General features: G+C 43.6%; 1 protein-coding gene across 1 annotated transcript; it reads right to left on the bottom strand.

The window, feature by feature from the left end:
* Positions 1-34,008: 34,008 nt before the first annotated feature.
* On the bottom strand, positions 34,009-34,971 carry FOXB1 (forkhead box B1). The gene has a single exon (XM_075159526.1). The coding sequence runs from the start codon at positions 34,969-34,971 to the stop codon at positions 34,009-34,011; it is 963 nt and encodes a 320-aa protein (XP_075015627.1).
* Positions 34,972-72,089: the final 37,118 nt, after the last annotated feature.

The raw sequence follows: 72,089 nt of genomic DNA, 5'->3' as shown, positions 1-72,089 counted from the left end.
TAAATTCGGTCTTGTTATTTCCATTGAAGTGGCAGTAGCTAATGTGAGAGAGGCAGAGATGGCATCTATGAACAGAGGAAAAGGTAGCAGAAAGCAGTAAAAAAGAAGGTAGAGAAAATAGTTAAAATACATGTCTGAGAATAAAAAGACACAGTGATGCTATTTGCCTATCTCATTCATGAAAGCTTATGTCACTGGGGGCAATTTGAATGATATCTATTTGATTCAATTTCTTTAGAATTTGGATAAGAATATAATTACCTCCCTTCATGCAATGCTGGGTATGACTCTTTTATTGTCCGAGAAGGGTTGTGCCATGACTGAAATGAAAAATCATTGCTATTGCTACAGAAAATTCCATGTAACTGTGCACTTCTCCTGTTAGTTAATAGAAGCCAAATCTTGTTTGCAGGAGTATTACGTATGCTTGCTAAGTCATAAGCTGCTAAGGGCAGGTTTACAGTGATGGGAAGTCATAAAAGCCCTTGGCAGGCTCGTTGGCTTGGCCAGCATCAACACTGCTGTACTGTTTCTGGACTTTAGCTGAGTCATGAACAGCTAGCCCAAGTGCGTCTGGACTGATCCCCCAAAACTTCTGGTGTCAAGGTTAGCACTGGCAGAACCATCTCCAGTGTTTATAGCCTAAGTCCAGCAAGCTGGTCATTTTCTAATGCTGATACATCTCTTTTAGCAATAGAGACACTCCCAGCTTGGCAAAGATGAACAGAGACAGAGGAGGTGTTATGAAAATTAAAATGTCACAAGGTTTAAAAAAGTAATGTCTGGATCTCAGAATGATGGCTGTGTTGGTTATAGTAGAGAAAAAGTAAGTATATGACAGAGGGTTATGTTTGGCACTGTAGTTTATGCCAGTAGGGTCACATATTTTATTATGCATGCCCACCTTGAGCATCTAATGGTTTATGCAAGGAGTTGTGTTCTCAGATACCTGGGGGTGAACTTACTACATCCTTTCTAATCCTTTATTCTTCAGTGTGTAAGATTCCTCGAAACCTACATGTGCATTAAAGTAGGCTAAGACAAGTAGTATGGAAGCCAAAAAACAAATATTCAGATGGAAATATGATTCTGGTGTAGTTGGAGTATGAGTGCAAATATTTCTGGAAGGAGTTTCCTGAGATTTGAGCAAGTTTACATGCTTTTGATAGTGGCAAAGTATGTCCTTAGAGAGCCAGGTTACTGTGACCTTCTGACCTTGTCTTCCTTAACTTGAACTTTATTCTTCTTATAAGGATAACTTGTAGTAATTTCAAAAGCTCTTACTAACCTGTGAGTAATGTGGCCTCTTTCCCCCGCTCCCAGCTCTAGCCAAATAAATCTTTATGTTTCAAGATGAAAAATCTTGAGATAAAAACAACTCCACCCCTCCTTTTAGGTAGTTTCCTGTCTGGAGAATATCTTTAATTTTTATGTGCACTTTGACTATAGTACTTAAATTTAAGATGGTAAACAAAAATTTCAAGCGATGGATTAAAAAAAACCACTAGCTCTATATTCTATCCATTTGTCTTCCCTTTGTCCTTAATCTTGATTTGCTCTGTAGGTTAGTCTTATCATAAAGACAGTATGAATGACTGTCTCAGCGCCTTTCCTCATTAATGCTGCAGGAAATTGATGAATAGATCTCTGGAACTGTGGATTTTTTGGCAAGAATTATAGCCCCTATTTATTTTGGAGGGACCCATGTGGCTTTCTAAGTAAATATATGTTAAAATTTTCCCCAAAAATAAACAGTACAAGTAATTGCTTGATATATGAAGTTGACATTTTGGCTTTGTGATTTGCTATGATATGTAAAAATCTAATTTCCTCTTTGGAAAGATGCTACTGCAAAATTGTAGGTAAATTAAAATCAGTGGTTTATTCAGAGGGTGAGTAATGGACTCTGTTTAATATATCAATATTTATTCTGCAGCTTCTCAGGTCTGCCCAGATACGTGCCATCTAATGCTAAATGTGTGGTTGACTGTGATATTACCTTTGTTTGTAATTGGAATGGATAAGGATTGATGTAAGTGTCTTGCATACTCACTCTAGACAGGATTTGTAAATAGTATTGCTCCAGATACTAAAAGAACATACAAGAGTTTCACTCTGAGCATTATACTCACTCGGTCTGTTTACTTACTTGATGTTAGGTGCTCAAATAAGTGTACTTGAATTCTAAAAATCAGAGGATGAAGTGTAATTTTGTAAGTTTAATGAAGCTGTGTCTGCTGCTGCATCTCTGCCTTGAAGGAATCTGTTGGATAAGTACTATATTCATAGTTGCTTCTATTTGTGCATCTTTTTTAAATTAAACTTAAAAACAGAGTCCAAGAAAGAGAAGTATATGGCTTAATACATTGAGCACCCTTTGACACACTGAAGTGCCTAGCGAATTGACACTGATAAAGCTTTGGACATGTGCCACATTAGTAAAAGTAATGGGAGTGAACTAGATGGCGGTGCTGTGGTGAGGAGGAGGGGGTGACAGGTTCTGAAGGAAAGCCTTATGCTCTTTAAGGGCATAAGCACCTCAGGAAAAACGTTCCAATAAAAGATAGCTTAAAAACAGGAAAACAGCTAAATTAATGGAATTATTCTGATCTTTCAGGAGTAAATCTGGCTGCAAAGCTAGAAACAATTAAAAAAAAACTTAATAATAAAATTAATAAAATCTGTCATGATTTTATGTCTTAGTTCGTAATAAGGTTCAACAGTATAATTATGACATCCATGCTGATTAGTTATAGAAAACCTATTGCTCTGCTTTTGTCCTTCAGTTGGACAATTTTGTTGACTAAAACAATTTAGTTACTTCCTCAAAGTCTGAATGTCTGCACAGTTGTCTTTGGATCATACTCTGAATTTGGGTATTACCAAGTAATATATGATTCAAATGTTCTTCTATTATTATATGGAAATAAGAGACAATTTATTTAAATTTGCCATTAGTTTTAGTAGTATTTTTTGAAATTGGAACATCTGTGCTTCGAACCTTAGCTCTAGTGAAATGAATTTCTCTCGGTAATGCAGTGATCTCTTTGTATATTTTGATATATTGAGCAGGACTCCAGTTTAACAGCAGCAAACTAGATTCTTCTTTATAAAATTTGCTTGCCCTCTGGCCATTTCTTTTGTCAAGAAAAATTTTCACAAATACACCTTTTCAAACTCTATTGAGAATTTTTATATTTTGGAAAAATAAATTGAGTATAACTATTCTAAGAGACATTTGTATCCGTTGTTCACTACTTAGTATTAGAAATGTGAGTTTTGTGAGGCGATTGTGACTCGTCTTAGAATTTGGACGCTTCTGGTGTTTCTGCTTCTTGTTTGGATGGCAAAAATTCATACAGGTGAATTTATGCAAGCATGTGCACATGTGACTCTGAAAATTATTTTCCTCCACCATTTTGACTTCATTAAAATTTCGTTAGTCTGAGTTATCTAATGTTTACAGAAAAGAGAATGAAAGGTCAGAAACATGTAGCACAAATAATACATTTATTTTAAAATTTGCTGTACTTTTCTGGCTGGCATTTCTGTATTACCATATATTCCAGAAGGCTTGACTAAATCTTTATATCCACGGATTTCTGCAGTGTGGGTTTTTTTTAGTGATTATGGGACCGAGCCTTAGTTGAGTAATACTGGCAGAAGCTAGAGGACTCCCATGTGAATGGAGTATTCTGATCCAAAGGAAAGCAGATTTTTGTTGGCTTTAGTGAGTTAATTTCAATCAACATAGATTCAATTTCCCTAAGAGCAAAGTATAGCCTGTCTTTTGCCAGTACTTTCAGTAAGACTGAGACCTGGCCTTCCATACTGCATCAATTAGTTCTACAGGATGACTCTTATTAATTCATCTTTTTCCTACTGTGAGCATGGTAGTAGGAGATGTTTAAGCCAACACTTGGATTGTCATTTAAAGCCGTGGAGTAGGTTACCTAAATAATAGTTAACCCTGTAGAGGAAATTTGCTTATAATAAATACAAATAAATACAAGAGAAAGCAAATAGGGATTCTTTAGTGATGCAGACCCCAAAACAAACACTCGATTTAGTATCATGCATGCATTTTGGAGCAAAAATCCTACTGCAGATAATACTTCAGAATGGCTTAGTTCTGCAACTCAAAAAAAAAAAAAAAAAAAGCATGTGGAGATGATTACATGATCTTTTATATTTGAGAGCTACAGTCTCACACTTACCTGTTTAGGAAAGAAGTTGGCATGTGGACAGACAGTGCACAAAGACCTGGATTCACTTCCAGCTGCAGATTTCCTGTGTTACCTCAGACAAATGCCTTTAGTTTTTGCACTGTTGCTGGAACATGAAGATAACAACAGGCAGCAAAAATCAAATGTGAGTTCAAAGGAAAGATAACATCCATTCAGCATTCTGCATTAGGCCTAATCCAAAGCCCACACACTTCAAGGAGTTTTCCTACTCAGGCAGCAGTAAAAATGACCAAATCAACCACAGATTTTTTTCAAAGGCTGGAAATATGAAGACCTCTTAGTGTGGGTAGAGACAAACAAGGCAAACATGTTGACAAGACAAAGACAACTGGAGGAAATTATCTTCCTGTGTAGCAGCAGATCAGTTACTGAGTAAGGGAACTCTCTCCTATCAACGTGAAATTTGTATTTCAGGCACATTGGTTCAGATGGCCTTTGACAAGGATGAACATTTCTGACGTTTTTCAGTAATGAATAGGCTACAACCAACCCATCTGCCCTGCTGTTAGAAGAAAATGGTCAGGGAAGAAAAAGTAGCACATAGAACTTTTTTCAGAGCTTTGAACTTAAAATCTTGCAGAGCCCTACAGAGTTACTTCTGCGTCCTCTCGCTCCACAAGATCTTTCCACTCTCACCAACCCACTTGGCCTCCCCTCCATGCCTTAAAGCTGAACTTGTGCTGCAAGTCAATGCAGATGTGAACATGGTTCCTGTGAAGTACCTATCCCACCTTACTCCACATATCAATAACTACCTGCCTGTGTTCTACAGCTTTTCCGAAGTATGCTTAACTGGCTGCTGGCTGAAACAGGATCTGGAGCTAAAAAGATCTTTGGTCAAACCTGTCTTCTCACTCTTACCAGAAGACTTTGGGGCCTTCTCTTCCAGCACGAAACTTTACAATTCCTCTGCCAGAGTGACAAATCCTTTTTAAGATGTCTGACTGTCTTGCCTGCATTATATCTCTATCCCCAAACACTAAGATCCTGTTATCACAAATCTGCCTGACATCCCTGTGTCTTTTCACAGGATCCACAAGCCATAGGCTTGGCTTTGACATACTCATACGAGAGCAGAATTGTGTGTCACAAGGACACTGTACTGTTGTTCAGGACTTGAACTGCAGGTCCCCTGGGGCTTAGCAGGGGTGTCACTCATGAAGAAGCATAGTAGTAGAGCTCCAATTTAATAATTTGTATATAAAGGAGCTGATTCACTTCGCTCTGTGGAACAGATGCTTACAGCTGCTTAATGCTCAATGGATTGTAACAAGGTTAGTAGTCTTCAGCAATAATAGCAGCTCAAGGCACTATTGATCCTTTTGTGGACACCCTCAGTAATGCTGGCATGATGGCATATGTAGGCACACTGTGAACTGAATCCTACTGAAAATAGTGCATCAAAATAAGGTGTATTGTGTTGTTTTGTTTTTTCTTGGTCACATCAGATTCCTGATTTGGTTTGCAGTGAGGCCATGCAACTGAAGAGATACCAGTCCGGAGAGAGAGACGGGAACTGGAAGAAGTAGGTAGTGGAAAGGCAATAGGTCAGGGTGCCATGGAAGTCGCTGACTCTGGATTGTGAAGCTATATCTTTGAGCGTTGTTCTTTTGGAGCCGTTTGCTACATTTGCTACTCAGTGAAAATTTTCAGGGCAACTTTCTTTCAAGTCAAATCCTTGCTGCAAACTGCACATACATCATCTCAGACTGTGTTCTGGTAACTGATGAGGACAAGAGACATTTATTTGTATTGTTCCTTAAGAAAAGAAAAAAAAATACCTTTTATCCTACTGGGTAGGCAGCATTTTATGAAGAAAATTTAAGAAATTAATTAACTATAACAGAATTTCACCTCTTTAACCTTAGCTCGTGAGCAAACCTGAGCTAAATAAACATCTGACCATTCAATCTTTTCCACTTAAGGTTAACTTGAGTTTATTATTCAGGCTACTGCCCTTGTGTATTAGGCAAAGCATAAATTATGCATACTAATTACCTTGGATGGGGCACGACTTTAATGAATTCTTTTAATTAAACTGCAACACAGTGGTTTTGTAGAGGATGGTCTATATTTCATCCTTAAACTATGTAACCTTCATCTTTGTCTGGAGAGATCACACATTTGAGTTGGTTTAATTCGTTTAAGTAGTATGTACAAAGAGCAACCTACCCCTCGCTCTCACTGGGAAATTTGAAAAATGTTTGTGTTCTGTTGCACTGCTAAGAAATGAGATTCTTCAATGAAAAGTTATGATTCTGGCGGGAAAGCAAGGGCCAACACACAGGAAAAAGAAGGGCGGTCTTGAAGGAACGAAGTTAAAGAATGGTATAGTATTGGTAATTTCCAAAACAAACACAAGTAGATCATTTCCCAGGTCATCTCACTCACTCGGCATTTTACGTTGGTGGTAAACCAGCAGAATTACCTGGGTTCCTAGTATGTTCTTTTGAAGTGGCTTTGGCTTCTTAAAAATGATCAGGTCACAACAACTCAGCTTAACAGTTGCGCTATTACCTGGAAAGAATTTGTGGCAGTAGCTTACTAACAGGAATAGTAGCAGAGGGTAAATGATTCATTTGATTCTGATTCTTAAAAGCAAAGCATGGTAATTGCCCCCTCTCAATTACTTTGTCCTTGGTCCCACATATGAAATCTGGAAATGTATATGCCCTTTCTCTTTTGCCTTTTGCTGGAATTTATTATTTTGTTCTTGTTATTTACTTGTTCTTGGCCGTTTTGAGGCTTCTGTGGCTTCCCAGAATCCAAGGAATAAAAATGGTCATTGGATGTGCATCAACTGACAGACAAGCTAACTGCTTGGTTAAAAAGAAGCATGGTGGCTGTTGATAGTGTATTTATGATGGCAAATAGCAAAGATTGCCTATCTTGACATCTATTCTATTCCATCTATCCAGGTCACCTTCCTCCAGGGTCCATATAAAACATAACTGCAAGGTGTGTTCCTGGTCAGTCATGCTGGCACATTTGTGTCCTTCTCTTTCTCCATAGATCTAATATAGTATTGTGTCCTTTTCTTCAGAGCTCGCTGTTTGGTTGTTTGCTACTTGTGCACCAGCCAAGGTGTACGTCCCCAGAAGTAAATGGGAATTCTCTATTTTAAATTCACTGTTTTCATCCATCTCATGCTTGTCCTTTGGTCGCACCACCACTGTTTCTTTGGTGTTGTTTCTTCATTGTTGCTTCCTCTGAAAGGACTATCTGCCCCCTACAGTTATTTGTGTAGTTATCTCCTACCACAGAAACCACTTTTAGTGGTATGTACGGGAAGCAACTTGGTGAAAGGCCCTTCCAACCCAAACCATTCTATGATTTTATGAAGACAGGAATAATCATGCCCCTATGCATTCAGTGCATCCAAACTATTTTCACATGTTTAAACCCTATTTAATCTGAGATATGACATGAAGAAAAATGGCCAATATACTGTATATGTGACATCAATCTAACTTTTAATATTTGTTTAAATATTTGGTGCTGGACTCTTAGTTTTCTCTGAGGTCTTCTGTGGCAACAGCTGAATGTAACATTTTGTAATAGAAAGCAAAGTCTGGTCTTCAGTCGCTGTAAAAATGAGCTAAAACGCTTGTGCTCATAATATGTGACCAGTTTTATTCCATGTAGACAGAGCCAGGTTTTAGAAAGTTGAAAAATATTTATTTGCTGGCATGCAAATGTTGCATCTCTCTCTATCTCCTGTTTGGGGAATGAATTTTAATATGCGCTTTGGAACAGATTTAATCTTATCTGCACTTCCTTGAGTGAATCTACAGTTTAGGCTTTGCTCTTCATTGCAATGATTCCTGTGTGATTTCAGTCATTCCTTGTTTGCCATAGGCTTGTCTTCCTCATGGTGCCTGCAGGCTGTGCTCTTATATAGCATATGTTTTGACAAGCCATCTGGTTTCAGTAGGTTTCCCGAGTGTCTGCCTTCTTGCAACCTGTCTTTTTGGCAGCCACTAGTGCCTACAAACCCTCTCTCTGGCTTTCTCCATGGGCCAGAGATTCTTATTTTAGTATGGAAGTGTTAACACGTGATAAAGAATGAAACAGCTTATGGAACCAATGGGACATTATTGGTATGGGGAAAGGGATTGAAACCAAAGGACTCAGCACAGTTCCCATGAGTGCCCCTCTCCGACATATATGGGTGAATGAAACGGGTTTAGAGTGCCTTCTGTCTGGGCATAATGCCATACTAACATAAGGTTCTCAGCACCGGCAACCAAGAACCAGTGTACAGCATGTGTATCAAAGGTATTTGAAGACAGCATTGCTCCAAGGGGCTAATTCAACAGCTGCATATATTACACTTGCACATCTAATCATCAGAGAAGTTGGTGATGACTCCTGCAGCTTTTTTAACCCCCCGCAAAAGGACAGAGTTAGCAGAATGAAGAAAATTGCAACCAAAATGTTTCCCTTTCCTCAAACTGTCATGGAGAATCAGCTAAAAAGTTGTACTGCTAGGTGACAAAATGGGTACTAAGCAAATCCAAAGATCAGAATCTATAAGCAGAAGTAAACAAAAAAGCATAGTTACTATCCAAGTTTTTTAGAGTTACTAAAAGATTAATTTCAGCAGTTACTGCATATCTTCAGCAGTTTGGATGGGAGAATAGAACTGAAGGAATTTTCCTCTCTGCTTTCTCTATTGCAACATAGTGAAATTACACTATTCCTAGAACTCACATGAGCTAGTTGAAAGCTAGCATAGAGATACTACTCACACCTCCCCATTGTTACATATTCTAAAATGGTGTTGTAGTTTGGATCATCCTACACACTGAATATGCACTTGGGCATATCATCTGGATGAAAGAGATACATGTGCATTCTTCTTCTTTAAACTTTCAAATTTCTAAATTGCTCATCAATTAGTTGGCCTTATTCTTTGACTTGCAATGATACAGTAAGAAGATACGTGTAAAAATTAGACCAATTGTCATATCAAACAAATGATTTCTGCTTTGCCAGTTCCATGGCAGACGATACCTATGCTAGGCTTAGTAGTTACTTCAGCTTCACACAGGGAAGACAGAGAATAGCTTAGCCAAACCTGATGCTTTGGCTTGATCATCTTCTAGTTCTGAGAGAGCAGCCCTTTACAGCTTCTTGATGGACTTTCCAGCTCTGGAAACAGTCCCACTAGTAATTCTAAAATTAGCCTCAAAAATCTAATTTGGGATCAAAGGAGCTGTCTCTCCATTTGGTTATAAACCTCAGCTATAAAATTGTATTCTAGTTACAGCAGAAGCCGGGAGATAGACAAAACCTGTAACAGGATGCCTTTTTGGAGAGAATCTGAGAACTGGAGGTAAGAGTTCCCTACCTAGGAATTGAATCTAAGACTAAAGCTTTAGAATTGTCTTTAAAGTTATGGTTCAAGCCTTACATAATAGTTTGGTTTCTGTATAAAAATGATTGATTGAATTCTTTCAATTAATATACAGCTTTTATCTACCAGCATTTATTGGTGACAGCTTCATGCCTCTTGTTTCAAACAGTGAGCTCCCTGAAAAAATTGGCACATCAGAAGCTCTACAACATAGCTTCTCCAGGTGTCAGAGTCCCAGGGTGATGTATTATCTGCTGTGGAAAGCTCATTCCCAAATTCCTGTAGAAAAGGTTAATTTCTTGGTTGCTTTTTCAACAGTAATTCATTCATCATTGGCAAAATTCAAGTTCAGTTTGGCTACCATCACTTCAAACTAGGCAATTTGCTATGTTCTTTCCACTTTGGATTCAGATTGTAAATCAAAAAGTTCCTCTTTTGGAATCTTATCCTCAAAGAATAGAAGAGCTATTTTAAGAAGTCTCTAGAAATGACCTCGTATGTATGAAAGAGATTGTAAACTGTATATGCTTGTAAACCGCTTCTCTTGTCCATGTCATACCAAACACAAACATAAGTGTATAGACTGCCTTCTGACAAGTCTGCAATGTCAAAAAATAGTTACCCCAAGCTTTCTGTCATCAGCAGAAATACATATACATGAAAGGCATCTGCAGTCCCCCAATGTCCTAGTTTAGGCTGGGATAGGGTTAAATTTCTTCCTAGTGCTGTGTTTTGGATTTAGTACGAGAAGAATGTTGATAACACACTGATGCTTTCAGTTGTTGCTAAGAGCCCTCCTAGTCCAAGGACAGCTCCCGTGCCTACTGACTGAGCTAGGTCCACAAGATGGGAGGGAACATAATCAGGACAGCCAGCCCAGCTGGCTAATGGGGTATTCCATACCATGTGACGTCATGCTCAGTATATGAAGGCTAGGCGTGATCCAGGAAGTACCGATCGCTACTTGGTTATCGGTCAGCGCGGGTGGTGAGCAGTTGCATTGTGTATCACTCATTTTGTATATTCTATCATTATTTATTATCATTATTCTCCCTTTTCTGTTCTATTAAACTGTCTTTATCTCAACCCACGAGTTTGTCTCACTCCTACCCTTCCGATTCTCTCCCCATCCCACTGGGGGGGCGGGGGGAGTGAGCGAGCGGCTGCGTGGTATTTGGCTGCCTGCCAGATTAAACCACGACACCCAAATAACTACATTTTTCCTTTTGTGTCTCATATTGATGCTGAAAATAACATGTGGTAATGAAGTGGTGTGGTGGGTTGACTTTGGCTGGCTGCCAGGTGCCCGCCAAGCCGCTCTATCACTCCCCGTCCTCAGCTGGACAGGGGAGAGAAAATATAACAAAAAGCTTGTGGGTCGAGGTAAGGACAGGAGATCACTCACCAATTACAGTCATGGGCAAAGCAGACTCGACTCAGGGAAATTAATTTCATTTATTGCCAATCAAATCAGAGTAGGGTAATGAGAAATAAAACTAAATCTTAAAATACCTTCCCCCCACCCCTCCCTTCTTCCTGGGCTCAACTTTACTCCCGATTTCTCTACCTCCTCCCCACCAGTGGCGCAGAGGTACAGGGAATGGGGGTTGTGGTCAGTTCATCACATGTTGTCTCTGCCGCTCCCTCCTCCTTGCTCTCTTCCCCTGCTCCAGTGTGGGGTCCAGCACAGACAGTCCTCCACGAACTTCTCCAGCGTGGGTCCTTCTCCACAGGCTGCAGTTCTTCTTGAACTGCTCCAGCATGGGTCCTTCCCATGGGCTGCAGTGGTTCAGGAACAGACTGCTCCAGCGTGGGTCCCCCACAGGGTCACAAGTACTGCCAGCAAACCTGCTCCAGCATGGGCTCTTCTCTCCACAGGGCCACAGGTCCTGCCAGGAGCCTGCTCCAGCATGGCTTCTCCACGGGGTCACAGCTTTCTTCGGGCGCACCCACCTGCTCCAGTGTGGGGTCCTCCACGGACTGCAGAGTGGGTATCTGCTCCACCGTGGACCTCCATGGGCTGCAGGGTGACAGCCTGCCTCACATTGGTCTTCACCAGGGGCTGCAGGGGAATCTCTGCTCCTGTGCCTGGAGCACCTCGTTCCCCTCCTTTTTCACTGACCTTGGTGTCTGCGGAGTTGTTTCTCTCACATATTCTCACTCCTCTCTCTGGCTGCAGCTGCTCAGGTTTTTTTTCCCCCTTCTTAAATATGTTATCACAGAGGCGCTACCACCATCACTGATTGGCTCGGCCTTGGCCAGCGGCAGGTCCGTCTTGGAGCCAGCTGGCACTGGCTCTACTGGACATGGGGGAAGCTTCTGGCATCTTCTCACAGGAGCCACCCCTGTAGTCCCCCCACTACCAAAACCTTCCCACGCAAACCCAATACAAATGGTTTCCTAACTACAGGGTTGATTTAACAGAACACTTACGCACTTGTTTGAATGGGGCCTAAATTATTCTCAAATTCATCTGGATTCTTTATTGAAAGGTCAAGAATTGCTCTTGAAGGACATCACAAATGAGATAATGTAATACTTTTAAATGGACTGCACCTCTTTTTCATGAAAGGTAATACTCACAGGATAGGCTAAATTTGGTTATTCAGATATGATGTGCTGAGCAGAAATTAGTAACTTATTACCAGGACAGTTAATTTTTCCTATTTGGAGCTAGGTTAAAGGAGGTCTACTTATTCTCAACCTCAGACAAGTCTATAGAGACAAAGGGTAGGGAATATCAACAGCTAAATAATTTACAAGTAACTCCACTCGAGATTAATTTGGGGTAAACAGAAGCAATAGATGATAATAACCCTATCAATCACGTGGTGTTTCACAACCAGTTTCAAGCAATGCCATTAGATTCTTTTTAAAGATTTACAACAAGTTTTCCAGAGCCCTCCGCTGCCAAGCTAAGTAACCCCCCAAGGCAAGCGTATCCTTTCTTGACTGATCACTTCTGTTGAAGAGCATCAAAAATAAACAAATAAGGTAGCTGTGAATTAGCTTGGAAGGACTGGCTTTTAATTGATACATTTCAATGATCACTGTTTTCTCACTCCAACCAAAAATAGTTTATGGTAATGAAAAATCCTTTGGTATTTTATTGAAATCTACAGAAAATGAAGATTTAAAACATGCAGTGCTTGGCAGCCAGAAGTGTGTGTGCAATTGGTGATGTTAACAGAGACTGTAATACTCTGTGATGTTGTATGCTTTGTTTAGGTTGTGCCAGCATGCCAAATCCGTTAGCAGCTTTCCAAACAGAAAGGAATGTATGGAGCATGTCTCATTTTAAAAAGTAAAGTTAGGAATCTGTAAATTATTTGATGTGTTCAAGTGCCTGTAGCAACAAGGAGTTTGATTTCAATCAGGATCTGCAAAGGCATAGGGGTCACTTCATTTCATATTACTTGAAGGTGCAGGGAGTAAGTACTTAATGTTCACTATAATTTTATTCAGGTTCTAAATTCTACAGTAATTAATTCACAAAACAAAACAGTAAGTAGAAACTAAATTTTCTTTTGCTCCAAATATGTAAACACGAAAAATCTGAATTACATTGGAATAGGTTAGTATTCATACAGATTCATTTCTTGAAACCCTTCCATGCCTCCTCCTAGAATTTCCATTCTTCTGTAGGTATATGGCCATTCCAGCCTGGTATGTGGATTTGAAATGACAATCATCTTAACCATATGCATATAGCTAGGGCAATTACTTATGAAGTTTTATTGCTTTCATTCAGGCCTGTCCCACTGCAGGTGAAAGAAATTCTTTGTGACAAGGTAGCCAAAAAGCAGTGTATGTGGCAGCAGTTTCCCATCTAACTTTCTGTTTTAATCTGGCTGTTCTTCCTGAATCATACATTTCTTGTATCAGGTTTTCTTTGTCTGATTTTTCTCAAAATATTATTTTCATAATCAAATTATAATTCATATAATGAAAATTTGAACCAAAATATGAAAATTTTGTATGAGCATATGCCAACCAGGAGATACATTCTTCTTTCTTGTAAGAAACATGGATCACTTCTTGTCTATTTTTAACAACTATTCCATTGGTGTGACTGGGATGTTGAAAGCTGATGCATTTCCTAGAAGTAGCCTTTTGTGAGAAAAAACGTGTGTGTGTGATGTGATAAATATGCATCTTGATTTAGTTGACTTGCTGTCAAAGTGAGCAAACCAGAGGCAACTGCTAGAGCTAAGTGTGTGGGTGGAAGTTGGCGTCCGGAGCCTGTTGGTCTGGGACCAGGTGCGAACCACCAGCTGCAGCCCAAGAGGCAAGTGGGGTCTGTGCAGGACTGGCTTATCTCCTCGTGGTGGTGGCACACTGGCTGAGAGCAGAAACTGCACATAACTGTGGGAGACTCTTTACTGTCCAAGCACACTAGCTGTTGTGTGATTCCCCCCCAGCCCCCAGTAAAATCCCAGTCTTACAAAGAGCTCCAAGTGCATGGAGCTCCTCCTGGAATCAGTTCAGTTGGGATGAGGGGATTCAGTCCCCACAGAGCTGAATGCAGCACTGAGGCAGTACACTCAGGAAGGAAGTATGCCGTTGAGGAACACGCCTAACAGTACGACAAAAATGATTTGCTAATACACTGAGAGAGTTAATGTATTTAGAACATGTATAGAGAAAGAACTTGGGGCTGCTGACTTCCACTGTGTGCTTTGAAAAGTCTCAATTGCTGTAGCAACAAATGAATGTTGTAATAGGAGACCACAGAAGAGAGTTCAGACATGTCAGGATGCAAGTATATATGGCTGGAGAAAGACTTGTTGTACCCTTAAATCAAGCTCTATTAATTTTCAGAAGATGTTATTAGTATGTGGTGTATGAAGCTGCAGTAGTATGATGGCAGTTAAAATGCTTTCACAAGATCAGTCTACAAAAGCCACTTTCTTACTGCTGCAATTGCAGATGCTGAATTTGGTGACAAGACTGAAAGCTACGTAGATGTTTCCCAAGAGTTTTGTATTCTTGTGTATCAAACTCTCTGTTTTGAGGCTGTGACCCTTTTAAAGATAATGTGTAGCCCTGCTGGAGATTTCAATAGGACTAGTCAGATGCTTGAAGTGAGCCGTGTACTTCACTGTTTCACTAAACTAAGGAGCAAAACCTCTGGATAATGCTACTGTTGTAGCCATGATGTGACCTACACATACAGAGGTGCAGGCCTGTTGATGTATTTCAGTAGACCCACTGATGTACTTGGAAAAAACAGAGAAGTTTTAAGGTTATTAAGGTTGGGTGTATAGTTTTAATAAATTAATTAGTCATATAGCTGCATATTGATTACATTCTTTTTTTTTTTTTTTTGTGTCAAGGTTTTTTCCACTTTGGAACATGAAAATTTAGCTCGCAGTGGACTTTGTTACTGTATTCTCTTAAAGTCTTTATTCTTAGTTGAAGTAAATAAACCAACACGGTAAAGAGAGCTGATAGCTACTCCATCTGTATTATGGCACACAATGATGGCTGGAAGTTAAAGGTTTGATATATAGGTCTATTTTTTTATTGCCAGCCGCTGCCCCTGAAGAAAGTATTAAAATTTCCAGATGAGTAACCAAACAATAAATAGATGAGACAGTTGCTGTGAATATCTGATTTTTTGCATAATAATGAGATATTGCTGGATAATACACTTTGCAGTCCACAGTTTGTCTACATTATCATTTTGATTGGACATATGCATAAGAAAGATATACAAGTAAAGCCATGCCAAGTCTTTTATTTTAAATTGACTCCATGTGAGAGTTCAGTTAAATTTCCAGGACATTTTAAAAACAAAACAAAATCTAGGAATATCCCTACACACACACACACACACACACACAAGCATTCACTTGCACACATACACATACACAAAATATGTAGCCAATACCTGGTCTCACAATTACTTATGCACAGCAGAAATGTTGTGTGCAAACTGCAAGCTCTTTTTCATGCCAGTTAGGGTAGAATTAGGCTCATTTTCAGTGAGCATCTTCTTTCTTGCCTTGCAGAAGGCTCACGGAAACACACGCAAGGGAGCCTTTCATCTCACAGCAGGACCCTGTTCCATACCAGAACAGACCAAAGCAGAGGAGGCTTTGGGGTCAGTCATGAATGGTGGGGTGGATAGGTGAATTCTTCACTGCAGTGACAGTGAAAGAAACCTAAAGTCTAGGCATGCTGATCTTCATGGAAAAAATGTTAGTCTACAAGTCTCAAAAGAATCTGAAATCTAGTACCAATTTTGAAGGAGGGGAAATACTGTGCCTTTTGAAGTCACTGACAAATTTCTTTCAGTTGCATATAAGGGTGCTGCTGACAGCACTGAAGCAACATCTCTGTCACTGTTATCATCGCTAGGAGATGACTAGCAATATTGCCAATATCAATGTGTAGGTCAAAGCTTGTTCTCAGTTAGGAAGCTAGTTGTCACAGTTAAACTAATCCCTTTTTTTAATTCGTTCCAGACCTTTTTGTTTTAGAGTTCTATTGATAAAGATGGGATCAGAGTTTTGGGGTTTTTTCTAGAAAAAAAGAAAAGCTGTATTTTATTTTAAACTGTGTTCTGCATTTGACCATGTTATCTGGACAGGAAGACATGTAAGCCCAAGCTTCAAGGTTAGTTTCTTCTGGTGTGCAGGTCTCCAACTCCCATTGTTGGTCTGGTTTAATTCTGAGCCCTCTAAATCCTGCAGTTACGTCATCTTGTTCTTGCTTTTTGCTGTATTCTTCTTACATCTCTCAGTCCTCTCCAAGTCTTTCCACAGATGTTTGCTTCCCCCATGTTTCGAGAGGGCAGGGTCCTGTGCTCCTTGCACCTCACGCTCCTGGTGACTGCAGTGGGTGTTCTTGCTGTGCAAAGAACTGAAAAAACTTACTTATACAGGGCCCAGTTTCAGACCTATGAAGCACTAGCAAGCAACTCAACTGCAAAAAACTGAGTACAGCATCTGCTGATTAAACTGAGGAGCTGGCTTGTCTCCGCCTTTCATTTTTTCTCTATGTGTGTCCACCAGATAAGAAATCCACACACTTAAAAAAAATGGTAAAGAAGTAAGCAAGCCTGGCAAATATGACTTAGATGCATCCTAAAATCATTTACAGCCATCAGCTAACCTCAGAGAGATGAAAACTGTTGCTAGATTAAAAAAACTTACAGAGTTACTGTATTGCAGCTTTGCTAGTACGCATTTAATTTACAGAAGGACATATAATTCCTAATGGTTTCTCCATACCAGATTTATATAGTGGTAGATTTCTGACCCTGTTTCTTTACCAGGGCATACTCACAGTATTGAGAAATAATGCAGGATTTTCCATGAACTTAAAGTATCTATCAACATTTCTGTCATGACGGACAACGTAAGAAGAGCTTTCATGATGCACAATCATCAGTGTTGTACCCAGAAGCCATTTAACCACAAAAAAGAAATGGGACCAGATTTTGGCCTAGTTATTTACCTGCTGGTGAAATGTCTCACACTGAAGAGTGACATCTGGACTGTGTCCTAGTTCAGTTCCTCATAATCCCTCATGCCGTAACCAATAAACAGGCATTTTGTGGGTTCTTTTTCCTCAGTCATGCAGGTCCAGCCCATATTTACGAAACATAGAGTCAAATTCAAACCTTAAAGCACAGACTATTTTCATCTAGCAACATGACATTCCCTGCCCTGGCAAAAATTCCAGCTTATTGTGTTTGACCTCAGAAACAAGATGCATTTTGCTCCTACTGTGCTGCTGGAATTATGTAACTGACCAATTAATTATATTTTAAAGATTATGATATGGATAATGGGTAGCAAACTTGGTGAAGTCATCAGGGTAAGTGTACTGCAGGTGCAACATCTTTTCTTACTGGAATTTGATTTATTCACAAAATGATTTTTCTATTCAAAACAACTGTCATGTTTCCTTTGTCCATGGGTAATTAAATAAGCTTTCCAATTCATTCATGTATTCTAATTTACATAGGGTAACAACCCAAAAAAACCCTCTGCTCACCCAGACAAAAGACATAAAATACATAGAAAGATAAATCTAAATGTCAGCCACAGCACAGTAAGAACAGTTCTGGCTGGTGAGGGCACTGTTGCTGTAGCTTGGAGTCTGTCCCTGGGTGGTCTCTGGTAAGCAGTGGTAGTTGGAGCTGAACCAAACTGAGTACTGCCGGTGAGTTTTCTTGTCTTCTCCTTTTCTGAGGTCATATTAGGAAAGTATGAATCATTTAGGTTGGAAAAGACCTTTAAGATCACCAAGTCCAACCATTAACCTAGCACTGTCAAGTCCACTTCTAAACCATGTCCCTAAGCACCACATCTACACTCTCTTAAATACTTCCAGGGACAGTGACTCAACCACTTCCCTGCGCAGCCTGTTCCAATGAGTCTGAGGTATTGAAATTGTCCTGTGCAGGGCTTTTATACTCTTTACTCCCAGCTTCTTTAGCTCAGCTTTCTAGGGTGCAATCAGGTTCTCAGAGCAAGAGTCTCCCCTTTTATTGCACTTCTTCCAGGCCCTGGTCTTTGTACAGGCCCTCTGCAGTAAGAGAATTCCATCCAAAGCTGATCAGCTCTGTGCTGTTGTTCTGAGCCTGCAGGCTTCCTACAGCTGAGGTTCACATTTCCTGGAGGTTAGTTATTTTCACAGTTTTAGATACTCCTATGATTTCTTCTACCATAGGATTCGAATTCTTCACAAGCATTTGTGCACACAATTGCACAATACCACTGTGAATTTGGCAAATGGAGTTGGTTTCTTTATGGACAGCAGGCACAAAGAGGCCCAACATATGTTTGCAGCAAAGAATATATTGCTCAGGTCTCAGAAATACTAGCTATAAAGATACTTAGATGCTGGAGCAAGTAACATAGGTTGTTGTGAAACTTTTGCAAGTTTAGAGAAGAAGGTATGCAAGCACTTTCAAGGCAGTCTAGGCGTATTTCATACTGTCTGGGTACAGGAAGATGATTGTATGATCTCCTGAGATCCCATCTGCTTTTTTTTTTTTTCTACAAGTCCTTAAGGGCACTTTGGGAGTCTGTGAATGAGTTGGAATATTAACCTATTTTCCTAAGTTGCAGGCAAGCACGCTAATGGTTGGACTGTCCTGTCTCTTAACTGCAAAGGCCAGAGATATGGTAGCTAAGGGCAGACTTGTGGCCAACACAGCTGGGCCTCAGGCTCCGCAGCAGCCGCTCCTGTTTAGGCTCTGTGATTGCACGTGGTACGATATGCAGACTGTGTCCACAGCTGGGGCAGTGCTTCAGTTGGTGACTTCAGGGACTGTGTATGTGGACTGATTTATGATTCTCAAGTGTGTTGTGTAGTAGCTCTTTTTTAACTCAGAAAAGGCAATTCAGCTTCAAACATGTCTGCCTTATTTATAAGCAGTTTAAACTTTACACTCAAGTTATTTTCTTCTCTTTCCACAAGTTCGTAATTTAAGGGGAAAAACATCAAAAATAAGTACATAACAGAATGCAAACCCTTAAAAAACTAGCAGAACCTTCAGTCTCTACTTGTTTTCCTTTATGGTATTTTGTTTTATTAATAAGGCTGCCTCTATATTCATGACAAAATAAGAACGCTATTTCCAATCAAACAGTCAAGTCTTTGTTAGACATCAAATATAACTAATATTTGATGTCATAAATATTAATGACTTTCATGTCTTTAGATACTTTAGAATCAATTCCAAACATTTTTGTTTTGATTCACTTTTATTTATTTTTTCACATTGAACTGGTAGAAGGAATTTTCCCCTATTTTTCTGTGAAAAATATATTGAGTTCTGCAGCCTATTTAGTCTTTTGAAGCCTGTTTTCAAACTATTTGAATTAAGATGTTGTTCAATGTATTTTACATGGCTAAATCTGTACACCCAGGAGAAATTAGCCGTTAGTGTTGCGTGACAGAAGTGCATATATGATGGCCACCATTTTGGCTGTCACTTAGGGCTGATTCTGGTATTTCCTGGTAAAACAGAAGGTATTGAAAGAGGGAGGCCTTTAACTGGAAACATTTAACAGACCACATTTTCTGTGGGCACAACACACAGCATAACCTGTCATTTGACATACAGTTTCTTGGCCAATTCTCTACAGATACTGAACAATATTGGTATTGCCCAATGTGAGTGGTCTCAATAACTATAAATTAATGTTTGTTGTTCCTTAAAAGCAGGAAATTCCTCTTTCTGAGAGGAATAGTTCCGTATCTTCTCACAAATACACAAACTCAAATTTTAATGTTATAAATAAATAATGAGTAATGTTATCAATTGAATGACTGTTGATGCAGCGAGCAGAGTCTTCCAGAGATTAGATATCTGAACCTGATAGGTCTATAATAATTGGGACCCAAGATAAAATATCCATCCACATGTGGAGGAGAGAGGATTCTTTGCCTATGGAGGGTTAAATATAGGAGAGGGGATGTGCCAGTATGAGAGGGAATTATTCCTCCAAGAGTTATAACTTCTTTTATGTATTCGTGCATGTTTGTTTCTAGGGGATTTATTTCTTTCATGGTTTTTTTTTTTTAATACTAAGATTACAGAAAAATCTCTACAAATCCGACATTGCACTCTGCTTTTTCCTTAGAATCTTTGTTCTTAAGTAATCCTAGGAATAACCAATAACTTGCTGACTATTGCAGCAATAAAATATGGTGACCATATTGCAATCTCTGCTGGTGACATATTTAAGTCCTTTTTTTAAGGCACATTTAGAAGTGATCAAGCACAAACACAGTGTGATACTGACACAGTTCTTATAACCCGGTCTCTCCTCTTGCTGCTGTAATAGACTGCTGTACTGTCTCTGGAGTAGTCAGACTTTTGATGACTACGTGTAGTAACCCTGCATTCTTTCCTCTCTAGCTCCAGGTTCTCTTTGTCGCCTCCTAAAAAAGCCTGTTTCCTTTGCAGCTCTCCCTCTTCATACCATTGGTCATTCATGTCATTGAGGGAGGCAGTAGATCAGTAAACAAAAGTAACCACAAAGTTCAGATCCCCCAGACAGCCAGTCTGCTTTGGATACCAGTCACATGAGTCCTTATTTCTAGATGTAAACATTTTTTGGTACTAAGAGTTGGGTAGGATGAAGGCAGCTTTGGGGCTGAGAGAGTCTGTCCAGTGGTAATTTGCCGTCAAGAGAACTGTAGCCAAGGAACAGGACAAGGCTGGAGTCTGCATTTGCTAAGCCATTGAGTTTACAGAGCTTGCCCTAAAAGTGAATGTGCAGAGAAAATACAAGGCGGGGGGGGACACAGAAACTTTATATCCAGAAGGTTAGCTTTATATTAACTGAGTTGCTGTCAACACAAGAAAAGCAATTCCTATAGAAGCTGTTCTTTTGTCGCCAGATAAATCTTGAAAGGCTCAGTCTATGCTCAGATCAAAGGAAAAAATAGATTCAAGTCTGTGATGGGGAAATGTAGGAAAACAGTAAATAAAAAAAATAAATCATACCTTAAATAAAAAAATCTCTGAATGCTTTCAGAGCATGAGGAAAGAAATCCCATGTTCTTTCCAGGACTGTGGAACATCATAGCTGTTGTAAATAGGCCAGTCCCAAAGAGATCACACGTGTTCCAAATGGGAGGAGATTATTTGCTGCATCATTTTAGCATGTTTGATGTATCAGTAACTAATGGAAAGTTGACAGGGACTTTGAGCAAAATAATTCAGTGTGTCATAAGCCCAAGATTTGGCATCAAAAATGTTTTACTTATGGTATATTCATATGGTAAGAACATAGCCAAGTTGTTAGCATTAATGAAATCCATCCTAATTTCTCTTTGTATTAATAATTCTCCAGCATTATTAATCTGCTGTTATTAAACAAGGAGTATAAAGCAGTTTGGACAAAGAGTAGGACAAGGAGACAAAATATGTTTGAAAATTGCACCATTCAGAACAAGAACTTAGAGGTTGAACAGAATTGCTTCAGTTTAGTGATGAGACTGAGGTACTCACTTGGGTTTTTAGATAATTTGGGGGGTAGAGAATATTGTCTAGGCAGTCCTAGTGACTAACTGGGTTTTGGTGGTATTAACTAAATTTGCAATGTTTTATCCTGGTTTGCTGAGGAAGCGAGGCTTACGAGACCATGCTTTGTGGCTTCTCTCAATCAACCCAAGCAATGCTGAATGTTTTGGCCAGCTTCAGTCAAACTTGAGAGGAGTAAAAGTCCTCTTTCTACTAACTGAGTTTCTTATTTTTTAAAGTGTTTTCTTAAACATTTTCTTAAAATGTTGGCTGGATAGAAAAGACAGGCTCAAACTAGACCCTTCGTGAGGGAAAGGCAGTCTGAACCCAAGCACTGTTCATTTTGTGTGGCAGCAGCAAGCCAGTCAGTCAGTGGGTGCATCCTTGGACAAGACAGCAGGCAGCTCGCTATTTCATCTGCTCTTGTCAGGTAGGCTGTCATACAGGAAATGGGAAGGGAGGGCTGTTCAGGCAGGTATAGTTTAGGGGACAAAAGACATTATCTGTAGGGAATCAGGTAAATTTATTCCAGTGCTTATACTACAATATGCTTTTCAATACTGTTCTGTGTTAGCCATCCCCACTGAGATCAATGGGAGTTGTATTGTGGACTGAAAGGATAACAGCATAAAGAACAGTGATGTCCAATCTTGAAAAGCCTCCATGTCCAGAGAGAGCTCCCTGAGTGCTAGCACTAATAGCTTCTTACAGAACTTAGAGAGTAAAATCCTAGTACTGCTCCCACCAAGGTCATGGAGAGGGCTTATAAGAACAGATTAAAGTTTTCATTGTGTCAGGGTCTGCACTATTTGTGAAAACATTTGATAGCAATATTTTGGGAGATCTTTCTCTGGCTGTTGATTTTCCAGTGATTGTGTCTTAATTACACAGCTTCAGCAAGTAAAAGTTGAAACGGAAACATCCAAGAATAGTCTGAATCATTGGTTTTACACAATTGTATATGCTACTTTGTATTGCTTGGTGACTTCCAAGGAACAGATAAGTAGATGGCACCTTATTACCTAGAGTTTTGAATTGTCCACAGAGACTAAGAAATATGATTTTATTTTGAAAAGAAAACAAAATTGATCACATTTTCATGCCCATTTGCTTGAGCCTAATGTGCATGATGCTTTCTGTGCAAAGAGTAGATACTTGCATACATAATTTAGCAGCGTAGGAACTTTGTATATGAACTTCTGTTTGATGGTCTTGCTCTGCATGACTAAAATGAGACCAGTTCTGCTGGATTGAAATAAGGAGCACGCAAAGGAGGTTTCAGTAGGTTGCTAAAGAGATTAGTGTTTGTTCAGTCAATTTATTATAGTTAATGCAATAATTTAGGGGTTTTCCCTCCATACAGACAATATGAGTCAATCATAATTCCTTCAGAGTCAAGAGAAGGTTTAGGCAGAATGAATAAATATTTGTAAGAAAGAAGTTTTCTCTTTTCAAATTTACAATTACTATTTACTATTGCAAACAGAGAAAGAGTACAGTGTATGGTGTAGCATGCCTGGAAGAGTGGAACATTTTCTAAGGCCCAGAGAGAGGCTAGGGTTTGGAGCTTCTGCAGGATAAATTAGCCTCTCTGAAGTCTTGTGCTGCTACAGCACAGGCTTTTCTGGTGCATGAATTACCTGAGCTAACACAAAACAAATGACTAAAACACTGCTCCAGAGTCTGCAGCACAAGGAGCAGCTCAGGCTTTCCTCTCAGCTGACGCTGTGAAGAAGTGGACAGGCATGATTTTCATCCCCCACTCCAGGGAGAAAGGCTTTTACCATTGCTGTTCTGAGAGATACAAGGAATTTCATCTCATGTCAGGATGCTCCAAGGATCCAGGCTTATATAATGATGCTTGCTGGTTTTCTATGAGATCAGTTCCCAGCCTTCCGAATAGGTATTTCCAGAGCTAAAGTGGATGAATACTGACAGCTTCTGCTTTGTATCCTCAAAAGCTGAAGGAGAAGACAATGCTGAAAATAGTACTTAACTCTGTGCTGTTGACCTCCTACCCAACTGTGCCACATCCACATTCACAGAACCATAACCTCCCTGACTTGCATTGAGAACTAAGGAACGCATTGTTACTGACCCAAATTCATCCCATTGAGTTTCTTTGCATCGGCATTTGACCCCAGAACTGTCCTTTTAAGCAGTATCTCTTTACTTCGAAAGAAAAAACAAAATCACCCAGAGCTTGATCGTGGAGAAACAGTTTGGGGTTTGGGGTTGCTTTATTTAATTGTAGGAACTGACAAAGGAGAATGCTCAGGAAAACAGAAAAATATCAAGGGACTTTCAATATTTTGAACAAAAGAAAAAGCAGCATTTAGATAGATATATACAGCCCTTACTGCAACGGGAGGGCTAATGAATGATCGAGAGTGCTAGATGTCTCATGTGTTTTCTTCTTTTCTAACGTTCTGGGTGGTTATATGATCTGATGTCTCAGTCAGAGTCTCAGTGGTCTGACAAGGCTTTACTTCACTTAGAAATGTATTTTGTTTTATAATTTATGCCTGTGACCAGTTAGGAGAAAAACGTTGTTCTCTGATACACAACTTGGACACATCAATTGCGGATAAAGTGGACCAGTTTGATAGAATTTGAGCGCTACAGGCAGAACTAGGTTTATTTTCCAATGGAGAGCCGTCATCTGAACATGCAGTAGGTGCCCCTGGTGATTCCTGTGCGATGACTTCAAAACAGCCTGATCTTGAGCTCATGGAAAAATTTCAGAGTAATGCCAACTTGATAAAAAGGCAGCAGATCTTTGTATATCTTCTAACTGGGGAAAAAAAAAAAAAGGAAAAAAACCCTACCCCTAATTCCTCAAAAGGAAGGCTCTGGAAGATGAGCCAGTGGTTTCAAAACGCATGTCCCAAACCATCTGACAGTAATGGGATTTATAATATGTAACTATGTATAGGCAGCAATAGAATTTGTAATATGTAACTATGTATAGACAATGGAGTTTACTGTTAATTGTCCCTCATGGAGTTCACTGAGTGAGTGAGGAAGAGAATAAGGTAATTTCCAGAGTAGTCAACCCCTGCTTGATCCTAGCTGGTGGTGTCCATTCTCTGGATTGTGCTGACCAGTGCTGGCTGTATGGGGGCAGAGCAGGAGTTTCAGCCCTCTTGTGCTCTGCTGCTCCTCTCTGGACTTGCTATCTGTCCTATGGGGACATAACCAGTTCAAGGGCTCTGATTTCACCAAATCCTCTCTGGATTGTTTGGGGCTGCTGGCATCCATTGGTGAATGCCTACACCATTACCAGGGCAGCAACTGGCAAAAAAGTGTCTGTGTGTATGTTCTCCATGGCAGCAGGGCCAGCAAGCCTCTTCCCACTGAAATAGTTTATACTAAAAAAATGAACTTTCATTGATATGTATGACATATGGTGTAAGTTTACTGTGAGGACATCAACAGCTTTAATACCGCTGTAACTATGCTTTCTTGGGATTTTGCCTGTATAGAAATGCTACAGAAAATTAACAAATCCTTCACCCCACTACCTCAAATCTAACAAATATTGCTATGATGCAGATATGACCTAATGTCAGGTTTGATGTCATTAGTGCAATTCCATCATAGGAATTCATCCACCAACTCTTTTAGTGCTGCTTTCAGAAGAAAATCCAGTATTAGTAACTCTGATGGTTTTATCAGAAGTCTCACAGCGCCTGATGCTTTACTTACCAATCCTGGAGAACTGAATACTGGAGAATGTCCAATGTTTGATCTGTTGTTTGAAAAGGAGGGAGGGAGTTTGTTTAAGGTTTTACTGATGAGATGAATACTGGATAATTTGGTTTTGATGCAAAAGGAATTGAAAAATTCCTCACCATTGAGAAAAGTGGAATCAAAGCACAGAAAAGAAAGAATTTGTCAAAACTTTCTAGTTTTATCTCAAAAGTATTTAGGACTGCGATTATGTTAATGTTCAGATAGATTAGTACACAGCTTGGAAAAAAGTACCCTAGCAAGCCTAAAAATGGATTCTGAGCTGTCTTTTCTTCCTCCAAGCACTCAAAAAAAAAACCCCAAAAAACAAACAAATAAACAAAAAAAAAAACCACACACAAAAAAAACCACCACAAAACTTCAGTGAAGGCAGAGAGGAACATAGGACCCAATATTCTGAGTTCGGTCCTTCCTTGGCCTTTTGTGGCTGGGGAAAAAAAGGTTTCTGGCTTATGGTCTGAAAGCACTAGACTAACAGTTGTGGAAAAAATGAAAAAGAATGTAGACATTTTCCAAAGTGTTCAGAGTTGCCCATGACCACACGGCATTAAGGCACCTGTGTACATACTCTATATGACCTACCATATCCTTACTGATTGTGACCCCAAACTGAGAGAAAGGTAAATTACTTACCTACTTAGAAAACCATCTGAATGTTCTGAAAAACCCTGATGGTGAAACCCTTGCTCTATTTAATTCACTATGAAGTTTCTGTGGATTTTAATGCAATTAAAATTTTACCCTGAAACCCATACCTACTATATAAGGCATGACTCAGGCAAGCCATGCTGTAACTAGAGGACTGTATGACTGATGGATGAGAAAACTCAGCAGTGATAAGGCAAGCAAGAAGGGACAAGCTCTTCCCTCCCTGTAGAATTGTCTGCTGTAGGAGTTGTGTGTCTTCCTCTGACATACATAGTACCTGTCATTTTCCAGTCTTGCAAATCATGAATGATTGAAAATGACTTACTTAAAAAATACCTCCTTTGGCTAGCAGGGGAAGCAGCTCGATGTGGTCCAGCTTGTCCCCATGTACGTGCAGGAGTATGTCTGCTTCTCTGACCCTCCGGATATACCTGACCCTTCTAGGTCTAGCAAAGATGAGGAAGCTGTAGCTCAATAAAGAAATGAACATGACTATTAACAACTTTCTGCAGGTGTAGAAATCATAAATGTCTACTTTTGTATCTGTTAGAATTCCACTCTAACTCTGTTCCAGTTCTTGTAGCCACCAACAAAACAGCAATTCGGAGCCCAATTACATGTAACAGGTATCAACCCTCTCTTGATCCTCTTCCCTGTTCTCCAGAGAACTTCCTTAACCTGGAAATTATGAGGGTTAATTACGAAATTATCTTCAGCAAGGGCTCAAGTACATCAAGCACAAATTAAGAGGAAACACAAACTATTTGTGCATTTGTGGTCTCCTTCAGCAGGTCTGTGCAGACCTAATCCCATCCTTTTGCTCTGTGAGTGAGCAGTTTTATCACTGGTCTGAATAGCCCGATCCTGTGAAAAGCTAAGGCGAGAGCACAGGGAGAGATGATGCAAGCCACGTTTCCACACGTCCAGCACTCTAGTGTGAAAGGCCTGGGGAACTATCCATCCGCCATTAGCCTGAGGGGAGGGACGTTTCCAGGGGACGAGACAATAACATTGTTTAAAGGCCCCGGGATGCTGACTGCACCTTTCAGCTTCTCAGTACTCTGCTGCCAGGAAACGGCATCATTAAGCTGAGGAGTTACAAGTGAAATTTGCCAGCCAGAGCCACAAAGACTACATAGGAGAGAAGTGCAGGAAGAGGTGGGAGAGAATCAGATGGTGGTATTACTCTAGTTGGTAGAAAAATGCGCATCTGTGGCGTGGAAGAGGAGGGGTTGCAACTGTTTGAAGAGATGGTTGCCATCTGCAGCTGGCGGTGGAGCATTGTCTTCCCTGCTCCGAAATGGGTGCTTCATCCACCTTGATATCCTGCAGCAGAATTTCCTGTCTGGCATAACATTGACCTAACCTTTAAAGCAGCTATTTTTGGCTGGAGCTGGACAATGTGGTATGCTTTCATGTTCAGGCATTCCAAAACAGAGGCTTTGGTGTTGTCTTGCTTATTTCATTTGAGTTTATATTTGTTTCATGTTTAATTAGTAGTGCAGTGGCACTGCTGGCAGTAGGAATAAAAGTGCCCTGTAATTGGGAGCTTAGACTGTTAAAACATGGAACTAATGTGTGGACCTGCTAAGGGGAGCAGCCCCAGGAGCAAGAGTTCCCAAGTCCTCCGGTAGGCACTAGATGTGCTAGAGCAGTTTTTAAAGGCTGAGAAGGCACCTCATGCCACCGAGGCCAGGGCAGCTGGGCATGCCTAGGAGTAGAACCAGGTCCAAGTTTTGGGCTCAGTCCCTCCTTACTTATCTATTGTCTATCCAGTAGCCATTAAAGCAAGCAAAGAGGATGGAAGCTGCAGCCTGCCAAAGTGCCTTGATTTCATCATTGGGAAAAATGCCTACAGGTGAATGTTTACAAACAAGCCCAGTATGTGCAGGTGGTGTGTGCTGTTTGTGGCTGTGGTAGTTGGGGGGGTGGAAACGCTGAGTGTTTTCCTGTGGTGTAAGATTACTCTTGGCTGTAATGTCTCTCTAAGGAGCTGCTCTAATTAATGCAAAATACTCTAGTTACTACTTAATAAATACCGAGGCCCTTCCAAATAGCACAAAATTAAGAGCCTTTATTTAGTAGTGCCTACAAGTTAAGGTATGAGTTAACCTTTCAACCACTTTGGTGCTTCCTGGCAGTGCCCATGTTAGGGACATGTGAGGGAGCAGAAGGCGAGGCCCTCCCTGGGTGCCAGAGTGCTCTGTGCTGCTCCGGCTGCCTAAGTGCTAAGGCCCCCGGCAGAGGAAGGATGGCAGAAAAGGTAACTTCACATAAAAACGCTGCCAAAGGAAGGGCAGGGTCACCTAGTCCGTATGCAGCAGTCAGCACTCCCCCGGGCTGACCTCCTCGGAAAGCAGCAGCCGTTTCTCTGCTGTCTTCGTTGCTTGCTCCCCAGTTAGGCACCGGCACAGATGAACGGGAGGGAATGCCGTCTCCGGGCCTCGGCGGGTCTGAGCGCCCTGGGGCAGAGGGCGGAGCCGGGTCGCTGTTTCGGGGGTCTCTCCTAAGAGCCCGGAGGAGCCCCGTGCTCTGCCTGGGAGCAGGGCGGGCGGCGGGAGCCCGCGCCCGCCGCGCCTCGGGCTTAGCCCGGCAGCGGGGCGCGGCCGCACCGCGGTGCGGTGCGACGCGATGTGCGGCGCAGGGCCCGGCCTTGCCTACGGGCGTCGCCGGGGCGAGGCCGGCGGCGGGCGGGGCCGGCGCGGGCCCGGGCCCCGGCATCGAGGGGCGCGGGGTAACTCGGAGGGTCTCCCCCGCTCTCTCTCCGCCCGCAGGCACCGCCCAGTCCCAGGCCCCGGCCCCGGCCCCAGCCCCAGCCCCGCGCAGCACGGCAGCCCTCCGCATGTGCGCAGTGCCCTCAGCGCGGCGGGACGGCAGGCCGCGGAGTGCAGCCGGGCAGGAACACTTTGCCCAGGCGTCCCGTGAAAGGGCTGCGATTCTCATGGCAGCTGGGGCAAAGAGCGGATGATTCCTCATTCTCTCTTTGTAAATAAAAACGTTACCTTCCAAACTGTACTGTGGCTCGGCTTGATAAATCTGGAGCCTTTTTTTTTTTTGTTGCTGTATTGTATTGTATTTTTTCCAAGCAAGGGTGCCAGTGCAACTCGCCCTGTAGCGCAAACGGACCCAGAAAGAGAGAGGAAGATAAAATGAATTTAAATTCCAAAGGGGTTTCAGTGCTGGTTTCCTAGTCCCCGAGTCAGCAATGTGTTTGTGAAAATTCAGCCTTTTTGTCTCTTAGAAAAAAAGGGCTAAATCTACATCGGTGGCCCAGTCTAGGTTTGCTATTCTTTGCATTTTCTATTCAAGTGAATGAGAGTGAATGAAGTGGCCTGGGACCCTTTATTTGATCTACTCAATTGCATAAAGTGACAGAATTCTAATATATTTGTTTAATGCTCTTCAATGGGGCTTTCACTTTCTAGCTTGCAAATGAAGCCTCGATCTGCAAAGTTTTGTCCTTTTTTCTTTCCACTTTTTTTTTTTTCCCCTGGCAGAGAGACCATATTTCATAACTTGGGCCACGGTTTGAAGTGATTTCGAGAGGAGTTTTAGACTCGAAAAGTGGGAAATAAAGAAACAGATGTGAAGTTATTGTAAATTCTTATAGTGGGCTCTGGGGCTATTGTAAACCCACTGCAGGCGGTCCAAAGCCTCTCTTTTTCATGCTGTAATTGAAACATATTAATTAGATAATTTGTTGTTAGTTTAAAAGAAACAAATACAGCCCCTCCAAGGCTTCACAGCCTCGGTTTCTTTTTGTTAACAAAAACAAAACAAACCAAAAAAAAACCAAACCACAAAGTGACATTTATATTAAAATTCCGAGATAATTCGGAACTGAAGTTGATGAAGCTGCTACATTTTTTCTCCTTTCCCAAGGACCACTTTTGAAGAAAGGCTGGCTCATAAAACTCCCTCACAGGGGTCGCCGGGGAGTTCTTTTCTCCCTACCTGGCACAGACCGCCCTTCCCCGCAAGGCGCGGTCCGAGAGAAAATAAATATTCTGGGTGAGAAAGAGCTGGCTTTCTTTAATAGAGGATTCAGTCTTGTGGGGTGGTGTCTTGTCACACGTCGAGGGGAAAGAAAAAAAAAAGAAAGAAAGGAAAAAAGAAAAAGAAATATCCCGACGAGAAAGGATTCACATACCATGCACTGACATGAAGCAAAAACCCGAGTCGCCAAGCACGACTGGTTCGCGGGCTTACCTTGCACAGCCGAGCTCAAACTCATCCTCCGGAAGAAAAGAGCTTTTGCCTGGAATGAACGGTCTCTTTGCATCAAGTACGCCTAGCTTATAATGTCTCGCTGGCAAATAAAATAAAAAATAAAGAAATACCCCCCCGACTCCCACGAAATGTCTAAACACGACGGAGAGCTCGGCCGTGGTTGATTCACTCGCCCCCCTTCGCCCCTTCCCTCCGCGCTGTTGTCTCTTGCTGTTCTATTTCAGATCTGTGTTTATTGACATTGGACTTGAGCCATTAGGGAGATTTAACAAGTCAAAGCAGTAAATTCAAGCGACGCGCTGAGCTGCGTATTTGTTTGAAATAAGCACCGCAACATTTAGGGGAGCGGGGCGCGGGCAGAGATGCGCGTACGAGCGCGGCGCCGGCCCCGCAGGCTGCGCGCTGGCAGCCGCGACGGGGGTGAAGGCGCGGGTGGCCAGGGGGGTCCTCGGGCTTGGGCAGTCTCGGGCAATCGCAGAGATAAAGGGGAAAATGGCACTTTAAAAGTTCGGTTGCGAGTCTTACTATCGGATTATGTAGCGAGGAAGCTATGGCACCTTTTGAAAATATTTTGCTGTGGGGCATAATCTTTTCATTATCTCCGCTGATTACTATATAGTTTTAAAAAGACCCTGAAAGTGCAGCTTCATCTTCTTAGCTGCGCTCGGATTTCATTTTTGAGGATTTGTTCTGACTGCTAGATCTTAAAAGAAAAAAAGAAAGGAAGGAGAAAAAGAGTCCTTGTCGTCTAAAAATGTAGGTCATCGCTTGTTTAGGAAAAGTTTGTCGAGTTATGTGTCCATTGATCTGGTGATAAGTTTTGAATGCTTTCTTTAGCTGATCGTGTTGATATAATCGTGGGTTGGACTTGATGAATGAGTTCAGTTGTCCCCCATCTGACAAGCTTTAGCAGCTTCATGCATTTTAATCAGCCCAATGATTCATGTATTTTCCACCTTTTTTCTGTGTGTGGGATCCGTTCTTTTTAAAAAAATGGTCGCAACTGGATTAATTACCATCTACATTAATCTTAAAACTTTTGCAAGGACCTTGCGGTATGTAGTAAGGAAATGGGGATGTGACTTGTGCTGTTTATGGTCCAGAAATTCAGAGAGAGATGCCTGCTCTTCAGGCAGAGACAAAACCTCTGTAACATCATTGCCGTAGAATTAGTGAATCCTGTCGGTTCATTAGAATACAATGTCGTTTTCTTGCTAATAAGCTTTTAAGTATTTGGTTGTCTCCTAACTGCGCTCTTGGAGCAAACTGCCTCATCTCTGAGACACTTACTTACTAATTTCACTAGATTGCTTCTATCCTTTTCAATAGTTGCAGAATCCTTGCAAAATCCCTAAAAGAATTTGAGAACCCCACTGGAAGGTGCCGGGAATCCAATTTTCATTGTAACTACTTTGCCCTTACTTTTTAAAAGGGACTGTATATTGGCTTACAGAAAAAAGGATACAATTTTAAGTGGTACGGTTTGCAACCTACTGTTTTTGGAAAGTGTGATCAATAGAGATGGAGAAATTATGGCAGTGGTTGGAGTAACTGCAATGCTTGAGGAGGTTTAAACGACAGGTAAAAGGCTACAATAGCTCACCTTTACTCGAAAAATTTTTTGAGATGCCACTTGTAAGAAAAACCACAATTGACAAAAATTCAGTATTCTCAGTCTTAAAAGGTAACTAATTCTTTAAAGATTCTTATGTTTGCTCTGTGTTGTAGAAGCTCAGTAATTTTTATACTTTTTAGAGAAAATTTAACTGGGAGTATGTAGGTCATAAGTATACATACACACAGACGTAAGTATAATACGTGTTTATATTCGGTATAAGTGTATAGGACACAAATGCATGTATGTGTGTATGCATATATATGTATAGATATATAAAAACCACAGAACACACTTACGTATGTTATCTCTTCGGTAAACCGGCGATAATGACAATTTTATCTAACACGTTATGGTATGTTAATAACTATATTTATAGTAACCTCCCGTGAAAAGGCCGGTTAGATTATCTAAATATTGGAATAATGTAATTCCTTTTTCAGGAACTGATGCTTTTACTTTTCTCCTGTAAACTCTTTAAAAAGACAAATAAGAAACTAAATCTGCATTTACATATTTTAATGAGAAAATATTATTTGGACGACTAGGTTCATAATTTAACGTAGACATTTTTTAACCTTTGTCTTAAAACACACATGCTGGGAATAAGAACACCAATATTTAAAATGCCATGCTTATTCTGTACAGAAAAAAAAAAAGTTAAAAAGAAATGTCTTTACAGTTTCAATAGACACTAATGCCGTTTGTGGGGTTTTTTTCTTTTTTTTCTTAACTTAAGCAGTTCACAACAGAACAACAGTTCAGTTTCCAGCAAACTACCTAAAACTAGAAAGGAGTATATCAAACAAAAGTGCATTTTACACATTTTATAATCATTCCTATGCACAAACATTTACAGTTTCCCTAGCCCCCTCTCTCTTGTCTGCAAAGCTCCAGCAGAAATCAGGATGACCTCCACAGTTTGTACCTGCTGTTGTGTTACTTCTCCACATTTTACCAGTGACTTGAGCAGCTTTTCTTAAGCTATGCCAGGTTGTGTGCTTGGTAACAGGTTTATTTTTATTATTATTAATATTATTATTGTCTGTTTTTAAGCTATGAAATAAATAGCTACAAAATTTAAAAAACAAAGAAACCCTCAGCTCCCCAAACCTTCAGGTTAATCGGAAGCTAACAGACAAATCAACTTCTCTTTCTCTTCCACCTGAAAACTACAGTAAACATCCACGTTACAACAGGTACTGCAAAGGGACCTCATCTGATTTACAGTACAGATGCAAGTTCAGTATTTACATTAAAACAGGCGCTTTGTAAACAATATAGGTATGGAGTGAATGAACGGGTGCCTTTCCGTTGCACGGCGTCCTGCCCCCGCCGCGCTCCCCACGCTCGCCCCGCACCGCCCCGCGCCCCCGGCCGCGGGCGGGGAGCCACAGCCGGCAGGGCCGCCCGCCGCCCTCCTGCTCGCCCGCCGCCTCCCGTACCTGCGGGACCCTGGCTGCCAGCGCACCGCTCCCTCTTAGGGGCGATTGAGTCTGCAGGTCCCGCAGCCGTGCCCCGCGGGAGTCCTGCCCTCTGCGTAACAACGAGACACGCACAGGCGGACACGCACAGGCGGACACGCACACGCACTCACACAAAGGACACGAGCACTTTCCGGCGTTTCCAAGATCCAAGCGTTTGCTGCTTGGAGGCTGGAAACGTCGCTGCTCTCATGCAGTGAGACTGCAGCCATTTCACACTGTTTATGGTTTTAAAGATCGGTCCTATATAAACCCCTGCTCTTCCCCAGACAAAGGAAGGGAAAGAGGCATCACCGGGCCAGGCTTGCCTGGTCCCCGGCAAATCGAAGATGCCTGAAGTACTTTTGGAAAACTAGTGATGCATATGGCAGTTCCTACCGGGCGGGGAGGGGGGCGGGCCGGGTCGGTTCGTTTTGCCTCAGAAGAGCGGAAAACAAAGTTCAGAACCAGGAAAGAAGCCGAGATGCGGAGGAGGGCACGGCTGAAGGGGCGAAGCAGAAAGGCAGCTCAGGCGAACGGCAAACCTCAGTTTCCCGCGGGAAACTGTCTCTGCTTTCGAGGAAAAGAGAAGAGAGGAGGGAGGAAAGAAGCGGAAGGAGGGAGAGACGGGGAGGGAGGAGAGCTCCGAGGAAACTTTGGGAGAAGGGGGACGGCGGAGTCCGTGCGGGCGGCCCGGGTCAGTGCACCGCCACGGAGTGCAGGGCGGGCGCCGGGTTGGTGAGAGTCTCGCTGGGGGTGGCCGGGCTGCTTTGGCTGGTGGCCGTCTGCGAAGACGTGGGGCTGAGGGAGGGCGGCGAGTTCGAGAGGATGGTGGGGATGGGCGCGGGCAGGGCGGGCAGGGCCGGCACCGCGGCGGGGGTAGGCTTGATGGGGACGGGGATGGCCGGCAAAGTCTGCCCCCCATGGCAGAGCGGTTTAATGGGCACGCCATAGGCGCCGTACTCGCTGCTGGCCATGGAGATGGGGGTGGCGGTGTCGATCATGCCGGAGCTGTACATGTGGGGCCAGCCCGTGCCAATGGAGCTGCCCACCGTAGTCAACTGGTTGGGGAGGGGGTAGGCGGCCGGCATGGGCTGCATCGTGGAAAAGGCGAGGCCCCCGGGCATCTTGTACTCTCTGGCGATGATGTTCTCGATGGCGAAGGGGTGCTTGAAGCTGGAGGGCTGGGACACGCCGAGGTTGTACGTGGACATCTGGGGCAGGTGGGTGCCGGTGGCCGCTAGGGCGCTGAGCCGCAGCTTCGCCTGCTGCTGCAGGTACTGCGCCGCGTCCGCCGGCTTGCTGGGGGCCAGGTGGTCCGACTTGACCACCTTGAAGCGCTTGCGGCGGCGCAGGAAGCTGCCGTTCTCGAACATGTCCCCGCAGCTGGGGTGCAGCGCCCAGAAGCTGCCCTTGCCCGGCTGGTCGGGGCGGCGCGGGATCTTGATGAAGCAGTCGTTGAAGGAGAGGTTATGGCGAAGGGAGTTCTGCCAGCGCTGCGTGTTCTCCCGGTAGTAGGGGAAGCGGTCCATGATGAACTTGTAGATCTCGCTCAGGGGCAGCATCTTCTCCGGGGAGCTCTGGATCGCCATGGCGGTCAGCGAGATGTAGGAATAGGGAGGCTTCTGATCACTGTAAGTGTTTCTGCCCGGGCGAGGCATCTTCGCTAGGGGACCCGCGGAGATCTGCAGAAGGGCAGCGACAAGGAGGGGGTCGGGGGTGGGGGGAGAGGGGTGAGTCCGAGAGGATTTGCACCGACACCCGGCCGGGGCGGCGGGTGGGTGTGGGGCCGGGCTGGAGAAGGAAGGGCACGGGGAAGGGGCACGGCGGACCTCAGTCCTCGGGGGGCAGGATGGGGGCAGGGGAAACCAACTCGGAGCTCTGCGCCGCCGGCGGGGGGAAAGCGATGTGCCTTTCTCCCAGCTCCGGCCTCGCTCAGCCTGGCCTCCCCGCAGCAACCCGCGCCCGTGAAGTTACTCTAGTGGTATCTCTGCCTTCTGGTCTCGGCGAGGAGAAGGGGACCCCCTCCCATTCCCTCCCCTCCCCTCGTGTCCCACCCCACTGCATGCCAGCCCTGCATGTGCCCACCTTAAAGTTGTTGGAAGTTGACAGTCCGCATCCGGGACGCAGCTGGGAGTCTGGGCTCTTTACCACCCCGCTTCTCCGGCGCGTCGCTCGCTCCTTTCCCGGCCACTCTGCTCTGGTTTACTCCTGAGGAAGCAGCGAGCTGGCTTGGTTTTGGGAATCCTCTTGTACACCCCTCCCTTCTCCTCCGCGGGCTGAATCAGCTTCTCTTACACCACCGGCAGCTGGACTGTAGCAGAGGCTTGTTTGCTTCTCTGCAGCCGCGATGAGCTAAGTAGTTGCCTCCATGTCCTTCCTCTTACCATCTGATAGTTTTATGTGGTGACATGAGCAGAAAAGACCCCTGTAGAGGCGCTTCATTAATGTGCCACTTCTTTGCTATCATATGACAATCGCCTTGGGAGCAGGGGGAGGGGAGCGGGGAGGAGGGGGCTGGAGAGAAAGGCATAATCTGGTTTCATTTACACCTATTTACATGGACACCTTGGGCCAATGGGAATCATTTCCATTTGAAGACAAGGCGAGGGGTGAAAAGGCTCCGCCAGCGGAATTGCAGTGCGATGGTACCCGGTGGCTGGGGGTGGGGGGAAGGTATGCACTAACCTCTCTGTGGACTTTGCAGGAAGCTTAGTCTGCAATTCACACTTACCAATGGAGGTACTGAGCAGTGGGATGTTTGACATGGAAATTGCTTGGCTGTGGTATTCTGTTTGTTCTGCATTGTTATCTGATTTGTATTGTTGGCTAACTTAACGCGAGCCTTTTTCCCTGTAACGAGAGACTTTCTCTTTGCCAAATCCGCTCTCCCCGGGCGAAGGTTCTTTCGAGGAGGGAAAAGATCGGGGCTCCTCCCGTAGCCGCCCCGGGAAGTTTCCTCCCCAGCCACCCCCAGCCCAGGCAGGACCGTTGCTCTAGTTCCGCGAACCTGTTGGTGCAAAGCCGTGAGAGTCGCCTTAAAATACATCGCAGCGGCCGGGCTCCTGGTCCGCGACCGGGGCACAGCCCCCGTGTGCTCGGTGCCGAGCTGCCCTTCACGCCGCTCTCCTGCTCCCGGGGCCGGGGGCCGCGGCGGGCAGCGCCAGGGCGCAGCTTGCGCGCCAGCCGGCTGGCCTCGAGGCGGGGTGGTCCCGCAGAGCTGGTCTGGGGTAACCGGTCCGTGTCACCGGTTACCGTGCTAAATAGCGTCAACCTGGCGCCTTCTGCGGGATTTCCGTGATGCGTCTCAGGCTGTTCGTGTGCCTGTGTGCTTCTCGGTGCGCACCTGTGTGTGTAGGAGCAGGCAGGACGTGTAACACCCGAGTTGCGGCTCTCTCTGCTCCGCTGTACTGCCTCCTCCCCGGGAACCAAGGCCCGATCCTGGACCCGCAGCCCAGATGAGCAGCCCCAATGTCAGCCGTGTGTCCTGGGGGCAGGATCAGGCCCGGCAGGTCCCAGGCTTGCCCTGGCATAGGAGGGAAGTTTCTATGATGTGTATTCCTGAGGCTGCGGTGCATCCTGTCACCCTAGAGCCAGAATAAAAGATTGTCTCGGGAGCTGCAAGCCCTGGGAGGAAGAGCCTTTGTGGTGAATACATATCCATTCCATTAACAATATTTTCGGAGTCGGTCAATAACTCACCAAAACGTAACTTAAACACGATGAATTTAGGAGATTAAACAATTTCATTAATATTGAAATGGCTGCTGAGGCTGAGCGCGCCCTCTTGAAATGCAAGCGCACGTTTTTCAATATTAACAGAAGTACTTGAAGAAAAGAATAATGTCACCTTCTTAATTCAGCAAAAATAGCTGGGGTGGGGGAGGGAGAGCCGCGCCGGCTGTCTGTGCAGCGCGGGCTGCTGCGAGACGGGCTCTGCGGGCGCGTTAGAATCTTCTCGGGGGGACAGTCCCCATCAAGCAGGGCTCTCTAAAACCTCGCAGCAGCTTGAAAACGCATTTCACACTGCAACTAGCTCCGACGTCGCGTGTGTTAAACTGCGTTCCCCTCGTTCCAACCCGGCTGCCCTCGGTCCCATCTAATCCCTCTCTCTCGGGGCAGCATGTCGTTTAGAGAATAATGGGCAAATAATTGTGTTTCTAGGAATCCGAGAAGCCGACCTCGGCCCCGCGTTGCCGAGCTAACAAGCCCTTTTGGGGGGAGACCTGCCGCATGTCACCCCCCTTGCAGAGAGGGGCCCAGGGGTGTTCGTGCCCTTCAGAGCCCGGGAGCTGCCTTGCTCAGTTAACGGGCTCTGAGGTGCTTCGTGCCAGCCGGGCAGGGCAGGAAGGCAGCCTCCAAACTTTTTTTTAGGGGGGTAAGAGGTGATGAGCCGATGGACGTTTGTTAGAGGGTAGGAAAGACAATACTCTGAAATGAGGGCAGATTCCTCCCAGCGTCCCCTAGGACACCGGGCAGAAGGCTTCTATTTTTCTATCGAGACCCCCCAAATATGTGGGTTTAATGGACACCTCTGACACTCCCCCCAACTTCTAACACCCCTCAGTTCGGATTCTTTCAGCCCAAGTTCGCTCCTGGGATGCCTGTCAAAAAGAGAGCTCAGAAACAGCACGGGAATAAATAAAATTCACAGGCTGACAAATTCTTTTCTTCCTCTTTTTGCCGGTACCTTTTCTTTTCGAAGAAAGAAAAAAACCAACCACTGGCGCAAATGGGAATCCGCAAGCTGTAAAGTTAAAGAAAAGTCGACTTCCGTTGTCATTTGCTACTCTGAGTGCGAACGAGGTATGGCTGCAAGGCGCCCGATTTTTTTTTTTCCCCAGTGCAAAGGAATGTGTGAGCAGAGGGGTAGGGCAGGCAAAGCCATCCCGGTAATTGATACGCAAAGTTTCACCTCGTGTTAAGCACGCAACAGATGACAGACTCAGGCAATATAGGATTTAAATGTAACTTGTAGCATTTGCCTTTTACGTTGAAAGCCAACATTAGGGAGGAGGGGACAAGTGAATCCAAACCCATTGTGCAGAAAACCAAAACAAACAGACATTTTTCTGAAGCCTAATTCAAATAAGGAGCTTGGGGAAGTGTTGGGAAAACTGTATAAAATACACATAAGTCAATTATATCGATGTGCAAACCCAATGGAAATCTATTTCGTGCAATAGCCATTCAGCCCTTGCATGGAGCCCATCATGGACCACCTTTCTGCATGGAAGGTTCGCAATAGCCCCCTTTCCCACAAGCAAGACCACACACATTTACAGATTTGGTAATAATTTATGCTAATTTTCCTCCATAAATCCACAATTCGCCTCAGTGGCAGGCGGGGCTGTTGAGAGAGGAAAAGGAGACAGAAAAGTGACAAATACAATATTGATTTTGAATCCTTGTGGCTGCAAGCAGGTGTGTAGCTTTGCAGAGGGGAGGAGTGGGAGAGGAGCTGTGGGGGGAAGCCAAGAAGTTTTCCAAGGATAAAAAAAAAAAAAAAAAGAAAAAAATCCATTCTGTGTGAGAGAATAGCTCACAACCTTGTTAATATTTACAAACCAGTTGGGAGAAAAGAGAAGGGAGGGGGGAACTACCAGCTTCTTAGGGTTTCCTAGGCTGCAAAACACAATGCCAGGCTCTGAGCAAGCTTCCCCCGTGTTGGAAAGTCAACTTCAGGCTGCTGGTTGTGGCTGCATTTCGACTAACCCTCGCTGGTTTTTTTTTGTGATGGTTCTGCTTCTCTTTGCTTCTCGGGGGCCGGGAGGGAGATGGAAGCGGAGAGATTTGGGTTCTCCCGCTTTTCTGTATGCTTGAATTCCCGGTGCGGTTTCCCGAAGCGCTCCGGCCGCTCTGGGAACGGCGGGGCTTTGTCCCACCCCACATTCTTCACCAAATCTGCCACTTTGGCGTGAAACTACTTAGCGCCCTTTCAAAAGGATTTTGTTCCTTTCGCAATGAGCACTAAACAAACTCCCCCTGCCTGTCAAGCCTGGACTGAGAACTGCTCCCCAAACCTGTGTTCCTGATAGCAACAGCGCTGCTCGGGATTTGCAGTGCCCTGGGGGCCGGGCTGGCGCACGGCTGTGCCCCGCGGGGCTCGGCGCTCCCGGCCTCGGGCAGCGCGCTCCGCCGCCCCTTCCCTGCCGCCGCCCGCTGGCTCCTCGTCGCTGTCGTGCTACTTAGTGCCGGCTCCCTGTATGCGCTGTTCTCGCCCGCCCCGTCGGGGATTTCAAGCACCGACAGCCCGACAGGGCACCTGACCCCGCTGCGCCGCCGCCGGGGGTGGATCGGAGGACGGCCGGTCCCCATGCCCCAGGACGCCCCCCTTCCTCATGGTTGGAGGATCGTGGACCCTGATCCTCGTCGGATTCAGGGAGGAGGCAGCCCTGGCACTGCCCGTCCTCCCTCTTCCCGCGGGCCGCTGCGGCCCTGTCTAGCGGCCCGGAGGGAGACGGGCTGGGGCATCCGAGTTCCCCCGTGCCCGCCTCGCCCCGGCCCGGGGCCCGTCTGCACCCGAGGGCGCGAGTGGTCGTGTCGTGCGTTGCGCCTTGCCGTGGGCAGGCGGAGCCCGGGGGCACGTATGAGCCCGGCGCCGAAAGTTCGTCGAAACTCAAAGGCCTCTGCCGGCTGCCGCGGGGCCGCGCTCCGGCCGCGCTGCCTTTGCCGGGACAAGCGGGTCCCGGCTGACTCAGGCTCATCTCGGGCCTCGGGCCCCGGTCCCCGTGCAGCGGGCCGCTGTTTCGCCCGTGCCCAGCGCGCTGAGAGCCCGCGCTGGGACTACCCGGCTTCCTTAACCCCGGGAAGAGGCTGCTGTTCCCGCTCAGCGCTCCTGGGGCTGTCCCAGAGCACCCGGTTCCTGACCGGAGCCGGTTTCCCAGGAGAGCTCTTTTCCCTCTGAGTTTCACTTGCCGCCGGCGGTAAATCCACGCGTGGGTAAGCGCAGCACCGCAGCCTCCCCCCCCCCCCCCAACCCGCCAGGACCTCCCTGGGACGGCTCCGAGGGGTGCCGGTGTTACGCGGGTCCGACGCACCGAGTGCGTGAGCCCGGGGTAGGCACGCAGCCCTGCCCGCCTTCCGCGCCCCTCCTTGCCCGCACCTGCCCCCCCGCCCACGGCTGTCCGCCCGCTCCCCACCTCCGCGGGGCTGCGCAGGTGTGCGCCCGGGGCCGGGGCTTAGCCACCGCTTCAGCGCCTCTCCCCGAGCGTTTTGTTAAGTACTGTGCTGTTAGCGCGGATTCCAGCTTGAGTCTCGACGTTATTGCCCTGAAAGCCTGTCTTTGTGGTAAACTTCCCTTCCCTTCCTGGAGGCGCTGGAGTATTTATCTACACGTTTGGGGTTTATTCGTTTGTTTATTTATTTATTTGGAGAAGTATCAGGGGAGGCCTCGCAAACTTTTTATTTTTAATCTTCCCTTTTAAATAAATGTCGCATTTCAAGCTGCCCTCTCTTCTCTTTTTCGCATTGTAGGAAATATTGAAAATGCCACCTTAGTATTGAAGGGATTAACTTGCTTTTCTCCCAGCCCCTAACTCTGGTGTAAAGGGAGCAGTAGATCAACTGTATAATGTGTGCACTGTTTGGTCATTTGTACAAGCAGAACAAAGGTTGAGCTAAGCCAAATTGCATTGCACTTGTGAACCGAGTCCCAATTTGAAGTATCTTTTACAGCAGGGGGAATGAGAACAATTTCGTGTATGTCTAAAAGGGAATAACAAAGCCACTTTCTAGAGCATCTCAAAGTGAAGTAGTGAGGCGTGACATTCCCAGGGTGAGGAGGGACAAAGGCAGGGTCAGGGGGATGAAAAAGGGAATCAAACAGCCACTTTCACATGTCTGCCCTCAACTGCTGCACCTCTCCATAATAGGAAACAACTGTTGTAAAAAGGGGGATTGCTCCCATTCATTCAAAATAGCAAATGATAGCTAAACAACATTGTCAAAACTGAATCAACTTCTGTGCAGTACCACCCAGAAAAAGGTATTGTGTTTTGGTTAATAGCTGGGTGGAGCAAACTTGATTTTCCTTTCTTTTTTTCTTTTTCTTTTTTTTTTTTTCCCCCTTAAGGGCTCTTCTTTGCAAATCAGTCAATTTCATAAACTTTATTTTCAATAATCAGCTTTTTTCCAAGTCATGCTCGTCTCGCTCACGCTTTCTCCCATAGTCTGCTCTTGTCTTGGCGTTCCGTATAAAACCAGAAAGAAAAAAAAAAGGCTGAGTCCCCTTCCCGCTGCGGTCAGAATTGCGGTGCAAAATCCGTAAGCAATGTAAATCTTCCCTGAATTGCATGTCTGTGGCGCCGGGCAAAACCACCTTTAAATGACTAAGTTATTACTTAGCCAAACATTGTGAAATGGTTTTTATGACAATTGACGATGATTTTAAATTGCATATCCACAAGAATAATGGCGCGCACGTTACGGTTATTTCCCCTCTTTAAAATCAAAGGTAATAACCGCTTGCGGAATTCAGGCTCAGGCAAACTTTAAGAGAAACATTTTCCTCCATTGTGTGAAGTCTTTAACGAGCCGGGATTTAATTAGGGTCAGAACTTTGAATGCTTGTGTTTTTCTCCCTATTGGCAGGGGGCATGTTTGCAAACAGATCCGTAAGTTACAGCCGTAAAGCTGCGGCGCGGTGGGGAGGGGAGGGGCGGTACGAGTGTGTGGGCGCCGGGGCTCTGCGCTTTGCCTTCCTGCCGCAGCGCCCCCTCCCCACGTCGCCCGCCCCCCGCCCGGCTGCCACCCACCAAGCTGCCCAGGGACAGGGAAGACAATTCCCGAGCGTGGGGCTCCCCGCCCTGCGGCCCGGCCGGGCCCCGCTGCGCTGCGGGGCGGGACAGCACCGCCCGCCAGAGCCCCCCCGGCGCCGGCACACATGCGAAGCCCGGGCCCGTCTCACGGGACGGGGCACTGCCTTCCTCGGCCACGCTGTGTCTCCAGAAAAGCAATGGGGCTGCCGGCGGTCCGGCTCGGGGCGCCTCTGGCGGGGCTGCGCTCACCGCGGGGCAGGGTGGGGGCGCGGTGGAGCGCACCGCACCGCGCAGCGCCGCACGCTCGGCGCCCGGACAGGACAGGGCAGGGAAAGGGCAGGGGTGCGACAGCGCAGCCTGGCAGTTACAGGCGAAGCGCTGGCTGCGTTTTCCGAGTCTAGCGGCTTCCAGCGCCTCCTTACATTTGTTGACATCCTCCGCCTGCCTTAGCTCCCCGGCTGCTACTCTCACGAGCAAAGCTCCCGTCTTCCCATCAACCCTCAGCTCTGCAGCAAAAAAACATATTAGCCTTCTTTCATATTTCATTCCTAGAAGAGGTTTTTTGGGTCTAACTTTAGAAAAGATTTCCCCGCAGCGATTTTCTCCTTTACATTTTTTCTCTGTCTTTATTATCGAGAGATACTGTAGTCATACAGCATTCAATCAGCTAAAGAGGGAAGAATTTGATAGAGGATTTTTTTTTTCCTTTGGCCAGGAAAGATTTTACATGGGAATAAAAGACCTTGCGAATGGCAGAGTTTTTTGAGTTCTGAGAGCGAGATGTCTGTCGTTCAGGGGAGAGCCCCCTTGTATTTCTTCTGCTAGATAGCATTTCCGTCTACGTTTGCTCTCTCTTGGGCCACGACCTGTAAAACCCTTGCCCTGTGTTTTGGGTGACGGCAGTTTCCGTTGGCACGACCGTTTTCTCGTCAAGGCAGAATTATACTTTTAAGAAGGGAGCCGGGGCCGGCCCTGAGCCCGGCCCGCCGCTCCGTGGCCCCGCGGACCTGTTGGTAGCCCCGCGCGGAGCTGCGCGGAGCTGGGCGGAGCTGCCTGGGTAAACTGCCTGTGCATTTCACATTATCATCCCGCTATCTGCAGGCAATGTAGATTTTCTAAAGATCTAATGAATAAACAACCAGCAAGTGCTGGCGGTGTAATTTACATTGTTAATGCCTACATGTGTATAATAAATATGCATTTGTATGTCTTCAAATAAACTCTTTTTCGTTTCTAACCTGTGGTGATTTTTTTAAAAGCTGTTTTTTCCAAGAAACCAATTTTTCTTTTCGTTTCCTGAGCTGGTAGGGAAGGAAGAGACCTAGCAAGCCGCTTTACGTCTGCTTTCAGTGAGAGCGGGGGATGCGCGGGCCCGGGCGCAGCCTGCCCGCTGCAGCGAGCCCCGGGGCGCGGCGGGCGCAGCCACCGCCCGCTCCCCCGGCGCGGGAGGTGAAGGCCGCGGCCAGGCAGCGGCAGGCACTCATTTCTCAGTGCAACTTGCCACGCTTTTAACAGCAGAACAATTTAAATGTACAATATTAGCTCACAGTATTAGTCTGGAGGTGCAAAGAACAATCCATTCAGAGACTGAGCTTCAAAGGCACCGGATTCCCCTAAAGGAAAAGTTTACAAATGTGGCTGCTCCCTCCTTCCTTCCCTGCCTCCCCCTCCTCCCCTCCCTCGTCGGAGATAAACGGTTTTCCCTGAACGCCTCTGTAGAGGGCATCCCTGACCAGATTTCTTCCGCCTCGCCGTGTAAAGCCCGCTCCCCGTGCTTTGAACTGCGGAGCTGGGTTATTCGTGCGCGGCACCGCCGTCTGTAAACAGGCTCCCGCGCCGCCCTCGCGGGTCGCGCACTGCCATCGGTGGTCGAAGGCGAAGCTCTCTTTCGCTTCCAGATCTTCAGGCTGAAAAACCTGGCACTTCGCAGCCCCTGCTGACTTCACCTTGGGAGGGATAAAGATTTTCTCTCATTTTTCGCTACAAACCAGGTGCCACTTTCTTACACGGCTTGATGGCAAATGTCTCATCTTCAGCGAGCTGGATCTGGCATACATTATTTTAATTAAGTCTATGGCGATTTACTTTCCTCTGAGATCCATTCCACGGTGCAATTAGGAACGTATTGGTGCTAGCACATATGAATATTCAGGAGAGTGTCAATTAATTAGCAGACAGAGGCATCTCATTATAGTGCTCAAAACCCTTTTAGTGCTAAGCAGAATTAAGGGGGCATTTGCCAATGTGCTGGATTAGTGAATATTTTACTGCGCGCTCATTTAACTTCATTATCATAGCACTTACGCTACTCTGTGATTTTATTAATTAAATTGCTCGTTAATTTATCCAGAAAGGGGGATAAAAGTTTTATGACGCCACAGCACTCGCGTAGACATCTTAAAAAGCCAGCTCCTGCCCTGCCCTGCCCTGCCCTGCCCCGCCACTCCGCGGGAAAGCGATTCCCCGGGGCTGGCGGGAGGCCGGGCAGCGGGAGCACACCCTCCCGCCCGCCCGCCGCCCGGGCTGCCCCGCCTGCCCCGCCGCTGCCTGCCCGCGCGGAGTCCTGCACCCCTCAGCCGGGTGCATTTTTATCTCCCCTCGTCCCAGAGATAAGTGTAATTGCAGCGGCAATTAGTGCTGCTGCAGCAAAGGGGAAAAGGGTGTCGCTGGGAGTATGAAGCGTAGACTACGGGTTTCGTCTTTTTTTCTACTTAAATCTTTTTTCAGCATCTGGGAGCGGGAAAGCCCACGATGCGATTAACCCCTTAATCTCTGCACAAACTGCAGAAAGAAGAGGAATAATCTCCTCTTTCCTAGTATTCTGGACAAAATCAGATGCGATCTCTTTCCGAAAGAGACAGAAGTGTGACCTGAACTGTTTCGCTGGGGAGGAGCGGGGAGCGCTTCCCCGGCGCCGGGAGCAGTGAAGCGCGGGGCGCGCTGGCAGGGAGCTCGCAGTTTCTCAGCGCATACAGGAGGACTGTGAGGATCAGAAGGCAGCGAGCAGGATTACGCTCATTTTCTAATTAGGCAATACTTGAATTCTCATAATTTTTCCAAGGAGCATTGTATTAAGAGCAGCTATTAAAAAAAATGTCCGTGGGATATTGTGCTTTGCAAAAAACAAACAAAAATTCCCTCAGAAATGTTTAATATTAAATATTAATCGGATTTAAATTCAATAACCGTATCTTGCGACAGTTATAGATGTGCGGGAAGCTATACATAATCAGCCCTTGTGCATCTTCACACAGGAGGGATCGACCCGGTGGCAGCAGAGGCTCCGCGGAGGAAAGGGAGACCGATGGAAATGTGTTTAAAAAGTCACCTCCATTTCAACACCGAGCGCGGAATTTGCCCAAAAAGGTTAGAAAGACAAATATTAAATCTGCCTTCACAAAGGGAGCCCCTAAATAGATCCGAAATTAATAGGCATGTAAAATTAATTAGCTGCATTTCATGACATCAAAATAAGTACCTGGGAAACAAGAACACCTTCTGGGCATTTGGCACCATATGCTAGAATTATAGTTAATTGACTAATTACATAAATTAGGCATTAATTTTACAACACATCAAGTATAAAAGATATCTCAATTCATTGTGCAGAGAGGAGAAGGTTAAAGGGGAGGCTGGCGGTGCGGCCAGGGCGGGCGCTGCGAGCGGCGGCCGGGGAGCCGCGGCCGGAGCCCGCCGCTGACTTCGGGCGGTCATTAGCGCGCGGAGACAGAAAGCCGAGTTCATTAGAATCAATTACACAGCTGAAGATTGATTAGCTCGTGTCAGGGCGCGGTGTCCCGCCGCCCCCTCTCCCGGGCGGGGGCCGCCGCCGTCCCAGCCGAGCCGAGCCGGGAGCCGCCGCCGCCCGGAGCCGAGAGCGTCGGAGCCCGCTGCCGCTCAGTGCACGGTATGGCCCGGGGCGGGGACGCGCTCTCTCTGCCTCGACCTTGCCGCTCCGTTTGGGGCTTCGTTAGCCCCCCCCCCTCGGCCCTCTCCTGCACCCCCAAGTATTTTATTCTGGAAAAACTCAGTTCTGTGGAGAAAAGGTGCAGGGTTGGGTTGCATTCCAGTGAAGTTAGTCAGATTTTGCCGTTATTTTGGGAGAGCAGGATTAAGTTTCAAATAATATTAAAAACTTGAGGTTACCAGAGCCACGGGCACACTGTTTCTGCGCCTCCGAGGTATGAGGTGATGCTCTCCATAGGCCCTGCACCCTGGAGCCTCCTCGCTTGCTAGGGAGGCGGCCTGGCAATGCTGCCTTCGTCCCCTCAGAAGAAAAGGATCGTCCAATTTCACCTGACTGTACCCAAAAAGGGGCCAGGCTATCTGCAGTTTACTTTGTAGCTAACAATTTAAGTACGAGGGTGGTTGTGTTAAAATGTAGGAAGGATTTTGAGCTAATGGGAATAATTACATCTTAAAAGCTTAAAATGGCAAAATTAAAACCAGTAAGGGAGCTCTGGGGACCAAAGAATGCTGAGGCCGTGGAGCAAGGAGTGGAAAGATTTTCATACTAAAAGTTTTTGGGGAAGGACTGGTAAGTGGTTTGCATTTACATTGGGATTTGCTGAACAGCGCAAAGTAAAGAAGCAAGTCTTACTCTGCAGTTTCTGGCAAGGTGACTGGTGAAGCTGGGGCCGGGCCTGCCCCAGCAGAATAGTAGGCCCATGGCAGGCACCAGGCAGGCTACAGGGAGGGCTCACTTCTGCCTTTGTGGGGAGGCGTGGGGGCTCTTTGGGGGTCTCCATTATTTTCTTCCATGAGTCTGCCTTACTAATGCAAATAAAATTTGGCTTCCCTACCCCTTTGTAAATAAATATTCCATAGGAAGTGGTCTGGTTGCATTAGTAACAATATAGCCTGATGAAAACCTGCCACACTTCTATCTTTTTATTGAGACAAAATGCTCATTTTGATGTAGCAGTTTTGTGCTGTTGCCAGATGCTGAAGGTACTTGAGGGAGATGTTGACAAGTGGATAATTGTCAGCAGAACTAAAACAGACACTTTGTTTACAGTTGAGCATGATTAATTGAGAGTAAATAAAACAGCAGCTCTGTTCATAAACTCTCTCAGCAGCTCAAGTTCAAAACCAGGCAGCATACTCCAGAAAGGAAGGCACTGAACCTGCCATTGTTTTTGAGGAAGAGCTCGTGCGCAGGGGTCAGTAACTGAGCTTGATAATTAAAACACACGGTGCAGCGTGGGGCACCAACCTCTAGGTTTCAAGCCATATGGTTTCCTGCTTGTTTTTGTTCTTCTCTGCCTTTTTTTTTTTTTTCTTTCGCTTTGGTTTACATGGCTGGATCATAAAGGGTTGTGGGTCACACATTAATTTAAAAGTTGTACATCTGAATGCTGGACACAGTCGACATGTTCAGGTAAAATGAGGGGACAGAAGAGGTCTAGGATACTTCATCAACAGTAAACTATTAAGCAATGCAGTAATCTTTCTTCCCACACTGTAATTTAAGGTTGTTATAGAATATTTCATGCTTTATAACAGTAGTGAGCAGCTGATGGTCAGTAACAGACCAGTGCTGATGGTCAGTAAACCCCAGGTGTACTTTGGAGGTTTTTTTGTAAATCGAGATATGTTTCTATTTGTATCTCATGTAGCAGTGTATATTTACCCGGAGTTGTACAGAAGGTGGCATAGTTAGTATCTAAGTGATATTTATGCTGCTCAGACTAGACAGATGCTGCAGCTCCACTGGAGGGTGGGGGGGAAATAGCGCGTACCTCTCCAGAATTGCCCAAATGCGTTGTTTGTGCATATCTTTCTCAAAATTATCATTTCCCCTCTCTCCTTTGTGCTTTGATCTACTCTGAAGCCACTTCCTGTGAATTATTCTTCCTTTAATGGACGGGACCCCTACTAAGAGACTGTTGTAGCAGCCAGCTTAGCCTCCCCAGCGTGTAACACACTTTTAAGCAAAGTTATGAGCCTGTTAATCTATATTCAAACTTTCTGCCTTGGTCCTGTCCTTGGGTGGCTAGTAGTTTAAGAATAGCATATCCATGTGTATACCTGTTGCCAGTGGGCATTCAAATGACTGTAAGTGGATTGCAGCTGCTCACAGCCTGTAAATGAGAAGCATGGTTGCTCTATCAGTACTGAATTAGAGGTAAGCTCTCTTATCGATGACTGTTGTGTATTTCTTGTTGAATCAGTTTACTGCAGCATGCAGGTTTTTACTTTTTTTTGTACTAACTCTACCCTACTGTCATTGACTTTGACTGGAAAGGGTCTGGTGACAGCAGTCTGTGCCAGCTTCCAAGGAATGCCCATATAAGAATATCCTTCAGTCTCAGGCCCACAGTTTAAAGATGCGGCTCCTGGTGGCTATGTTACAAAGGATCCCTGGTTGGGCACTATTCATCTATTACAGCCATATCCACTTTGAAAGAGGGGAAGACTGACAGGAATTTGTAAGAGGTTGCATGGTGATATACATTTATCTATCTTTTCAACATACAAGTATTGTTTAGTTATTATTTTGCCCTCTGAAGGCCACTCATGCCACTAGCCTCCTGTCCAGGGGTATCGTTAGCACTGAGGGTGCTGCTAGTACAGTGTGTGGGTGTGATGTGGCTCCATCACCCATGCACAATGGACTTGATGTTTCTAGCATTGCTCCTGTTGCTCATTGGCTGCTGGGCTCCTGCCCAAGTGGGACCATGGGTCTCGGAGCCATGCCTAAGGATATTTATTCTAATCGGTCAATAGCTTGTTAGTAGGATTATTAATTAACTTACACTTAGATAGTTTACACTATCACAGCCAATATGATTGCTCTTTTTTGCTTTGAAACCTTCTGTATCCTTAGTATTTCTCCAGTTCCTTCCAAAACCTTTCCCCTTCACTTTATCTGCGATCACGACTTTGCTCATTTGTCATCTAGAATGTGTCTCTTCCTCTGGAGCATATGCTTGTCTAAGCTGCAGCAGTTGTTGCTTGCCTGTGCAGCTCTGAAGTGCCCCAGGATGCTCCCCAAAGGCTGCAGCACTTCAAAGGAGATGCTGCAGGCTCATAGCAGCCAGAAAACAGGCGCTTGTGGTGCTCTAAGCCCCAGAGGTGGCTGCTGGCATGGATGTAAGAGGAAAAGCTCCTTTCAAGGAGCAGCTTTGGAGTTTCCTTCTGTAGGGGAGCACCGGGCACTTCAGGGACAAGGCAGCAAGCCAGGATCCTCTATGCAGGCTGTGAAGATCTTCCCAGAAGCTAGAGCAACTGTGTGGGGAACTCTGGGGTGAGTCAAAGCACCAAGGGCGGGGGATGGGGGGGGAAAGTTTCCCTTGTGGAGAGATGAGAGCATTGTCTGTTCTGCTGCTGGTAAGCTTTCCAGCCCCAAAGTTATTGCTGTCTTATACTACCCTTAAGTCCGCTGTGTTACTTGTTTGGATGGTGGTAGGTGTCAGCTCTCCAAACAGAAAGCCCTACTTATTTGCAAGACAGAAGGGAAAAAAGTGTTTTCCATATGTATGTCAACTTTGCACTTTCACTCAAATGTCTGGTCAAGGACTGTCAGGTGGAAAAGACTTCTGAGTTAAAGTCTCTTTGGCCGTACCTATAAGCCTAACTTACCTAGCACCTTTAAAGGATAAGTTGTCTAATGGAGCCATATAACTTAAAAAACAGACCCAAAGGCAGGAGGTTCTGGTTCAGTTGACATCGGTGGAACTGGTGTATTTTACAAATGGTAATGAGCTACTTCATTCACATGTGAATTGTATGTGACTTCTGAGTGAGGATATGTTCAGTTTCTTTATGACCCAGGCACAAAAGCTATGCTGCTTGGACCTACAGGAATGTCTATCAAAAATTGCCATAAATCTTATTGACTCTGTAGTCTATAGCAAATCCTGAGAAGTTTAAATGACCGTGTGATGTATTATAGTAATGCCAAAAGGTCCAAGCAAAACTTCAGGCCTCATTGGAGAAAACGACGTACAGTCTCATGCCCGTCTACTTTTCACAGAGCTTTTCAGCTGCTGTGGCCTGACAGCTGTGTTGGACTGACAAGATGGTGTGAACTGGATGTTTCAGTCTAACTGGCCCAGGGAGATGTGCCTGGCTTTCTTGCTGCCCTGTCAATATAATGCCCCAGGGCATTAAGGGCTTAAACAGCAGATGGATGTAGGATACCCTTTTCTCATGGTCAAAAGTTACTAGTGGATCCTGAAGGCAGTTCTTCTCTGGCCCAAACCTCGAGGCAACCAATCATTTGCTGCTTCATTATCTTGAAAGACCTTGAGTTGGAGTCAAAATTGAAAGAATGAGCAAGACTCATGAAGGTGAATGTGTTTGCAGCTGACAAGTGCGGACACATGCTGGTAACCATCTGCTGGGATTCGAAGTACATTTTCATGTGTAGACTGTGAACGCTGTATGGATGATCTACTTTATATGCATATGCTGTCCAATTAAATAGGTGCATGGGTATTAGAGTCTGTTTAAGTGGTGGTTTGTCTTATTATGTGCTCTTTGGGAAGAGACCATCTTACTATCCATTAGATATTTTCTTCTGCAAAAAAGAACGCCTCTTTTAAGAGGTGTTTGTGCATGAAAATCCTGAGAGATACAGCACAGTTTTCCTCCTGCACTCTGTGTATGTAAAGTTTGTATGTATTTGTGAAGTAGAACTTTGTTTAACTTAGTTGTCATTAATGGTCAGAGATGCCATGGCACTAGTACTTTACAAGTCAATTATACATAAAACATTGTAACAGGATTATTAGAAAGTATTGAATGCTTGAGAATATATGTGATACAGAAAGGGGCACAAAATTGCTGTGTACTTAGCGTGTATAATGCAGCTTGCTCAATTTGTTCCTGGCTATTCATAGGAGAGTACATTTTCTCTTTTTAATTGCACAAGATGACAAGACCTTTTAATTAAGGTGGCATCTATAGTATTCATATACTGCAAAACCCACAAATGACTAAAACTTAATAGTGTCATAAAAACTATGGTTAAAGCTTTTACCAACATTGCCATCACAGCAGAAGGTTTTAAATCAACTACGTCAGAAGTGAACTTGTGCCTACACAGAGGCTACTGACTCTGAGAGCAGTAAATGGTTTCTTTTCCTACAGAAGTGAAGTCTTTGTGATTTTTATGGTTGTAGTAGTGAAACTGGTAAACAGCCCTTCTGTCTCTTCAGATGTACCTGCCCTTCCTTGTCAAATTTCTGCAACTTTTGTAACATCCTGTTTCCAGTTAGAAGATACTGTTGGGGAAAGAGGATAAAACTACTCTTCATCCCTCAGAAGATTCCTGCAGGCTTCAATGGGACAGAAGGGCAGGGAATGAGAGTTCTGCGTATGGACAGATGTGCCGAAGCAGGCAAACGGTGTTAGATGCCGTAGGAACAGAGTAATGCAGGAAGCCTTAGTGCTGTTCAGCTTTGACACTGACTCGCTGTCTCACTTGAAGTGAACTACACCATCCAGTTTAGGGATCGCATGATTGCAGTAGGGTCAGTACTGTAACATGTGATGTCAATAACTTACACGCCAAGTCCTTTGGCAAGCATGTATGCCTAGGCAGATTATTTCATTTCTTCCCCTTTTCTTTATAATGACAGTCTTACATTTGTTGGGCTGGTATTTATGGTGGGGATGCTCTTTCACCATCCCTGTTTCCTAGGATGCTATGCTGTGGCATCCCAGGAACCTCTAGGAGGTGCATCCCACTACTGAGATGGGATATGTGTCAGCTGAACATTCCCAGTTTTTGCCTTGGTAACACTGGTAAAAATGGAATGGTTCTTGGTTGCTTTTGTAAGGAGTTAGACTTTTCTTTTCTTCCTTTTCCCATGGAATGTAAAGGAATATAATGCAGATGCTTAAGGTCTTATTTTTGGCAAGAGCTTTCCGTGTTTTTCATCATGTCTAGTCTAGTTTTTTCTAGAAAAAGCGCCTTTGTGTATATGTAACTGTTACTGCAGGGGTTTTTTGCAGGCATTTCTTTTTCCATAGCATTAGATATTTAACAGTTTGGGTTTAATCATAATGTCATGATGCATGGAGTTCCTCAAGCACGCCTTGTTATCAATTAAGAAATAAACCAGTTCGTATAATTCAACATTTCCTTTGGGATTAGTTCAGAACACAACATGATTTTTACTGTATTGCTAAAAATACTGAGTTGTTTACCAGATGAGTATTTAAATAATTTAAAGACGCTATTCCAAAGAAAGACCTTGTTAGAGTGAAAAGTGCTTTACCATGAGAACCTCTAGCAAAAGAGAAGAGGAGAAAGTAAACAGGAAAAGAAGAAGGGACCTTGGGATTATTAACATTTAACAACACTAAAATGAATTGTGTTAATCATGTCTAGTTTGATATTAGGGAATTAGGCTAATCAAGTGTATTTTCTCCATTGTCAGGTTTTGAGTGCTGATTTTTCACTTGTGGGTGTGGAAGCAGTCATTTGGGGATTGTATTATGCAAAGCTTTGTGACCAGTGGGGTTGTTCAGCTGGCCAGAATCCTTGATTCTTCAGTCCCCTTTGTATCACTACTGCAATCCCAAGGGCCCTAAATGGCAGGAGTTGATTAGCTGAGTAGGCTGAAGAGGCTGCAGTCTTTCCAATGGTATTTTCTAGACTGGCATGTGTGGCCTGGGTTTCATGGCACAGGAAAAGCTGTCCATCCTCCTCTTCCAGCCCTTCACCTCAACCATTTACCTTCTGTTCTGCTTCCTGTTATCTAGAGAGCTGCGAGGCCTTGCTTCAGCACGTGCCTGGTTCATCCAGCGAGGGGGCTGGAGCTGGGACCACCATCATGTTCTGACAGAAGTTAACGTAACCCTAAAAAGCCTAGGGATTGAAAGTAGCATAAAGCTATTTAAGCCTATCTTCAAGCCTTCTGGTGCTCAAAGGATCCTTTGTTAATGAGGTGCAGTACGGAGACAATTTGATCTGATGCTGAAGTAATACTGTTGAATACAGACAAAATATCTAAGTTACGATGGAGCTTGTGCATCGATGCTCATCAAAAAGTCCACACCAAGCTCGAAGAACACAAGGTAGAGTTAGTCTGACACATTCTGGGGAAGCTCCCCACTCCATTTTACCACTTGAACAGATTCAGTTATTTTACAAACCTGTCATGCGACTGATCTTCATCTTGGCATTTGTCAGACTGCCACATGCAGATCACCACTCTTTACAAGAGAAATAAGCCAAATTGGACATTGAAAGAGAGGGATGGAAATACGTAAACAGATTTTCCTGAAGTGTGACTGCTAATCTGAGTCCCAAGTCATGAAAGGAACTCGAGTCGTGCTTATTCAGTTCATCTGTTAAATGACTTGCAAACACGTGCTTAAATTTAATCCTAGAGATGAAAACATTTGGTAAATGCTGTCCTAAATGGAGTTATGTTCCCAAATGGCCTTTGTGCATTTTCACATTGTTTAGGAGTTTCCTTTTTCTGCAGTAAGGGAAAAATAATAAAAATATGATCAGAAACAGAAGTTTGGCTGTAACCATGATGATCCGAGGACTGTGGCAGGACAAGGTTTGTAGGTGGGGGTTGTAACTTAGACTATTTGGTATCAGTGGAAAAATGAGACAAGTTTTTAGACGCACAAGAATTCTTCTGTAAATGACATGGTCTTTTTGTATTTCTGTACTCGGCCCATTAGCAAAGCTTATTCTCACCCAAGCATGAACACTGTTGGAAGATAATATTGCTCACATTACAGAAGCTTTGGAAAGGCTTCATGTTGAGGAAGAGTCAGTTCTTCTAAAACAGTCCAGTGTCAAGTGGTCCAGAGAGTTTGAAAACAAGAGAAAAGCAGTATTGTTTCCTAATGCAAGCTGTTCCTGCATGCTTTAAGCAATGAAACTTTCAGCTCTAATAAAGGTTGTACAGCCACCAGTGTTTGCTGTTTTAGTCCGACTTGGTGGATGTTTGGTACTCTACAGATTCAGTGACTCTGCCTGTGTAATTCATGATTGGATTTTGTACCTAGGTTTTGTATTGGTAGGAAAATGATTTGGTTGTGCTTGATGCTTTCAAATGCCATGGTAGCAGGCAGCGCTGCTGACTATCACCCCTTTTACTGAAAGGAGGCTGGGGACAAGACAGTGGCAATGAGGAAAGGAATGCTTGGCTCTGGGATTAATTCCATGTCTATTTGTCTCATGGAGCTTAGAGTTCAACTTCAGGGCATATTTCAAGGTGACATTTATGCTCAGGGACAGGTCTGACAGCAGTGCTACGTGCAGCACTCCTATTGACTTCAATGAGAGCTCCTCGCAGAAAGCGAGGGTAGAATGGCCCTTGAAGTTTGTGACACAGAGCGTGGCTTGAGGAAATGTGTGCATGTTTTGTGCTTTGGGTGTTTTTTTCAATGAATGTGCTGCCAACCTAGTAGTGTTTTGGGCCCTGATCCTGCTGTGCATATTCAATAGGCACATGCATGCTGTTGAATACAGCACGTTGAACATTAATTTAGGGGAATTTTGTAAGCAAACTTTATGTATGTAGCAGCTGTAATACGCATGTTTTTACAAGCTGCAAATAATAAAAAAAGAAAGCATATAATGCCTATTTAAAGGCTTGCTTTTTTTTTATGGTTACTATAGATGTTACTGTTTTGAGACATTTGTTTAATAGAAAAAGAAGAAAGAACAAAATGTGAGTGTTCAGTAACATCAGCACCTCTCTCAAGCTGACAGTTAGCTTTACCAGTAGACAAATCGTTCAGTATTAATATTTTTTTGTTTTGGGGTGGATCTTAGAGGAAAAAAAAATTAAAATTTAGTATTTGCCCTTCCCAAAGGGCAGAGATGGATTCAAATAGAAACATTATTTCCAAGTATTTCCTGTAGAGTTCTGATGAAGCAAAGAATGAGATCAGAGGAAACCTGGAAATGTAGGCTATTTCTGATCCATGAGTCCATCTCTCTAAATTCAGATGATTGGACAGAACCTGTTGAAGATTGAACCTTAATTATCTGCTTCTGGTTATAGGCTGTGGAAATAAGGAGCTGACAGTGATGTGTAGTCTGACCCTGTATGTAGTGTTTATGTTCTTAACATTTGTGACCATGATGGATATTTCTCTTTTCTGTTCTAATATCTGCTATTCCATCCTTCTCACTACCTGTTCGAGATACCATTATAGACACCTGAACACGAGCAGAGTGAGCAACCTACTCTGTGCGTTGTCACAGGGAGTGAGCCAGTGTATAGGAGGAATACCAAAATGAAAAGAAACCTGAAGTCTGATCACAAGGTGGGAACTTGTTCTGTGACTTCTGAAAGCAAGTAAAGTCGTGGCATCCATGTTCAGCACTGAGGGATAAAAGCCCAAATGCTCCAGCTAGGCTGCTCTTCTTCTCAGCTTAAAAGCTGTGTTACATATGAACTTATTTGAACTGCTTTGCTGTGGGAAAACTTTTTGCATTCCAGGAAGCACGATTGCCTCCCACCTGTGCCAGAATCCTGCCACTGATGAAACTGCCAGCATTGAAAAACATCTCTCTTATGTAAGTGCTATGAAATGCTGCTACAGAACTTTGTTACAAAAATACTCCAGGTTTTTTTTTGTTTTGAAAATAGGGTCACCTTAAACTTGATGAACTTTCACAGCCTGCACAAGCAGGAGAACCATGTAGAGAAAAATGTCTCTGGGGACATAGTTTTCAGTGAGTAAGTTCACTTGAGGCATGAGTCTTGGGTAGAGTGATTTGATTCCATTTACTAATGCAAAATTTGAAAACAGTAAAAACACCTTCACTGTTTAATCTTCCACTAGAGGGGAAAAAAAAAAATCAAAATACTTTTTTCTTTCTCGGAGTAGCTAGCTGGCAGAAAACTTGAAAAATGTGAATACCCTTCTTGATACTAAGTCACTTTGTTGATGAACAGTGCTCCCAGCAAAAACTGGGAATGATACCAGACAAAGGATGCCCGGCATCATTATCTGCATTATATATCAATAGTTGTGCTTCCTTGCTTATCAAGTGTATAACCTTGTGTGTCCTCAAAGTGTAAAAACAAAACACCCACCACCCTAAGGACAGCTGGGACTGCACTTCTAAGAAGCCAAGAGAAATAAAAATATTTTATTAAAATATTATGAATTACTGTTAACATATATTTACATAATTTAATTCATCCTAGGAAACATCTTAAAGAATGAAATATTATACACCTATAGTCATGAAGCCACCCTTTAATGTCATCATTTCACTGCTACAATCCATCAGTACAGGAGCTCTGTATTTGGGGGGATTTGCTTATTTTACGTAATAATGAGACAACTATGTTTCCAAAAGAAATGCCATTAGATGGGATAGTTGTCTGGCTCCATTAGCCCAACCCTGATCTGGAAAGAGAGTGTCTCTGAAAGATCCTTTTTTTGAGTGAACAGTTTAAAATGTTACAATTAGTGGGCTAAGCAAACTGGGTCAATGGTGTTACTCGAAAATGATTGCTGTGTTAGTAACTGACATTTAAGGCTTTGATATTTCTATTACAAGCTTCTTTTCTTCTTTGGAGTGCTTAATTTGGAATTAATTGTGTTAGGCTGAATGCCATTAAGATGAGAAAATTGAAGCTCCTTTCTGCTTCTCAGGTATAGAAGCAATCTCTGTTGAAGGTCTTGTCTCTGAAATCTGTTGCTTTTTTAGTTTGAGCCAGATCTGTAGCATTTTGCAATTAACAGCTATCAATTCAATAAGGACTTCTGACATTCTTGGTCAATTAGTTGCACAATCACTATTTTAAATAGAGAACTGTTAAGAGTCTGATTACACTAATGGAGGTGAGGAGGGAAACAAGGCTGAGGAAAGCAATATGATGTTAACAATGTCTTCTAGAAAAACTAATTTATTGCAGGGCCCATTACTAGAAGTAAAATCTTAGAGAATCCTGAGACAAATTGGAAGGCAGAGAGAATTACAGCCTTGTGTACTGTGTACAAGTGACAAGGCTTTTGGTGAAATGCCTGTGTTTAATCACAGAATAGTCTTACTTGCAAAATCATGTGCATAAACAAAATATTCTGTTTCAGACCAAAAATAGGGCCAGTTGTGTTGCTGCCAAACAAATCTGCTTGACAGCATGTACATTAAAAGGGCATTATGCTAGTGAGGAAACACACGGAGGAATCCTGAAAATTGCTTGTCAAGAAGCATAATGCTGTGGGGGTGACCAGATGCTTGTGAACCACAGGTGTATTGTTTCAACTTCTTGTGGTTTTAATCTTTGAGTTATGAAATTCAGGAATACCTGCATTTCCCGATCACATCTGTCTGCTTTGCCATGTCTGTTTTCCCCTCTGTCAGCAGTTGGCTACCAGATGAGGTTTAGATGAATAGCATTCACCTTACTTCATAGTTGTTTTATGATGCTGGTTAGATGAAATAGTTCCAGCACATACTCTCAATAAGCAAAGGCCTGTACTCTCTGCAGTTCATTGAACCCATATGGATGAGAACAGCTGGAAAGATGGGTTTGCTACCTGAGGCCAATGTTTGTGTTGCCAACCGCGACTCCAGCTTGCTGACCCTTGTATAATTCATTGCAGTTGAGGAAATGTTGCTCACACTATTCCATTTTGTGATGAATGGCATTACTTAAAACTGATAGTCTTGTAAAGCAGTGGTGACTTCCCATGTCTGACAGATGTGAACAAAGAATACAGTCAATAAATATTGCCATGTTCTAAAGGAAGATTCACTGCTCGCAGTTGAGGGGAGGAATTTCAGTGCAAACAGAAAACAGGTGGAGAAGAAGCTGGTTTAAAATTACAATTTAGAGGTTATGCTTAAGGATGGACCTTTGGGGGGATTCATGCATTGCAGGTCTCTGAATCATTCAGGTATAGCGCTGTGGGCACGTATTTCAATCTAGCATCGTGGAACAGTTATTGCTTCACTGACCCTCTTACAGTAGCCAGGCAAATCATTTCAGTGACCTTGCTGAGCTTAGACTTCCGTGGAATTTGCCCAGAACGGGAAGGATGGCTCAGGAAGACCTTGTCTGGATAATAACATTTTCTATTTAGTGCTATTGCTTTTGGGAATGTTCTTCATCCAGACATTTCCTGATGTGTTTTTATTGACAGTTTTTTCAAAACTAAGGTTGACTGTTTGCATGTTTGTGTGAAAGAGTATCTGACCTACTAACCAGTATCTCTGAACTCCATGAGGTGTCCTTGGTAGACTTTGCTGTAGGCCTTTGCAGGCAGCAGCCCAAGGTTCTGCTGAGAGAGCGATTAGAGGCAGATGATTGTATCCATGAGAAGAGCAAAAAGGCAGATTCTTTGAAAGGTCAGGAATATCCATGAGAAGCCATTAAGAAAAGGGAAAGAGGAACAGAGAAGAGAAACAAAGAGTGTTTTAGCAGGTTTCTGTAAGAGACCCTGGCAGAAATGATTATGGTCCAAGATATGAGGATGGTGGTTGGGGAGGTGGAGTTGAGTAGATCTCTGCATGGGTTGGAGGTAGCGCAAGGGGAGTAGGTGATAGGCTTCAATGATGAACAAAGCGAGGTGAGTGGTGGAAACATAAGGTGAGAAGGGAGCTAGATTCCTCGTGAATATGAACGCTTCTTTCATGCAGCCAGTTTCCCTGTGTTTTTACGGTATAAAAGCAAAAATAACGCCATTGATCATATTTATGTAAGAATATACAGGGCACTTGATATTTGTCCACATTCACTGTGTAGTAGGTGTGCAATTGTTTCACAGTCTCCTGATTAACCTTTTGCCACTCCATGGGGTTATAAAGATAAATTAGGTAGCATTTCTATAGAATGTTACGAATATCAGACTGATCCAAAGTCCTTTTGAAGTTAAGAGGTATGGACTGATATTTGTTTCCTGTTCTTTTGTGGTGTTACAGTCCACCAGCTGTGAAATGGTGGATATTTCCTCAGAAATGTTTCATATCATTAAACTGTAGCTTTTATTCAAGAGGAGAAATTATTCTTCTCCATGGCCTCCATTCAAAAAACATATAAAATCTCTTTGCTAAAAGGCTTTTAAGAAGGTGCCTGAGCTTAAGGCCACAGAGTCAAGTAACAAGGGAAATTTAAGTATCTGTATAGGCAGTGGCTGAAATGAGACCTTTTTTTTAAATTTTATTTTATTTTGGTGCCACCAAAAACAGTTAAGAAATTAACATACACTTTGTTTTTCATCCTCGGTAGCTGAACTTGCTATGCTACAGAAATCAGTCCGTAAAAGTATGTGCAATAATCTTATGCTTGAGTGATGTTCCTCGTGTTTGTGATAGAAGGAAAGAGGAAGATAAAGGCTTCTCACCTACAGGCTATGAATACTACAGCAGTCTGGCCCTCTGCACAAAGTTCTGAGGATGTGCTCTTCCTCACCCCTGACTTGGCCCCAGGTAGGCCAGCAGGGACGCTCCTGAAGTTGCAGGTCTAATTTAAGCAGCCCTGACAAAGCAGATCAGACGTTTGTGGGCGCAGATGGTATGTTTGGAGTTAGGTTGAGAAAAGGCAACTCATTTGATTTTTGCTTTGCTTTGTTGTCACTAATGTTACATCTACTGAAATCAAAGTTTCAGAAATGAAATGCAGTTGTCCTGATTTCTGCAGTTCTCTCTTGTTTCTTTACATTGTAGTGCATAGCCACAAGGGGCCAAATTAAGGTTGTCTAGGCAGCTTTTCTGTGCTTAACTTTGCAATTAAGCTGCTGTAAAAGATTTCCCGATTAAAATGCAAATAAATAAGCCACAATAAAAAGTGAAATCATGTGAAAATAAATCGATACTTATTTGGCTAGTAACAATTCTTTTAAATTTGTTGTATAGATCTGTGCACCTTGAGTTTTCAGACTAGCAAAACAATGGCTGTCTTTTATCTTGCATGTGAACCAGCTAGCAGAATAGAAAGAGAAACTTTATTATTATTACTGTCTCTGGATTTCACAATTGTTTGCAGCAAAGGAATATGGAGACTGAGGACTCCTGATCTGAATTGCAGATGCTATGCAGAGGTGTTCTCCAAAGACTATCAGCCCTTTTGCTAGCGGTGGTGTGTCTCTGGATTTTCTTGGCTATACCATCACTTTCTGTTTGCAGACTTCCCCAAGATGGCCTTTTCATTTGTCTTTGCTTTCTGGAGCTGGCAGCCTAGTTGGAATTCCTAAAATCTGGAAACAGTCTGGAAATCTTGGTCATTTTCTAGAGAGCATGCAATGAGCATGGAGCTGAACAGAACTTCATATATGCCTTGGTGCCCCCACTAACAAACCGTGACTGAGATACAGCAAACTATTCCTCCTATGTGCAGCTGAGCCCAGAGAAGAGAAAGGAGAAAAGAGAATGCAAAGGTGGGAAGGAGGAGTGCATGGCAGTGGAAGAGGAGTGATGGATACTTGGGGAGGTGAGGGATGGGACCAGGTGTTTCTCTGCTTACCTTCTTCCCTCTTCCCAAACAAGTTGAGGATCCTACTGCCCTTGTATGCTGCCTCGACTAGGGGAGCGCTAGATGCTAGAAATCAGTGCTGTGTCGAGGGAATAGGGAGTGGTGGTTTCTTTCTGTTTTGTGGCTCAGAGGTATATGCAGTGCAGCATCAACGGCTGCAGTTCCTTTGGTGGTGATAAGAAGCCTACCTTGGGAGCTTCAGGAGTTTGGGCAAGCTGCCAAACTCTTTTTGCAGAAGCAGTGAGAAAGGGGAAACTGGTTCTACACTTTATATCTCTTGCCAAATCTGAATGCAATTTCATGAGACAAAGAAAAGGCACTTCACCACCTGGAGAGCTGCATATCAAAGGCCTTCTGCACACAATGGAGGTGTGAGAACTTTTCAAAGGTGAGGTCACAAATTTCTCTAAGATTGAAAGTATTAAGCAACGTAAATAGAAAAGTAATTTACCAGATCCTCTGATAATATCAATATATGCACTTATATGTGTGTATATAGGTGTGTACATGTATCTATATATTTAAATATAATATTGTATATGAAATAGAACTACCAAGATGTCCACAGAGTGACTGATGTAACATTAAATGTCACAGCTCCACACCACGTTTGTTTAGACAGAAACAACAGCAGAAATAGATATGGAAACAGGACCAATATAATGCCTTTAAGATAATTCAAAAATCTTGTATTTATATCTTGCATTTTGCACTTCACTTCCTCTGTCTGTTTTGCGGTTTTTCATTTTGTCAAGTCTCTGTTCAGATGCCAAAGTCCTTAGGGAGGGCTGTGTTTTCTTGGCTGTGTGACACAGTGCACTTTTGAAAGTTAATGACTTCTATGAGAAATGAACATTCAGTGAAATGGCATTTTCAGGATTGCAGCTTCTGTTACCAGTGATACCCATCATCAAATGGAAGTCTTAGGATTCAGGATGTGGTCTCGCAAGCCTTAGAAATGCACCCACAGAACCTGTGGGAAGGCACTAATTCTGCAAAGTAATCGGTCACTTAAGAAAATAAAGAGGGGAATCTTCAGGGATGCACATCCGTTGTTGGCATGTATACAGACTTGACACCTCGATAGAGTCTTGGCCCTCACCAATATTTTACAAATCTCTCTGTATTTGACCTGGTTCATGTATTTAAGTGCATTTAAAGTCTAATATTCATCATTTAGAAACTGTTGCATTTGGTAATAGGTTTCCAATGGTTATTCCTAGCATCTGACATTGAAACATAGGAGATAAAGTATAGACACTCTGATTTTGTTAGACAATAACAGGTACAGACTTATTGGTATATTTGTTGCAAAAGATATACAATTACACAGTTCTGTGGACCAAAACATGACCTGCTACAGTGTGTCTGGTAACACTGTATCTAACACTTTAATTAAAAGCAAAAATCTGTCAGTAGTTATAAGAAACAATTATCTTTTGGAAATTTAAAATTACACTGGACACCTAGCAGAGGTCCACTGCAGCTGGAGCCAAGCAATGGAATACACTTTCTTATAAAGTAATATATTTCTAATTAATTTGAAGTGCAATCTTTTTGAGTAGACATATCAAATGATTTATCATCTTGCTGTCAATACTGATAGAATATCTCTGTGTAAATAGCTATGGTCCATCGAGTGTCATTTATAATCATTCTTAGATCACTATTCTATGAGCTTTTAGGGTTTTTTTTGTGAATCTCAAAGACAGTAGGAAGAGAAACAGTCCCTACAGACAATTACTAGATCTGTTATTCCTTATCTCAGTGTTAATAGGGGGAAACAACTTCCCATGTCATGCATTGATAGTTTCTGGACTTGTTGATTATTTGTTGAATTGGTTGGAAAGGCAATTTTTGCCACAAGCTTTCTAATATTTTTAGACATTTTCCACAGACGGGAGAAAAGTATTTCAGTTTTTCCAGCAGTGGGATTTCAGAAATAGTCTGTAAAAGGGTAGGGTAATATTGGCTTGGCATGACAGTGGTGCTGTGACTGTGACCACAACATGTGCCATGCTTCGTTGGACGTGACTTTCTCCCACAACGTGTAGCAAAGTCTCTTTTTTGTTTGGCTCATAGTAGTGCTTTGAGGGATGGGGAACCCCCAGTTAATGGTGGATGACTGACCCTAGACCACATGTTCAGAAACTAGCCTGTTGTTGGACCATGAGATAGCTGAACTGTAGCTCCTGTGAAATACCAAGATGCTGTTCAGTGTCAGATGGGAGAAAGGTTGAGGAGAGAACTGCAAAAGGGAATTTGGAATACAAACTGAGCAAAGAAAAAAACTGATTTCTGTGAGAAGCAAAGAAAGCATGTGAAAAAGAGATATTTTCATGTGAAGGGTAAAAGAGTGGATACACAGTGTGTGTAAATTTTCAAAGAAGTATAGTAAGGATGACCATGAAAAATAACCAGGAATAAATACAGTACATAGAAGTTAAAAAAGAAAGAAAATAAGGAGGGAGTGAATGGAAAGGTAAAAATGAAAAGTGTGAAGACACAACATGCAGGAGGGTTGTAAAGAAGAAATGATGCACATTGCTTGCGGGTTAGAGGATTTGGGGTTTTTTTCCCTATTAAACCTCCCTGAAGAGATTTTATGCCTTCATACATTTATGAAAAATTAATGCTACACTAACAGTGGTGGACTTTCATGGATTGGCATGAAAGTTGCTATGGTATACATAGACTTCTTAAGAGGCCTCATATATGCAGTCTGTAGGCAAACTGTTACAGTAAAATGTGCTTTAGCATTTTTTCTCAAGGGTTACAAAAATATCTTCACTCCAGCTCAAACATGGGTCACTGGAACTGACACAGGCTCTAAAGTTCAAGTTTATTAATCATCTTGATCCTCCCTCAAGGTCTAAGACAAGGTCTGTACTTTGAAATATGTTGATATGTTTAATACTGTCACTGAGGTCTGCCTGTCATGCACAGAAGAACGTCTATGGACAAATAAGAGTTGACAATGACAACAGGAATCAGGACTAAAAGTATGACGTAACTTTGCTGATATTCAGAGAAATCCTTAAATAAATAATAACTTTTCAGGTAAGAAGTGGAACTGGTAATTCGGGCTTTCCCTCAATTGAAAAATGATTCACAGTGCAGAGGTTTTCAACAGAGTCAGAAATGTGGGTATATGTCCCATGCGCTGCATATTGTTCAGGTTTGCTTTGCTTCAACTTCTCATCCCCCTCTGCCCTGCCTTCACCAGGAGACCAAGTGCTGTTTTCCAAAAGCAGCTGTGTATGTATCTGAAAGTATGAATTCAGGCAATTCCATTCATACAGTTAGTTGCACGGGGAGCTTCTGCTTTCATATGTTCATCTCCAGAGCAATGTACCGATTCAAGGTAGTTTCAGTGCTAATCTCAATGTCTCCCTGTTTCTGACATCAGATCTATGTTGTCAATTTTCTGTCTGATAGTTAGAAACTGAAGGGATTTGAGGAATAGGCGGCTTCAACTTATTTTTAAAATATCAATGAAAGTCTCCCTGAGTATTTAGAGACTCTGAAGACATCAAAATGACACATCTTAAGGAAAGTACAGTTAATCCCACAAGAGCAGAACTAGATTTGAAATACTTTCGGTTTGGACATTTAAATGTAGTAATTTGCTGAGCCTGTGTTAAGCTTACCCTGACATCCTTGTGCTTCCCAGGCCATTGGCTGGTCAACAGCATGGTGTTACTAACCAGTTAGTAAAGCCAGCATCACCATTTCCCTCCGCCTTGTTTACCTGGACTTGTCCCAGAAATGTGTAGCCATAATTCTGTGTTTAGTTACTGTTTCCCATAGTATAAATGGTTACTATACAGGGGTAATCATTGGATTAGATACGCTATCTGAGGTTTTCAGATTTCAGTAGGTAAATCAAGCCCTTCAGCATGTGCATCTTGTAGTATCTGTGATTTTATGCTTTTAAAATATTTATGCTTCTGAGGTATCTGTACATTCATTTTCTCTAGTTGGTTATTTCTAAATTTGTTATGTAAATGAAATACAACAAAGCTTTTTGACTTCTGTAAGAAAAAGTTTGTTCTTGAGAAGTGGAGGTTTAAGCAAAAGCTTTTTGTGAGAAAGTCATTCTCACAAGAAAAAACAACGCTACTGCTAAAAATGTCCAAAAATCTTCTCAGGCACCGTTCACAGAGCAATTTTTGCACTTTATGGGCCACAAATATGGCTCACTGCTGCTTTACCCAAGCAGAAAAATGAGAAAACCACCAGTAGGTGAGTATGCCAAGGGAGTACCATACTCAGCAGCGTTCTATGGCTCCCATTTGGTATCTGTTTATCGCTTCTTGTGTTTCGATGAGACTGACAGTTGTTTGAGACGGGCTGTTCTCCTCTGGTCTACTTTTGAATAGGAGAGTCGTGGTCCCAAAGAGTCATAGGAAGCAGTTCCAGGAAACAGACACCTGGGACAGATGACAACAACAGGGGAGCTCAGAATTGAATGCTAAAATGAAGTGAGAACCGCCCTCACCTTAAGCAGTCCTTAACCTGGGAGCTCAGTGTGTATCATTGCATAAATCTTAGTCTAGAGGTTAGAGCTAGGATCAGGCTTCCAAGAAAGAGTAAGCTGAGAAATGGGTAAGAATGGGACTGAGAAGGAGCTGCCAAAGTAATCTGAGAACTGCTGTCGGGATATTCCCCTCAGCGCTAGCTAACCTGGGCATGTGGCTACATTCCTGGCCTAGTGTTCAGTCAAGAGTTAAGGGCAAGATTAGGATTGAAGCTTTGAGAATGAAATGTCCTAGACATTAAGTAAGGCTTAGAAGGAGTTACCAAAGAAAAGTGAGGGCTGTTATTAGTATTTTGCCCCCAAGCACTCCGTAGCCTGGGTACCAGGAGTGCCCCGTGGCATAAGTCTCAGCCTGGGATTAGAATTCCAAGAAAGAGAAGTTGGAGTGGTGGTAGAAGTCGGAGTAGAGCTCAAGTTGGAGTTGCAAAAGCAATGCAATGGCTGTAGCTGGAATCCTCCCCAGCAGCTTTTAGACTGAGGATTCAGTATGTGTCATGGTGTAAATCCCAACGTTGGAAGGCAGGTCCTGCTTGACCAACCTGATCTCCTTCTATGACCAGGTGACCCGCCTAGTGGATGAGGGAAAGGCAGTGGATGTGGTCTACTTGGACTTCAGTAAGGCCTTTGACACTGTCTCCCACAGCATTCTCCTAGAGAAGCTGGCGGCTCACGGCCTAGACAGGTCCACTCTTCGCTGGGTAAAAAACTGGCTGGACGGCCGAGCCCAGAGAGTTGTGGTGAACGGAGTTAAATCCAGTTGGCGGCCGGTCACGAGCGGTGTTCCCCAGGGCTCAGTACTGGGGCCGGTCCTGTTCAATATCTTCATCAATGATCTGGACGAGGGGATCGAGTGCTCCCTCAGTAAGTTTGCAGACGACACCAAGTTGGGCGGGAGTGTTGATCTGCTGGAGGGTAGGAAGGCTCTGCAGAGGGACCTGGACAGGCTGGATCGATGGGCCGAGGCCAACTGTATGAGGTTCAACAAGGCCAAGTGCCGGGTCCTGCACTTTGGCCACAACAACCCCATGCAACGCTACAGGCTTGGGGAAGAGTGGCTGGAAAGCTGCCCGGAGGAAAAGGACCTGGGGGTGCTGGTTGACAGCCGGCTGAACATGAGCCGGCAGTGTGCTCAGGTGGCCAAGAAGGCCAACGGCATCCTGGCCTGTATCAGAAATAGTGTGGCCAGCAGGAATAGGGAGGTGATCGTGCCCCTGTACTTGGCACTGGTGAGGCCGCACCTCGAATACTGTGTTCAGTTTTGGGCCCCTCACTACAAGAAGGACATGGAGGTGCTGGAGCGTGTCCAGAGGCGGGCAACGAAGCTGGTGAAGGGCCTGGAGCACAAGTCTTATGAGGAGCGGCTGAGGGAACTGGGGTTGTTTAGCCTGGAGAAGAGGAGGCTGAGGGGAGACCTCATCACGCTCTACAACTACCTGAAGGGAGGTTGTAGCGAGGTGGGTGTTGGTCTCTTCTGCCAAGTAACTAGCGATAGGACAAGAGGAAATGGCCTCAAGTTGCGCCAAGGGAGGTTTAGATTGAACATTAGGAGAAATTTCTTTACTGAAAGAGTGGTCAGGCCTTGGAACAGGCTGCCCAGGGAAGTGGTGGAGTCACCATCCCTGGAGGTATTTAAAAGACGTGTAGATGAGGCCCTTAGGGACATGGTGTAGTGGGCATGGTGGTGTTGGGTTGACGGTTGGACACGATGATCTTAGAGGTCTTTTCCAACCTGTATGATTCTATGATTCTATGAGGCTCATAGGACGAGAGATCTGAGATGTGTAGTAAGAATGCGGGTCAGGAAGGGCAGCTGTTAGCTTTCTACCGTGAGATGTCTGTAGTCTGAGGGCTCAGTACATCCGTTAGGAGTTAGGCAGGAGTGACTCTTAACAAGGGGGCCGTGAGGTCCAGCCCAAGCAGAACTCTATAAGCTTCTCATTCTGAGTCCCGCTTCCTGCCTGCAGTAAGCACGGACAGTGCACTTGTTAGGAGGTGTGCTGCACCTACATGGAGGTTCTCAATCAGCGGGTTCCTCACCAGCTAAAAAGCATTAGTTGCCTCTGCAAAACAACAAACGAAAAACCCCCTTGTTCCAGCATGTCTACTATTTCATGTGTTACGTAGGTTGTACCCCAATGTAGGGAAGATGAGTTCCTTAGCTGTGTCTATATGTCATTAAAATGTATGAACGGACACATACACATGCATAAAAATGATTGAACTCATTGTGGTTTAAAAAGCAGCTAATAGCTGAGAATAATCTCAGGTAAGGTTAGAGGAAAGGTATTGATTTTATGTCACACAAACGTAGGTAGACCATCTAAGCATTAAATAATGTTCCCAGGGCGCTTTTCAGTGTGACCAGCTGAAACAGAAGAGCACAACATATTTAATGATCTGTAGAACACAGCGTCTTTGAGGTCAATAATGTGTACTTAACCTTTAGGCTTTCCATGTTGTCTGCTTGTCCAGTTGGTTTATGAAGTGTATATTAACATGATTGGGGATTTAAGGCACTGATAACTTGATCTCTCAAACATTCACTGCTATTGCACGTAAATGTTGAACAAATCCATTGTGAATACTGCCTAGGTTTTCCCAGTACAGCCTGCAGCAATTGCTGTTCCTCACACACAGCCGGGCTGCTCTGAATGCAAGCCAATAGTATTTAGAATGTGAACAGTAAGATCCCTATTTTACTCTGGTTTTACTTTAACTCTGTTAATGGATATTAAAATCAAAATAACCTGTTCTGGCCTTCAGCCTTTGTCAGTGGACTCATGCTTATTTGGTGGCACAAATAATGATTAATTTCTTTTAAAGAACAAAATCAAATAAGAAATAAAGGCAGAACTTCAGTTAGCAGCAAGCATACCTCAGTTAGAAAAGACTAAAGATTTTTACGAAGTGATCCATATTAGACACTAAAGTCTAAATTAAATAATTTAATTGGCAATTGAAATTGGCCTTTCTTATATGAAAGCTAAAATCAGACCTTTATTCAGCCTTGGTGGGCAAATGAGAACCTTGTGTCCCATTTCAAAGAATTACTGTCCCTCTGAAGCAGACTGAAAAAAGTTTTATCTGATTTTATGCAGCAAGATTATGGCTCTCCCTTGTGGAAGGGTCACTAAATGAGGTATCCCAGTGTATCGGCAGTATTCATGTAAATAAATTTAGGGTATGCTCTGACTTTAGTATGTTCCTGCAGTTCTAATATGGGTGGTTCTTACCTGTCTTCAGGGGATAAATATATGAAGTGCAATGTCTAAAATGAATTTCTTCAAAGCTGACTTCAGTTTAGATTTCGCTTCAGGAGAGGAGACCCATCAGACACTTATTCTCACTGTTACTGTCTCTTGAAATTACAGGAGATGAAGTGTGGTAGCATTTAGAGCTCTCATCCACTATCACAAAACAGCAAATTGTGAGTGTCCTTCACACTACTTCCTCTGCCTCCTCCACAAATAGATGTGTAGACTTACTGCTTTGGGACTTAGACCCACAGCTGAGTTACTGCAGCTTCATAAGCAACTGTTCAGCTGTTGAGCCAAGGTAACAAGTTTTCCTATTCTTTTTATCTGTTACTAATGCAAGGTGAAACTTGTTTGCTTAAATATTAATTTATACTCCCATGACAGATCTTACCGCACTGTCACCACAAGCTAAGAATGCAAACGTGCGCGATTACCCTAGGTCTTTAAACTGCATTACACTGATGTAGAGCTGAAGCCTTTGCTCAAGAACTGTAACTCCTGAGGACTCTTGCGATCCTTCAGGTTTCTTCAGAACTTCATAAGAGCTTATCCCCAGCCTTTAACTGTCTCAGTCTCAAATAGCGGAGACAGAAGGAAGTGCAGTCAGTTAGCTACAGTAGGCATATGCAAGATGAGTGTTCTGTCTCTGTTTCTCAGTACGTGACTTTATGTATATATGTATATAAAAAAATAATATATATATGTGTATGTATAGCAAACCAACCTTTGCTTAGCCAGCATCGCTGGTCATGCAGAGCTCACATGACCCAGACTGACTTGTACAATTTCTGTTGGGTGCAGTTTTTATGCTGATATAAGACTATTTTTGCTTGAGGTTTCTACAGCAGTGTAAACAGCGAGAGCAAAGCTCAAATAGTTTGTATGTGCCACATGAACCCAGCTTCTAGAATGTAATTCTGTAGCTTAATTAAAGTTACCCATAGTTAGTAAAATATGAGCTCTTGTGCAAGTGTTAAACGTGTCTTATTTCTGCGTTATTTTCTTGACATTGTGGAATACTGTCTTTTATATTCTTGACAATGTTTTTAGGGTTTTTAAAAGTAGATTCAAGAGGCGGACAAATCTTTCAATTGTTTTAGTAAATGGTTTATTTATTTTTTTCGCAGTACAATGTCTGAAATCATTAATCGTGTCAGTTTCCAGGCTGCTAATTTTTAAGTTATGGTACTTGACTGTCACCCCTTATCACAGACACATCAGTCATTCCTTTTACACCTTGGGACATGCACTATAAAAACAGCTAATAAAAGATTACATCTGGGGTATAGCATCTGCTATTTGTGGCCTACAAAGCAGAGGCTTAAGAAGGGAGACAGACAAGCCTAGGTTCCACTTCAAGCTTCATTTAGATTTTCCAGGTTTGCGTCCTTTCAGTTGGATGTGTGTGGCATGTTCCTATCCAGCAGATCCCCTTCCTCCTGAGGGAAGACATGGACAGAAGTTGGGAAGAACTTATGTGAATGTGTCCATCCTCTAGAGAGGTAGAATTTGAATGTCGAATAAGTTAGTCCTTTTTCAGCTGATGCAGGTACTGATGAAGAGCTAATCTAGCTAGTATAAATGACAGTCTTGAGGCAATTTTACGTAATCTGAAGCTGAGTTGGACCGTGGTCATCTCTGTGAATCCACTTGTTCTCACACTCCTCCTGAGCTGAGCAAAGCTCCTTGGAAGTTTAGGCCTCTGAGTTTTGTGTCTTCTCAGCTTCAACTTTACATTGTGTGTGGTTGGAGGTGGCTGTCTGTAGCCATTACATCGTTTTATTTGTTTTATTGAAATGTGGTGAAATTACAAAGTAGTATCAGGGCTTTCTATATGAGGTGCCCTAGAAACTCATAATGAGAGAGGCCTCTTGAAGAGCCAAAACAGACAACAAACAGAAGTTGTAAAGTAGAGCGAAGGAAGAAAGAGGTGGATGGAAGCCTAGTATGAAATGAGTTGGTGACTTGACCAGAAAGAAAAAGCAAGACACTGATTGACAATTGTATTTAAGGAGAATAACTGATTCAGGCATTCAGATGCCTTTGTGAGTCTGGCCCTAGCTAGATGGACTCATAATCCATCACTTAGGTGTGCCCTTTGTGGCTGGTATGTAGGACACATTCTGCATTGTGCTCTTCTGCCTAAGCAGCAAGCCATGCAAAACCCACAGGAATTTTAATGCCATGCGAAGCTCCAGCTGATGCATCCTGCTCTGAATGTTGTGTCTATTCTATTGCGGTAGCTAGATGTACCATGCTGCTCATAGGGAAGAATAAATGTCATAATTCTGTAGAGTTTTACTTCTCTGGAAAAACTTTAGGTCTTTCTTACAGGAGAGCCATAGTTAAAATATAGAGCTGGTAGTCAATAGACTGTGAGTTCTGTTTCCAGCTCTGTAAGAAGGTTGTGTGTGGCAAAAACTCAAAGTCTGTGATTCAGCAGAGCACTGAAGCATTTGCCTTCACTTAAGCAGCAAGTAGCCATCTTGACTTCCATATAATTGCTATCTTGTTTTGGAAATGCTCGTTAGTGGGATGGAACTACAAACTTCACATGTGCATAGTAAACTAAAGAGGATAATTTTGTATTTTCAGCAAAATGTCACCTTTTCCCAACTCCAGATGGTTGGCGGGGGGGAACAGGAAGAAATGACAATGTTATTGAAATTTGTCCCAATATCGAAAAGATTTTATAGAAGTACTGTGACTTTTAATTCTTTTCCATCCTTTCTAAATCAGAGTATTTTCTCTCTGGCTTGCCCTCTGGAAGACCGGGACCAAAGTCAAATCTAAAATTTTAAGGGTGTTTCCAAACACAGATCAATGGCTGCCAGTTTTCCTATTCCATCTCCTTTTAATTTTCTTTCTTTTCTTTATACTTTTGAGTCAGCTATTACTTATGTTTATTAGTAACTGACTATTAGATTTTTTTCAAACAAAATTTGCAATGTAATTTGAGTGTTTGATAACTTGTTAGAAATGAGGGTGCGTCCTGGAAGAATGTTGATAACATACTAAATCCAAAACACAGCTAGGAAGAAATTTAACTCTATCCCAGCCGAAACCAGGACAGGGTGTGATCCTATGAAAACTTTTGCCTGGAGAAATGACTGTTTCCATATGAGTAGTTCTATCGATTTATTCCTGTATACAAACATTTGAAGGATAGAGCCATGAAGTTATATTGTATGTACATAATGCTGAGCCTTTCAGGGGCATTTCTCTCACAGGAAGAGAATACTTTCCCTCAGTGCTCTTTTGCCCTACAAGTAATCTGTCACTGTATAATTAAATGAGAAAGTAAATAATGTTATTATTTCTGAGCATGGACACAGTGCACACAGTAACAAATCAGATTCAAAAAAACGCTGATGAGAGGATTTGTAGAGATCTTTGATGCAAAGTTTTAAGTACAGTACAACCAGATACCTGCTCTAAATTGGCTGCCACTGTAATTAAAAGTATAAATGTTTCAAGCTGAATACATCCTATTAGTAAGATTTTAGGAAACAAAAATTTAATTTATTCACATTCGATATGGTCTGTAAATGCCACCATTATATGCCTTCCTCTGGCCTTTGATTAGCTATGGATTAATAAAACTTTTATACCTTCTTTGTCAGCCTCATTTTGAACTCTGTTTTTGCATACTGTTACTATTAAATAAATGAATTAGTGTCCAGAAATGTGTCATGCATATTACCTAGCAGCAGGAAGCATAATACAGTGGTCAGCTCCCCAGGAGCATTATAAATCCTAACACGCTTGGTAACCTGCTCATGTGGACCTATTAAAAGCTTGATGATT

Source organism: Calonectris borealis, chromosome 11, assembly GCF_964195595.1.
Source record: "Calonectris borealis chromosome 11, bCalBor7.hap1.2, whole genome shotgun sequence".
NCBI classification, from domain to species: Eukaryota; Metazoa; Chordata; class Aves; order Procellariiformes; family Procellariidae; genus Calonectris; species Calonectris borealis.
This window is presented reverse-complemented; position numbering and strand designations above follow the sequence as displayed.

Coding starts and splice junctions, on each gene's coding strand:
- FOXB1 (XM_075159526.1), bottom strand. CDS start 34,971: ATGCCTCGCCCGGGCAGAAACACTTACAGTGATCAGAAGCCTCCCTAT.